The 72,089-nt window shown below is 46.2% G+C and overlaps 2 protein-coding genes across 4 annotated transcripts; one reads left to right on the top strand and one right to left on the bottom strand.

Annotated features, from left to right (window-relative positions):
- Positions 1 to 19,908: 19,908 nt before the first annotated feature.
- LOC140723305 (uncharacterized) lies at positions 19,909 to 28,964 on the top strand. The gene is made up of 2 exons (XM_073037906.1): positions 19,909 to 20,080; positions 27,652 to 28,964. The coding sequence occupies exons 1-2, from the start codon at positions 19,909 to 19,911 to the stop codon at positions 28,386 to 28,388; spliced, it is 909 nt and encodes a 302-aa protein (XP_072894007.1). The 3' UTR covers positions 28,389 to 28,964.
- A 9,546-nt stretch (positions 28,965 to 38,510) lies between these two features.
- Positions 38,511 to 55,436, bottom strand: LOC140723311 (uncharacterized). Of its 3 annotated transcripts, none has more exons than XM_073037917.1 (3): positions 55,322 to 55,436; positions 49,731 to 49,907; positions 38,511 to 41,194 (listed from the first exon to the last, which is right to left on the bottom strand). In XM_073037917.1, exon 3 carries the CDS (start codon positions 40,792 to 40,794, stop codon positions 39,436 to 39,438), a length of 1,359 nt encoding a protein of 452 aa, XP_072894018.1. In that variant the 5' UTR covers positions 40,795 to 41,194; positions 49,731 to 49,907; positions 55,322 to 55,436; the 3' UTR covers positions 38,511 to 39,435. The 3 variants fall into 3 exon arrangements, with proteins under 3 accessions (XP_072894018.1, XP_072894019.1, XP_072894020.1); XM_073037918.1 differs by having other exon boundaries at positions 49,731 to 49,903; positions 55,322 to 55,387; XM_073037919.1 differs by lacking the exons at positions 49,731 to 49,907; positions 55,322 to 55,436 and adding an exon at positions 41,576 to 41,685.
- Between the last annotated feature and the right edge of the window lie 16,653 nt (positions 55,437 to 72,089).

Genomic DNA, 72,089 nt, shown 5'->3' with positions numbered 1-72,089 from the left:
CCGCATCGTCCAAATCAATGATATGTCCTCTTCCTCATTCCTTTCCAATTCCACTGAGGTGTCTCGGCCTGAAACGTCCATTTATTATTCAGTTCCATAGATGCTGCCGGACCTGCTGAGTTCCTTCAGCATCTTGTGTGTTTCCATGGGTACGAAAGATCGGCGAGAGGGAGCATGTGGGGCAGTGAGCAAGTCTGTGTGAAACAACTTCAAACATAACTACACTGTTGGAATATTCCTGGAATTAGGTGTGAATAATTCAACTTCTGTTATTTATTTTGAGCCATCATTTAATCAGCTTGTTGTCTGTATTATGGATCGGAGATCAAGGAGTCAAAGAGTCATAGAAAAGTCCAGCACAGGAACAGCACTTTGGCCGAGGAATTTAAACTGCCTAATCTCATCGGCCTGCGCTGGGGCCGCAGCCCACCATACCCCTGCCATCCAAATGATTAATCCCATCGGCCTGCGCTGGGGCCGCAGCCCACCATACCCCTGCCATCCAAATGATTAATCCCATCGGCCTGCGCTGGGGCCACAGCCCACCATACCCCTACCATCCAAATGATTAATCCCACCGACCCGCGCTGGGGCCACAGTCCACCATACCCCTACCATCCAAATGATTAATCCCATCGGCCTGCGCTGGGGCCACAGTCCACCATACCCCTGCCATCCAAATGATTAATCCCATCGGCCTGCGCTGGGGCCACAGCCCACCATACCCCTGCCATCCAAACGATCGCTTAAAAAGTGAGACGGTGTTCGCATGCACTACTCTTGCTGGCCGCTCATTCCACGACCCTCTGAGCGAAGAATTTTCCGCTCATGTTCCTCTTAAACTCTTCATCTTTCACCAATCACCCATGACCTCTGGTTGCAATCCCGCTCATCCTCGGTGGAAAAATCTTGCTTGCACTTACCCTACCTATAATGCCTCATAATTTTGGATACCTCGATCAAATCTCCTCTCAATCTTCCATCCTGTTCAATCTGTCCTTGTGACTCAGTTCATTCAGACCCGGCAACGTCCTTGTACAATTTTTCAGCACTCCGATAACCGTATTCACATCTTTACTGCAGGTCGGTGACCAATTCTTCACACTGTACTCCAAAGTCTTATACAAATTCAACATAGCATCCCATCTCCAGAACTCAATACATAGATTTATAAAGGCGAATGTTTGAAAATGTTTTCTTTACGACCCTATATATCTGTCACGCTACATTCAATGAATTATGGAACAGTAACCCCAGATCCCTTCGTTCTTCCACACTCCTCAGTACCCTATCGTCCACTGCTTCAGTCCTACCCCGGCTGTTCCTACCGGAGTGTAACACCTCGCACTTGTCCGCGTTAAATTGCCTTTGACGGTTTTCGCCCATTGTTGCAGCCGGCCCAATTCCCGCTGCAAGTCATGATAACCTTCCTCGTTATCCACTACACCCCTAATCTTGGCGTTATCTGCAAATTTGCTTATCCAGTTAACTACACTATCATGTACATTGTTGCTTTCGATGACAAAGAACAACCGAGCCGGCGCTGATCTCTGCAGCTTTTCATTAGTCACAGGCCTCCAGTCAGAGAGGTAACCATCTACAGCTACTTTCCAGTTTCTCCCACCAAGACAATGGCTTATCCAGCCTATTGAATGCCGAGTGACTGGACCGTCTTGACTATCCTCCCATGCGAGACCTTGGCAATTCCCTTCTAAAGACCATGAAGACTATATCCACTGCATTGTCTTCATCAAATTTCGTGGTAACACCCTCATGTAGATTGTTACTTTCTCCCACTTATTAGAACGCCTTTTCCAGACAACAGCCTGTCCTATTCCACAGTGGCCAGGTCAATTCCTCTACCATCAAAATTGTCCTTTCTAAATTTTAATCTCAGCCCATGCAGATACCCCTTTCCATAATTCCTTTGAATCTGGTGGCATTGTGATCACGAGATGCAATAAGTACCCCTCCACACCCCTCTCTCCTTTGCCGCCCACCTCACTCATTCCTCTCCCCTATGCTTCCCGGTCACTCACCCTTTTGCTCACTGCACTTCTCTCTCACAGCACCCACTCGTCTCGTCCTGCACACTCCTTCCTGTCTCTCACCCAACCCTCCTCGCACCCTTCTCCATCATCGTCTTTCCCATTTTGCTGAACGCTCTCCCTCCACTCCCTCCCTTCTCCCCCTTTTCCCACCTTTCTTTCTCCTCTCCTATCCCCCCTCCTTACCCGTAACTCACCCTCTCTCCAACTCTTTCTCATCTCTCCCAGCCACGCTGGCTCCCCCTCTCACTTACCCAATCCCTATGCCTCACACCCTTTCTCTCAAACTTTCCCTTGCCTCCGCCCTCCATTTGTCCCCTCCTTTCTCCCCCTTTCCCTCCAGATGTTTCACTGACCCCTCTTTCTCTGTCTTCCCCTCTCTCTCGCCCTCTCCATGCCCCCCATCTCTTTAACACTCTCCCACTCTTCCTGCTCCCGACCTAACTTTATCTTCCCCCCTGCAACTTCCACATACTCATCCTGCCCCTCCTCCGCCTGCTCACCCCTTCAACCCGCCCTCTCCTCCTTTCTATCAGCCTCTCCCTCCCCCCTCACCCTCGCGGTTACAGGAAACATTTAAAAATTACTGGCAGCGGTAACTGGGAACATTGCCAAGTTAATGTTGCGGTTAGGAATGCCACGGACTGATTCTTTGAAGGAATCCTGAAAAGACTTGTAGAATAATTGCAGATGATTCGAGTCCGAGGGGAACATAAAATTCTGGTAACTCGCAGCAAACACTCGCAGCATTGTAACGGGTAATGCTGCGGGTTCGAGACCCCAGGCAAATTTCTTAAAAACACATTAATGTTTCTATCGGTCTTCCCCGCAGCAGAAATGGTCAAATACATTATAAAAGTGAGTTATTTCACACCTGAATGACAGTGAATTGTCGAACCGGTCGGATTAGATTTCAGCAGAAAGGCCGTTCCCTGTTCCGAGGAATGTGCGGGTCCAGCAGATGCTTTCACAGAGACCCTGAGCTCCGAGTTTTCCAGAACAACCTCCCGCATCCATGATCTGCCCTCTTTTACCCTCATTTCCAGTTCCACTGAAGGGTCTTGGCCCGAAAGCTCGACTTATTTCTCCGTTCCACAGATGCTACCGGTTCTGCTGGGTTCCTCCAGCATTTTGTGTGTTACCATGGTTACGAAAGATCAGCGGGTGGGGCAGAGAAGGGACAGCTTGAAAGGTCCTCAGAGCATATCCTCCTTATTAGAATATTCTTGGGGAATTAAGCTGTGAGAAATTAAACTTATGAAGATGATTTCTGATTTTTGTTTAACCAACCCGTTGTCTCTGTTATGTACCAGAGATCAAGGTGACATAGAAAAGTACAACACCGAAACAGGCCTTTCGGCTGAGCCATTTAAACTGCCTATCCCTTCGAGCTGTACCGGGGCCAAAGATCTCCACACCCCTCCACACTCCTCCCATCCAGACTGTCTCTTAATGGTTGAAATCGAACTTGCTTGTAACATGTGTAGCCAGCAGCACGTTTCCACTCTCAGGACATTCTGAGTGAAGATGTTTCCTCTCATGATCCTCTGAAACTTTACATCTTTAAACCTTCACCCATGACCTCTGCTTTTAGCTCCACCCAACCTCAGTTGAAAACGAGTGATTGCGTTTATCCCCTCAATCTGTCTCATAATTTTCTATACCTCTGTTATATCTCCTCTCGATCCTCTTCGTTCAAAGGAATAAAGTTCGAACCTACTCGATCTTTCCTTACAATTCTTTTTTTCTAAAATTTGTTTTTTTTTATATTTAAAAATATTTTTAAATAATGCAGATGACGCGAGTCTGGAGTAAAAATAAAATGCTGGAAACTCGCTGCGAACGGGGTAGAGTGACTGGTGAAGTTGCGAGTTGAAGACCCCAGGTAGTTTTCTTTGAATCACGTTAATGATCCTATCAATCTTCCCTGCAGCAGAAATGGTTAAATACAATATTAAAGTGGCGTTGTTCACACCTGAATGAGAGTGAATCGTTGAACCGGTAGGATCTGATTTCAGCAGAAAGGCCGCTCCCTGTCCTGAGGAATGTGGGCGAACAGGCCGCTGCTGTCACACAGACCTGAGCCCCGAGTCTCTCAGAACAACAACCCGAACCTTCCGAATCAATCAGTAACCCGGCCTCTTCCCAGACTGGCGAGAGGGAGCGTTTGGTGTAGTGGACGGGGCAGTTTCAACGACCTCAAAACGGATCCAAGAACATACTTGGGGAATTTAGGAGTGAACAATACAACTTCGGATATTTACTTCGGATCTTTGTGTAATCAACCCGTGGACTGTTGTGAATCAGCGACCAAGGATTTATTCCATGCTGGGGATTTAATCCCCCCGCCCCACCAAGTTCAGGGGCAAACCGACTATTCTGTACAATTCCCAGCTTCCCTGCCGCGCGCCGATGCTTTACGTACTCAGCCGGCGAACCTGATTGGGCGACGTCTTCGGATTCAGCGGACACTGCGGATTCAGATTGGACGCTGCTCAAAAGCGGTACAAATCCCCAGTGTTCATCAGTAACACAATTACTGATCACATTCATGTTCAGTGTCAGACACCCAGTGACTGTAAACACAATCTCCCACAGTCTGGTACTTACCGCAGTTTCTTTATTTTACACTCCGGGTTCCTCAGAGCCGCAGACTCGGGTTCCACTCTGAATCAATCTCGTCATTCCAGCCAAGTCTAAACAAACATAAACAAAGCGATTCAAACCCTGGGTCCGGAGGAGTTTCTCTGCCATGGGTAATTTAGGATCTGCACTGTAGTGTAGCAGTGAGCATTCCGCTGTCAAAGCACCAACGACCGGGTTCCATTCCCGAGACTGTCTGTTTGTCCATTCTGCCCGTGACTGTGTGTGTTTTCTCCGGGTGCTCCAGTTTCTTCCCACTTCCCATAGGTGTACCGTTCCGTGGGTTAATTGGTCATATTGGTGTAATAGGATGGCAAGAAATTGCTGGGTCCGTAGGTCCTGTTCCTCTTCCTTATCTTTACAATAAAATAAAGTAAAATTCACGAAGCATCAAACCTTCCGGAAGTGTCAGTCTGTCAGTGCCCCTCACAGCCCAGCTCCAGTGTGCTCGGTAAACTGACTCGCCGACGGACGGAAATATTTCTGACATGAGAGGCTCAGAGGGGACTAGGGGGATGGATGCGAGGAAGTCCTGTAGAAGGTGGAGTATGGGTGGGAAATAATCCAAAGGAGTTAGTGGGATAATTCACACAGGCGAATGATGGACAACAGAGATTGCGCAGGAGGGGTTGATGGGGAAGAGAGATCCCCACAGGAGGGAGAGGATTGAGAAAAAGAGATCTCACCAGTGGAGGGGGTTGGGGAAGTGAATCGCAGAGGGAGGGGTGGTTTGAACTGAGGTCGACAATGGAGAGAGACAAGAAATCCGGATGGCTGGCGTTGCGGGAATGACAGGAGTCTTGCAGGAGAGAGTGATGATAGTAACTCACGGTGGCAGGAAGGGGAATGGGGTGAGCAGAATGCCACAGATGTACCCCTCTTCCTCTTCTGGCCCTCAACAGAAAGAGGCTGTGAAGCTCTGACACAGCGACTGTTCCAGTTAGGAACAAGGTCCAAGTCAAAGGCACCGAAAAACATGGCCATTCCTGTGATTGACGGCCATTAAACCAATGGTCATTGTTTACTGATCTGATGATTACTCCAACATAGATAGATAGATAGATAGATAGATAGATAGATAGATAGATAGATAGATAGATAGATAGATAGATAGATAGATAGATAGATAGATAGATAGATAGATAGATAGATACTTTATTCATCCCAATGGGGAAATTCAACATTTTTTCCAATGTCCCATACACTTGTTTTAGCAAAACTAATTACATAAATTACTCCGTAAAAATATGATATGCATCTAAATCACTCTCTCAAAAAGCATTAATAATAGCTTTTAAAAAGTTCTTAAGTAGTTTACTTAGATACATTAAATACAATCAACCCCAGCACTTTATCATATCTTACTCCTGGCGGTTGAATTGTAAAGCCTAATGGCATTGGGGAGTATTGACCTCTTCATCCTGTCTGAGGAGCATTGCATCGATAGCAACCTGTCGCTGAAACTGCTTCTCTGTCTCTGGATGGTGCTATGTAGAGGATGTTCAGGGTTTTCCATAATTGACCGTAGCCTACTCAGCGCCCTTCGCTCAGCTACCGATGTTATACTCTCCAGTACTTTGCCCACGACAGAGCCCGCCTTCCTTACCAGCTTATTAAGACGTGAGGCGTCCTTCTTCTTAATGCTGCCTCCCCAACACGCCACCACAAAGAAGAGGGTGCTCTTCACAACTGACCTATAGAACATCTTCAGCATCTCACTACAGACATTGAATGACGCCAACCTTCTAAGGAAGTACAGTCGACTCTGTGCCTTCCTGCACAAGGCATCTGTGTTGGCAGTCCAGTCTAGCTTCTCATCTAACTGTACTCCCAGATACTTGTAGGTCTTAACCTGCTCCACACATTCTCCATTAATGATCACTGGCTCCATATGAGGCCTAGGTCTCCTAAAGTCCACCACCATCTCCTTGGTCTTGGTGATATTGAGACGCAGGTAGTTTGAGTTGCACCATATCACAAAGTCCTGTATCAGTTTCCTATACTCCTCCTCCTGTCCATTCCTTACACACCCCACTATGGCCGTGTCATCAGCGAACTTCTGCACATGGCACATAACACAAGCTCCTTCAACATGACTCTAGGTCTCGGAACGCCGACTGTTTACTCTTTTCCGTAGATGCCGTCTGGCCTGTCTGGGTTCCTCCAGCATTTTAAAGAGCGATTTAAAGAGCAATTTCCAACATCTGCAGATTTTAAAGAGCAAACACGAGGAAATCTGCAGATGTTGGAAATTCAAACAACACACACAAAATGCTGGTGGAACACAGCAGACACAGTCCTGACGAAAGGTCTCGGCCCGAAACGTCGACAGTGCTTCCCCCTATAGATGCTGACTGGCCTGCAGTGTTCCACCAGCATTTTGTGTGTGTTATCTGCAGATATTCTCTTGTTTGCGATTCCACCTTGTATTCCTTGTTAGCCTCCAACATGAATGCATGAAATCAATTCCTCTTCCGGATAAACAAATTTCTTTCTATTCCCGTCACTGACTTTTTGCCTCTTCTCACCTACCTGTATCCTCCCTCAGGGCCCCGCCTCCTTACACTTTGGTCCAGCTCGACGAAAGCCCCACCTGCTGGTGACATTCTGAATTACACACAACAAGCAGTCATCGAGTGAGACTGTCTCTTATTGGTGAGTCAGAGATAGCACGACTACTTTGCAAACCTGACAGTGTTTTCATCCTCTGTATCGGAGCAGCAGTCGCCGTAGGGAGCAAACACTCCCCATTACCATCAACATTCACACCATATTTTCATGCCTGTCCACTGATATCTGTTGAATCCCAATGAGAGAGTCACAGACCATGCATACAGTCCCTTCTGCCCAGTGGGACTATGCCGACCACAGTGACCACCATGATGCTCCCAATTTCCCGTGGTAGTCCCAAATCGCTCCGGGCCCCGAGCCTCTATGCACCAATCTAAACTGCTTCTTGAAAGATGCTGCTATTCCTCTGGCAGCTCACTACACATATTGTACAAGTTTGAAAAACTGGTGCATCATATACCTTTTAAATATTCCCCTCTCACCATAAATCTCATTCCCTAGTTTGCGCTCCACCTCCAAAAAGGAAGCCCACATAGATGTCTGGCGGCTAATCAAGTTCACTGCCTGGTGCCAGACACACTACGGCATCTCATCCGGCTAGCCCATCCACATAGTCTGTCAAGAATTCTTCCGGGACTCGCATAACATTCTGCCCAGTTTTCTGAAGCATTTTTTAATAAATAGGTGGGAATCAACACTAGGGAAATTGAAATCATCAACTATAACAATCAAGTTATATTTTCACCTTTCCAGAAGCTACCAGCTTATCATCTCCTCATTGTACCAATGCCACTAGCGGGAGGGGAGGCTATAGAATACTTCCAGAGCGATTACATCTTTCCTGCTATTACACTAATCCTGTTGAAGGGATTCGGTCTGAAACGTCAACTGATGAACACTGGGGTGGGCAGGTGCGATAGAACACTCCCAGTGTGATTATTTCCTTAGTGTTTCCGACTTTTACTCATAAAATACGGGGTAAACATGTATCATCTATCTACTGAACATTGTACTAAGTTACTGCTATTCTTCATACTTACTGTACTGACGTGAACACATTTCAAAGCATTCAACTGACTACATGATGCCCTGTCCACAGCTTATCCTGACACAGTCTCTCTGAATGTCGAGTCTACACTTCTATCCACTGCTCCATCATTTGACCTAACATGCAGCTTCCATCCTTCATATCAGCCGAGTTTAAACAGACACCAGCAACTCCAGCAGAACTGCCTGCAAGGTATATCCCGTTCCCTTTGTACACGTTGAAATGGGAACAGAGCTTCCTTCCAATTCCCACTTCTCCTTAATCACAGGGTCAAAGAATCTGACAATTCAATTCATAGAAAATACCTAAGGATACCTGACGTATATAAATGTAAATTACTGGTTGGTATTTGCACAGGACTAAAAGAAATGCTAAGTTGGGACATGTCGCTCCAAGAGGGCTTGCTCTCAGCAGAGGCTGCCCAACAATACACTCGAGTGTCAGTATATCATTGCAGCTTGCAATGACCAGAAAGTCAATGAAATACTGCTGCTGTACATGGTAATTTCACATTTGTACGGGTGGGAACTGTACCAAACCCGAGGGGGCCCTATATTCTCGTGGGCATATTTACTAGAGCTGTTGGGAGACATTCGTGGCTGAAAGAAGCCCATAGTTGGGAGATAAATATCAAAGGATATGCATTTATTTTCGAAAGGACAGGCAGGAGGTCATTGGCTGTGGTGTGTCTCTATTGGTAAGAGCGAATTTATTGAATGGCTACGAGATGGCTCTTTAGAGCAGCTTGTGCTTGAGCCCACTCGGGGAAAGGCTCTCTTAGACTGGGTCTTGAGTAATAATCCAGATCTTATTAGGAAGCTTAACGTAAAGGAACCCTTAGGAGGCAGTGGGCATAATATGATCGAATTCATACTGCAGTTGGAGAAGGTGAAGCATAACTCACATGTATCAGCATCGCGATGGAACAAAGGGAATTACTGAGGCATGAGAGGGGAGCTTGCCCAGCTGGATTGGAGGAGGATACTGACAGGATGACGGCAGAGCAGAGATGGCTGAGGTTCCTGGGAGAAGCTCACAAGGCACAGGATTATTATGCCCCACAAAGGAGCAAATTCTCAAATGCTACGGGTAGGCAACCATGGCTGACAAAAGAAGTTAAGAACTGCATAAAAGCCATGGAAATGGCAAATAAGGCAGCAAGCTGAGTAGGAAGATGGATGATTGGAAAACTTTTAAAATCCAACAAAAGGCAACTAATAACAGCTATAAAAATAGAAAAGATGAAATATGAGAGCAGACTAGCCAATAATATAAAGCAGGATAACAAAAGTATGATTGCAAGGTTGCGGATGTTGTTCCCTCATTCAAAAAGGGAGTAGGGATAGCCCAGCAAATTATGGACAGGTGAGTCTTAATTCTGTGGTTGGTAAGTTAATTGTGAAGAACTTGAGAGGCAGTAGTTATGAACATTTGGAGAGGCATAATATGATTAGGAATAGTCAGCATAGCTTTGTGAAAGGCAGGTCGTGCCTTACGAGCCTGATTGATTTTTTTGAGGATGTGACTAAACACATTGATGAAGGTAGAGCGGTAGATGTAGTGTATATGGATTTCAGTGAGGCAGTTGATAAGGTACCACATGCGAGGCTAATTGAGAAAGTAAGGAGGCAATGGATCCAAGGGGACATTGCCTTGTGGATCCAGAACTGGCTTGCCCACAGAAGGAAAAGAGTGGTTACAGACACGGAGCCTGGACTTGGACTTGGATTTGGACGGGGGACGACAAAACCAAACAACGACAGTCCATTCGTATCTTGGTTCGGAGTACCGGCACAACGGCCTGCAACACTCAGCTGGACACAAGAGGACAAAAACAAACAACGACAGACAATTCGGATCTTGATTTGAAATAGCGGCAAACGACCTGCAATCCTCAGCTGGACACGATACGACAAAACTAAACAATGACAGTCCATTCGTATCGTGGCTCGGAGTGGCGGTAAACGGCCGGCAAATCAGCTGGCCAGGAAAACAACAGAATTCACAAAGCAACCCCGGGCACCGAAGCAACTTAGAGTCCACTATTCTCGGCGTCCCGGAAAGTGAATTGCCGCACTGGCTTGTAAGATGGTCCAAATTCTTGGCGGCCCGGAACGAGCATTGCCACACAACCCCGGAGACGCACCCGCAGCGGGTAGATGTGAGCCGGAGTTTCTGTACTGCCGGTTCGAAAAAGGATCAGGTGCCCTAATCAAGGAGTCCAGTGGAACACAGGGAAAAGGAATGGTTAGCGGACCGGATTGTGACAAGACAGAAAGACAGACAGACATACTTTTTTGATCCCGAGGGAAATTGTGTTTCGTTACAGTCGCAGCAACCAAGAATAGTGAAGAAACATAGCAATATAAAACCATAAATAATTAAATAATAAGTTAATCATGCCAATTGGAAATAAGTCCAGGACCAGCCTATTGGCTCAGGGTGTCTGACACTCCGAGGAAGGAGTTGTAAAGTTTGATGGCCACAGGTAAGAATTACTTCCTATGACGCTCAATGTTACATCTCGGTGGAATGAGTCTCTGGCTGAATGTACTCCTGTGCCTAACCAGTACCTTATGGAGTGGATGGGAGTCATTGTCCAGGATGGCATGCAACTTGGACAGCATCATCTTTTCAGACAGCACCGTCAGAGAGTCCAGTTCCCCTCCCACAACATCACTGGCCTTACAAATGTGTTGGTTGATTCTCTTGGTGTCTACTACCCTCAGCCTGCTGCCCCAGCACACAACAGCAAACATGAGAGCACTGGCTACCACAGACTCGTAGAACATCCTCACCATCGTCCGGCAGATGTAAAAGGACCTCAGTCTCCTCAGGAAATAGAGACGGCTCTGACCCTTCTTGTAGACAGCCTCAGTGTTCTTTGACCAGTCCAGTTTATTGTCCATTCGTATCCCCAGGTATTTGTAACCCTTCACCATATCCACACTGACCCCTTGGATAGAAACAGGTGACACCGGTGCCTTAGCCCTCCTCAGGTCCACCACCAGCTCCTTAGTCTTTTTCACATTAAGCTGCAGTTGATTCTGCTTGCACGAAGTGACAAAGTTTCCCACCATCGCCTCAGCTCATCTCATCTCAAATCCCTTGCTGAAGCATCCAACTATGGCAGAGTCATCAGAAAACTTCTGAAGATGGCAAGACTCTGTGTTGTAGTTGAAGTCCGAGGTGGAGATGGTGAAGAGAAAGGGAGACAGGACAGTCCCCTGTGGCCCCCAGTGCTGCTGACCACTCTGTCTGACACTCTGTCTGTCTGACAACTTCATGATCTGGGAGAAAGGACATTTGATATACCGAATTAAAAATATTCCAGAATAATACAATTTAGCAAGGTATTTGGCAGAGTCTCACGTGGGAGGTTAGTTAAGAGATTTCAGAGGTCTGGCATTCGAGATGATGTGTTAAACTGGCTTTGACATCGGCTTCTCGGGAGAAGTCAGTAAGGGGTAGAAGATGGACTGATCCTCGCCAGTGAGTAGTCGGGTGCCGCGGGGATCGACGCTGGGTCCATTGTTGCGTAACATCTATGTCAGCGCAGTGGATGATATAATTACTGCAATGTTTGTTTTCGGTTTTGCGAGAGGTAACTTACATGCGTCTAGGACTGTACTCATTAAATCGGTTCAGAATAACTGTAGTCAGGGATCTTCTTTTGAACACACCACGCAGAAATTGGCCATTCTGCCCATCCAGCGTTCTGCCCCACGCAGAGAAATCATGTCTTTTGTTCCGCAGTGCCGCCCGCCTCTTACTGTAACTGGTCAACTCCCACCTTCCCCCCGTCCCCCACCACAGTTTACCACGTATCGAGGCCCTGAACAGAATTAAAGTCTTTGCTTCTGCAGGACATTGAGGAAATCAGCTTGAAACGCCCACAATAAACACATTCGCAAAGAGAAAACAACACGCATTCATCTGAAATGACAAGATTTGGAAACGGAACTCCTGCTGCCGAAACAGCCCTTCGCCCGCGTGCTTTGAAATCGTAACCCCTGAGTAGAGAACTGCATTGTTTTAAATCTCGACGATCTCAATAGTTCAGACGAAAACTGCAGCGTCAATAACACCACCTCCGCCAGAGGAGGGTTACAATCCAAAACACAGATAAGTTGATGATTGGAAATAAAGATCGGAAATAAATATCAGAAGCTGAATTAGTCTCACCTCAATTATCCTAGAATGTTCTGTCTCCGTCTGGTTATATTTTCAGGTCGATTTCTTCCCCCTTCATACAGACAGTCAGGCGAGGATCATTTAGTGCATATGGGGAGGGGCCGGGTTGCTGGTCGGTGAGACTCACAGCGCGGGTTTCTGTGTCAAGCTGCTGCCTGTCCGCAGGGCGGATTCCGACACGCAGACATTCCTCAGAGCGGGAGCGGCTTCTCTGCTGAAACCAAATCCAAATGGTTCGACATTCCGCGCTCGCAGTCAACTGTGAACAAAATTGTCTCAATATTGTCTTTAAATACTTCTGTTACAGGGAATAAACTATAAAAAGAATGATATAGAAACGCAGGTTCTCCGGTGTCTGCAATCTGAATGTCCACTTGCTACAATTGGTATCAGACTTTATTAGATTCCAGTATTTTTACCTCAGACTCCCATCATCTGTTGTTTTAATGTGCGTTTTGCGCAATTTAATTAAATAAATCGATCTGTGAACTGTGTCATTCTGAACTGCGACATTCCGAACAGTCCCTCAGTTATTCTGAATAGTTTCTGTGTGTGTGTGTGTGTGTGTGTGTGTGTGTGTGTGTGTGTGTGTGTGTGTGTGTGTGTGTGTGTGTGTGTGTGTGTGTGTGTGTGTGTGTGTGTGTGTGTGTGTGTGTGCTTGTGCGCGCGCGCGTCTCTGTGTTAAAGATCAAGAGAGAGAGATCAGAGACGGGACTCTGTCCTCTGAGAGATTTCGGATGTCGCTGTCGGAGCGAAAGGTTCTTCTGCACCGACTCAGTACAAACCAACCAGAGAATGTTGTGATTGAAGGTAACAATATCGTTTCTTTCAATCCATTTGGTCAAAAATTAATTCGTTCACTTGAACATTTCCCTTCTACCCTAGTATTCCCTCCCTATCCCGACAGATGCCGAGCCGCGGGGTAAACGTTCACTGGTTCTGGAGTATCAGACACACCATTTACCTCTGATGTTGAAACGGGGCGGAGTTCAGTGAATTTCCGGGTGACCGGTGTGATCACCATGCACCGAGATTTCAGTCTGAGCCGCTGCTCCCGAGGCGATTCGGTTATATTGCGTCTGTCGCTCATTACAGATACACAGGTCCGAGTGAGACGGGGTAAATGTGGATTACAGCAGTTCTGCCTCCGCAAACCCTCGCCAGTCTGGGACGTGTCGGATATCGGGAGGAGAGGGGACTGGGACAAATGGAGGAGGCACAGACGGGAATATTAAAGACTGGGTTGACTGTCAGTCGCGGCCGCAGCTCGGTTCTGTCCGGATTTCCGTGTAGATCTCACATTTCCCTTGTTCTTCCATCACAACCAATGGGGCGGAGGTTCGCTGTTTAATTTAGCGAATCCCAGGCTGTGGAAGGGATTCTGAAAGGTTTTATTCTTCACCCTGCGTGAGGACGGGCTTCCCGACGCTGGACGAGTTTGAGCTCAAACATTCCTGACCCGTCTCGGTACCGGGAGTCGCAGCTCTGCTGAAATCAAACCAAGCACTTTGGACAAATTTCCCCCAGAGGAAATCTGAACAACTTTTGACGTATATTTCTGAGAGATTCTCGATTACAGAAAATCTATTAATATTGTTTTATTAACACTAACATTAAGATATTATTGCGTCTTCATCCGGACAAATGTTGTCACAAGAAAACCGTCGCCGGCCGTCAACAACGGGCTTCATCTCACAAGCAGCGCTTGTTGACCCACATCACGCCAAAACTCATCAGAAATGCTCCTTCCCTGATTTATTTATTTAGCTCCCCCTCCCCTTTTTATTCTCTCTCGGCCCATCACTTTGCCTGTTCTCCATCTCAATCTGGTGCTCCCCTCCCCCTTTCTTTCTCCCTAGGCCTCCCGTCTCATGATCCTTTCCCTTTTCCAGTTCTGTATCTCTTTTCCCAATCACCTTTCCGGCTCTCAGCTTCACCCCACCCCCTCCGGTCTTCTCCTATCATTTTGCATTTCCCCTCCCCCACCTACTTTCAAATATCTTACTATCTTTTCTTTCAGTTAGTCCTGACGAAGGGTCTCGGCCCGAATCGTCGACAGTGCTTCTCCCTATAGACGCTGCCTGACCTGCTGTGTTCCACCAGCATTTTGTGTGTGTTGCTTGAATTCCAGCATCTGCAGATTTCCTCGTGTGTGGATAGAGATGCATTGTTTAAAACGGAGCTGGTGAGGAACGGCTTTAGCCGGAGAGTGGTGAATCAGTGGATCTATTTCCCACAGGCAGCTAGGGAAGCGACGTCTTTATTTATATTTAAGGCAGTTTGACAGATTCTTGATCGATCAAGGCAAGAGGGATACGGAGATTAGTCAGTAGACTGGGGCTGTGGGGAAAAATGAATCAGCATAATGAAATGGCGGAGCAGACCCGATGGGCCAAATGGCCTAACTCTGCTCCTATATCTTCCCGTATTATGGCCCTATTGCACGTGACAGAGGCTTGTTTAGGGAAACCTTTTGCTTCTAGAGATCACAAAGCCAGTAAATCCAACTGATCTATGGAAAAACAATGCACCGTGTTGAGATTTTAAACTGGAGAAATCTATCAGAAAGGATTTGACGTGTGGATTGGGAGCAGCAATTTTCTGGCAAATCTGTACGTGGTAAACAGGAGACCTCCAAAACGGAAACTGTGAGAGTTCAAAGCCTGTACGTGGTAAACAGGAGACCTCCAAAAGGGAAACTATGAGAGTTCAAAGCCTGTACGTGCCTCTCAGAATAAGAGCTAAGTGTATCCGTTTGGGGAAACCGAGGTTTTCAAAAGATATTGAGGCCTTGGTAAAGAAAGAAAATGCAGGTGCATAACAGGTATAGATAGTTAGAAACAAATGCGGTATGTTTGGGGTCGAGGGAACGTAAGGAAATACTTGAGAAAGCTACCAGAATGTTTAAAGGAAGGCATGAATTTGCAGAACCTAGCAGACAAGGTGATGGAGAATCTTATGGGATTATACTGATATTTGCAGAACAAAATGATCGTCAGGGACAAAATTGACCCTCTGGATTATCAATTTATTGCAATTTATGCATGGAGACAAACAAAATGGGGGAGATTTTAAATGGTTTATTTGCATCTGTGTTATCTCTGGAAACGGACACTGAATCTACCGAAGTGAGGCAAAGCAGCAGTGACGTCATGGACCCTGGACAGAATGCGGAGGAGGAGGAGTTTGCGGATTTGAGGCAAATCAGGGTGAATAAATCCCCAACGCGAGACAAGTTGTTCCCTTGGATACTGAGAGAGGAAATTACAGAAATTGCAGGGGTGGTAGCAGACATATTGAAAATACGCTTAGGAACAGGAGAGGCACCGGATGATTTTATGCTCACCTCAAATTCGAATTACCTGCTGTTGTTTTCACGATGTCTTTAAATAAATCAACCCGCGGCAGTCCCGACCGCGACATGACACAATATAAAGAACTGTATCAAGGGGGAGGGGAAGGGCAGGGGGTGTGTGTGTGTGGAAGTTCGTGAGGGGGAAGCTGAAGATGTGTTTCCCTCTGTGAGTAGGTTGAGAGAATGAGAAGGAGCGACAGAGAAAGAGATGGAAAGAGAGGAGAGAGAGTGTGTGTGAGGAGGGGGAGGAAAGTAGGAGGAGTGTAAGCGACAAAGAGCGGGGTAACTAGAGGGGGCGAGAGCTTGAGTTAGAAGAGATGAGTGTAGAAGAACTGGATTATGAAGAATGGTGAGACGATAAGTAACAGAGGTAGAGAGCGGGGAATGTGATAGGACTGGCACCTCAATGTTCCGCAGCTCCGTTGTTTCAGACTCAACAAAGTTGGTGGGGGGGGGGTGTAATTAAAGGGGCTGGTGGCGTCACTATTCAGGCAAAATGTCATGATGACTCAGTCAGGCCAGACTGGAGAACTTGTCCACACACAACACAGAAAAGTGCAGCACAGCAGCAGGACATGCGACCAAAATGTTGTGCCGAACAAGCTAAAATGCAAATCACTACATCCCTTCGACATACGTCATGTCCGTATCTCCCAAACTTCCTTACCTCTATGTGCCAACCCAAACGTCTCCTAAAAGTCTCTAATGTATCTGCCTCCACCACCAAACCAGGTCATTTACAAACAGCACAAACAACTGAGGCTCTAGCGCCGATCGCTGCAGACTCTCCTCATTACAGACCTCCCGCTCGAATGTCCCTTCAACCACTACCACCTGTCTTCTATACACAATACAGTTCCGAATTCAGGCAGCCGATTCACCCTGGACTTTCCCTTGTTCCCTTCACAAACTGAACAGCAAGATTGGCTACTGGACAGTCCTTCGGGACATTGCCTGTGGCAAAAGATGACAAGGATACTGGTCAAGGGGCCGGCAATCTCAACTCCCGCCTCCTTCAATAACCCGGGGCTAATTAAACTTTGGGTCTGATCCACCTTAATACTCACCTTAATCGACAAGTGTCCATTGGAACAGGTTCTTTTCTGGAAAGAAAATATACTATGTCAGTGGGAGAACATCAAAGGTAAAATTTTGAGAGTTTAAGCTTTTCTGGGTCTGTCAGAATAAAAAGAAAAAGTAACACTTTTTGGGAATCTTGATTTTCAAGAGATATTGAGCCCTGGTAAAAAGAAAAATTGAGGTGTGTGTGATGCAGAGGCAGGTTGGAATGAATGTGGTACCTGTGGAGTATAGGAATAACAGTGAATGCTTAAGAAAAAAAATCAGCATCTCCATAAGAAGGCATGAGGTTACCCTAGCAGAGAAGGTGATGGAAATCCGATGGGATAATACAGATATTTTAAGAACAAAGGGATTTCAAAAACAAAACTGACCTGTGGATTTTTAGAATGGTACTTTAGGCGTGGAGACAAAAGAAAAACAATGCGGGCGATCGTAAATGGAGATTTTATATCTGTGTTTACCCAGGAAACGGACAGAATCTATAGAAGTGAGACACAGCAGAAGTAGGTCATGGACGTGATACAGATTACAGAGAGGACGTGATTGCTCATTGAAGCACATTAGAGTGGATAAATCCTCAGAGATTGACAAATTGATCCCTCAGACCCCGAGGGAGGCAAGTGCAGAAAGTGCAGAGGCCATAGCTGATTTGAGGAAGGTGTAGGGGCAGCGAGAAAGGGTGCCAGAGGAATGGGACAGAGGGTCATGAGACGCGTATGGGAAGAGTGGGATAGGCGAGAGGAGAAAGCATGAGGAAAATGGAGAGCGAGGGTGAGAGAAGGGTAGGAGACCAGGGAGGAGTAAGGGGTAGGGAGAGTGAGGAATATGAGTAGTAGTGAGGGAGAAACAGATGGTGTATGAGACAGGATTAGGAGATTGAAAGGGGGAGGGGAAATAACGGGGGCGAGGAGGGGCTGAGGGAGTGGGATGCAGAAGGAGAGGTGTGCGTCGAGGAGAAATCGGTGTGTGATAGGGGTAGCGAGCAAGGAGGGATGTAACTGAGGATGCGTGAGATGGTCTGCAGGGAGGGAGGGGTGGTGGACTCTGCGAAGAAACAGGGTGACGAAGTCGGACGGCGAAGAACAACGAGTGAGTGAGATGGCATCAATGACGACAGTGAGCGAGACGGGTTGGAGGCAGAAGGGGGGAACGTGTTTGCTGCGGAGGGGCAGGAGGGTGAGCATAACGGTGATGGAGAGAAAGAGAGTTGAAGTTGTCGGGTGGCGAGGTCAGAATTATTGGAACAAGTATTTATTTATCTACGTTTGTAAGGATGTTCATCATGGCTTTTCACGAGTCACTGAACAAATCCAGTGTGAGATTGGGGTTCCTGGTCTTGGGACACCACAGCGGGGATGTTCAGCACGCAAAGTTCCTGGTCTGCGATTTTACACGGGAATTCTCCACAAACGATTCATTCTCGGTCTCTGGATCTTATCGCGCACCATTCCAGGCTTTACCACGCATGATTCTCATTCCCTGTATCCCACAGCAGGAGATTCACTGTGCACAGTCCCCGGTCTCCAGGTCGAACGTGTTAACCTGTCGAGTCCCATTGATCTGCTCTCCATCCCCTCCCATCCATGTTCCACGAAAAAAATGCGATGCTTATGGAGTTGAGGAAAAGCGAGATAATAAGGGAGAAAGAAAATATGAAGGCTAAAAGTTGGCGTAAGGTTGCTTTGCAGAGAAGATGAGTAGGAATCCTAAGGGATTATACAGGTATTTGAAAAGCAAAAGGATTGCAGGGGACACAAATGATCCTCTGGATTATCAGAATGGTAATCTGTGCGTGGAGACAAAAAAGATGGAGGAGTTCCGAAGTGGATGTTTGCACCTGTGCTCACTCATAAAAAGGACACAGTATCTGTAGAAGTGAGGCCATGGACGTTGTACACATTACGGATCAGGAGGTGCTTAGACAAATTAGGGTTGATAAATCCTCAACGACTGACAGGTTGATCCCTTGGACCCTGATGGCAGCGTATACGGAAATTGTAGGGATGCAGCGGATATATTAAAATTATGTTTAGCGACAAGAGACCGACCAGAGGATTGGAGGATAAGTATTCTTGTTCCACTTTTTAGGAAAGGCACCAAATTTAAACTAGAAACTTATAGGCCAGTGCTCTTCATATCTGTAGTGGAAGGAATTGGATGGACCAGAATAGTTAACATTTGAACAAACAGGCCTGTTTAGGGACTTCGTGTTTTCTAGAAAATCCTGTAGGTTTTTTTTGAAGAGGAATGTTAACAGGAAAATTGATGAAGGGAAGGCATTGGGTATTTTCTACATGGACTTTAGTAAGGCTTTTGACAAGATCTCGCATCGGATGATGGTCAATCAAGTTCATTCTTCGGGCATTGGCGTTGTTAGGAGAAGGCGAACAGTGGGAGTGTCGTGGTTTCTCGTGCCCCACAAACGACCAGGAGACGCAGAAGATTTTTCAAGAAGTATTAAACTTTAATTTGCAAATCAAAGCTGAGACAGTCAGTGAGCTAGTCGCTGATTGCCCACCGATCCTTGTACATAGCATTTTTTATAGCAATCTCCTGGTTTAGTTGCATTAGCATATCCAATCGGTCTATAGGTACAAGTACATCCGCCACTATTGTTTCTACCTATTGACTTAATCATGTTCTAATCTACATCTCTTAGCTACCTCTCATTAACACACCATTGTCTTCTACATTCTTAAGATTTCATTCTCCTACTAAATTGGGTACATGCATAGCAAATAGCAAGTTCAAACTACATAATCTACATCAAAGCTGACTACATAGCTTTGGTTACACAGCAAACAATGCAACTTTTGTACTCCAATAGTAGTAGATGGTTGCCTCTCTGACTGGAGACCTGTGACTGGTGGAATGTCGCAGGGATCGGTGCTGATATCCGTTGTTGTTTGTCACCTATATCAGTGATATGGATGATAATCTGATTAACCGGATCGGCAAATTTGCGGATGACAGCGAAGTTTGAGATGCATTTGACAGCAAGGAGGACTATCAGAGCTTGCAGAGGAATCTGCATCAGGTGGGGAAAACGGGCTGAAAATGGCAGATGGAATTTAATGCAGGCCAGCGAGTTGTTGCTCTTCGGTATGATCAACGAGGATAGGTCCTACACGGTGCACGGTAGGGCACTAAGAACTGCGGTAGAACAAGGGCGCCTGGGAATACAAGTCCACATTTCATTGAAAGTTGCGGCACACATAGACAAGGTAGTAAAGAAATGTTTGGCACGTTGTCCTTCATAAGTTAAAGTATTCAGTACAGGAGACTGCGTGAGTTAAGAAGGTTATGAGGCCTAATTTGGAGTATTATGAGCAGTTTACATCACCTACCCACAGGAAAAATGTAAATAAGATTGACAGAGTACAACGACAATTTACAAGGATGTTATTGTGATTGCAGACCCGAGTTATAAGGGAAGATTAAAGAAGGTTACGACTTTGTTCATGAAACGCAGAAGATTTGGGAGAGATTTAATGAAGGTCTACACAGTCATGAGGGGTATAGATAGGTTACATGGGGTAGAGGGATGGGGGGAGAGTGAGTATTAGGTCAGGCGATAGAGGGAACTGAGAGTCCCATTTTTAATTAGCACACTACTACTCCCCACCCCACCCTGGTAGCTCATTTTCAATCAGCCCATCACCATGCCCCCTTGGTAAAACTTCTGGCCATTTGGAATAGCCGAATTTTAAGAGAAGCAAATTCCACAAGTATTTCCGGCAGGATGTGAATCAACAATCACTGCTTGTGAAACGAAACCCGCTGTTAACCGTGAGCGAGGGGATTTCTTGTGACAACAGTTGTCCGGATGGAAATACAATAATCTCTCAATGATGGAGTCTATAAATGTTAATAAACTCCACTGAATCGAGAGGCGCTGAGAAAATCATTGGCTATATTTTTTCCCAAATGAGTTGGAATATGTAGTCGAACGTGTTTGCATTAATTTCAGCAGAAAGGCGGCTCCCTGTACTTTGCCGGACAGGCCTGTTTACTCACTGGGCGGAGCTCAGGCCCGCCCAGAACCCGGACTGGATCAAATCCGTAGCCTGGGACTGGCTGAGTTCAACAGAGAAACTCCGCCCCACTGGTTACGATGAAAGAAAAAGGAGAGATCCACACGAAAATCCGGACAGAAAGGTTAACGCAGCCTGTTTGTTTCCCTCTTTAGGGTTGCTACATTGATCCCACTCCCGCCTCGTCCCGCTGTCAGTCCCGTCCTGAGCCGGTGAGAGTTAGTGTGACCCGGACTGCGGCAGTCCCGCTCTACCCCAGCTCACCCGGTCCTGTCCATCTGTAATGAGCGACGGACACATCACAGCCGAGTGGCCTCGGGAGCAGCAGCTCAGACTCAACTCTCCGTACAGGGTGAGCACACTGGTGCAGGACCAGTGTCGGTCACCCGGGAAGTAAGACTGAGATTTCCCAGGACCACACTGAACGCCGTCCGGTTAAACATCAGAGGTAAGTGATTCTGCACAACGATTCAGCGTTTACAGCGAGGCTCGGCTTTGATCGGAATCGGGAGTGAATTTAGTGGGAGGAGGGAGTCCTGACATGTTCATGTTAACGAGACAATCATTGTCCAAATGGATTAAGAGAAACGATGCCGTTGCCTTCAACCAGAAATACTCTCCAGGGTGGTTCTACTGAGTGCGAGCTGAAGGCATCTTTCACCCCGATAGTGACACGTGAAATCCCACGGGGTAGTGACTCATCACCGGTCACTCTCTCTCCCTCATTAAAACACAACTACTTAAAATAACAGGACGAGATCCCAGTCACATTACGAAATGTCGCTTTTGGTAATGCCTCGGTTCGATTTATTTGAAGAAAGCCTGAAAATTATTTTAGCACATCTCCAGATGAAGCGAGTCTGAGATTAAATGAAAATGCTGGAAACTCGCAGCAAAGTAACTGGTAACGTTGTGGGATCGAGACCACACGTAATGTTCTGTGCAGCACGTCATTGGGACTATCTCTTCCTGTAGCAGAAAGGGTTAAACTTCCTTCAGATTTGAAGGGCAGTGTTTTGTCCAACCGGTTGAATTTAGTTTCTGCATAACGGCCGCTCCCTGTTCTGAGGAATGTGTACGAGCAGGCAAATACTTGCACGCAGACACTGGGCTCCGAGACTCACAGAACAAGCCGCACCTTCCCAATCAGTCAATTTGGCCGCTTGCCCTTTCCATTCCAGTCCTAATGAAGGAACTCGGTCCGTAACGTCGACTATTTACACCCATCCATAGATGCTGCCTGACCTGCTGAGTTCCTCCAGCATTGTGTGTGTTGCCATGGTTACGAGAGATCCGTGTGGGGCAGTGGGCGGGGTTATTTGTCAGAAACGACACACGGTATCCACACTCTCAGAATATTCTTGGGGAATTACGGTGAGAATAATTCAGCTTCTGATATTTGTTTCGGACCTTTATTTCCAATTAGCCAGTCCTCTGTGCATTGGATCAGCGGTCAAGGAGATATTTTAAGCCATTTTTGTCTGTGGTGCTTTTTGTGTTCCGACTGTTACCTGCTTGCACAATTTACATTTTCCACAAGTTAAGTAAAGATTAAGAACAACTCTAGAACAATGGTCACCTGTTTCAAAGCAAGAGTGCGAGATCCGTACAGCAAAACACCTGCTTCGTTTTCAGAATGTCTTATTTCAGACGAATATATCGATTGTTCCTGTGCCGATTGGGAGAGTTTTGAACTCTACTCCTCAATGGCTAGTGAAAGCAAAGTCTTTGACTCAGTTTACGGCCGATATTGTTGAAAGACAGCGGGATTGAAGTGTTTCAGGGATGGACGGGGGGAAGGGGGGGCTGGGAGAATGCGTAATGACATTTTACATCAGATCTGCCGTGACCTCATTATCTGCAACAGCAGCTTCTAGCGGCCGTGTGGTCCAGTTATACGTATTGGTATGTTGACACGAAAAGCTCTGACAATTTAATCAGTGCAATTTAGTATAATGACGGCATGCGAAGAGGGATACGATTTTATTATAGGGTTGAACTGGAAACAAATATTAATATTATTTACCTGCTGATAAATAATCAACACACAAAGCTGGAATTTAAATAATTTAATTTATAATTAAGGTGAGGGGCTCACGGTGAGACGATTTGGGGAACCTTGTGTGCCCGTCATCTGCCAGACAACCGTTGTCAGGAGACGTGCGAGTTATTTAGCTCCATTGGTGCCAAAAAGTGTCAATCTCTGCCTCATCTCAGACTGAACTCCCCGTGCAGGTTAAGCACCCTGGTCCAGATCCACTGCCGTCCACCCGGGAAGTCAGAGTGAGGTTACCCGGGACCACACCGAACGCCATCCGGTTACAGCATCAGAGGTAAGTGGTGTCTCCTATATCAGGGTATAGGTTTTATCTGTTTCCCCGCAGGGCAAAGGGTTGAGTGAAATATGAAAGCGACGTCGATCATACCCAAACGAGAGTGAGTTGTTGGGTAAATTGGAGTTTGCCGGATACGGAGCAGCTGACACACAGAACGAAGTCCCACAGAACCACAACCCACTTCTCCCAAATCAATCAAACATCTGGCCCTTCCCCCTTCCTTTCCAGTACTGATGGAGTACTGATAAAGCTGTTCACCCTCTCAACCCCAGATCCACTGATGTCAAAGGGGGTCAGCCTGTCTCCATTCCTCCTGTAGTCTACAATCGGCTCCTTAGTTTTGTGACAATGAGGGAGAGGTTGTTTTTGTTGACAAAAGACGATGTTGTTCAGACGTCAGGGCATGGAATTATGATATTGTAGCCATTACTGGAATTTGATTTCACCCAACAGTCTGAGGGATTTAGAGGAACCTACTTATAGAGAGATCGCAGACTATGCCAAGAAACAATTTTTCATTTAGTAAGTGAATTAACTTTCCATATATTGACTGGGACTCCCATGCTGTAAAAGGACTAGATGGGGTAGAGGCGTCAAAAGTTCCCTTAATCAGTACGTAGAATTCTCGACGTAGAGGTTAGGAAATGATCCAGGGCTAGAGACATATATTAGTGTATGGGGACACTTTGTGTCTAGTGATCATAATGCCATGAGATTCCAAGTAAATACGGAAATACAGAGGCCTGGATCTCTCTTGAGATTCCAAATTGCAGAAAGCTCAATTTTAAGGATTTGACAAGTGTGGATTGGGACAGAATGATTTTTGGCAAAGGAGTACTTGGTAAGTGGGAGGCCTTCAGAAGTGAAATATTGAGGATGTCTAGTTTGTATATGCTTGCCTAAATAAAAGTTGAAAGGGAACTGGTGCAGGTTACCTAGGTTTTCAAGAAATATTGAGGCCCCGGATATTTTGTTCCTCTAAATGGCTCAGACTGTTGGGTGCAGCCAAGAGTCGTTAATGACTACATCATTGCATCATGACAACATGACTACATCATTCAACGCCGTGAGCTCAGTTGACATTTTTTACTGGTCTTCTGTTGGTTTCTAAAAGCTTCCCAACGGGTTTTGCTCGTTTGTTTGCCCTTTCTTTGGCTTTTATGCTGGCTTTGGTTTCTCATTTCAACCACAGTTGTGTCCTCCTGCCTTTCCAATGCTTCCAATTCTTTGGGATGTATCTACCACGCACCTCGTAAGTTGCTCCCAGAAACTCCAGCCATTGCTGCTCTGTCGTCACTCCTACCAGATTCCCCTTCCAGTTAAGTCTGACCAACTTCTCTGTCACAGAAACATGGAGAAGATCAGAACAGAAACATGCCTACTCTGGACAATCAGAATGGTAATCTATTCGGGAGACAAAATGGATGGGGGTGGTTTTAAATAGTAGTTTTGCATCCGTATTTACACAGGAGATGGACACAGAGTCTATAGAAGTGAGGCAAGGCAGCATCAACTTCAGGGACCCTGTACAGATTACAGAGGTGGAGGTGTTTTCTGTCTGAAGGAAAATTAGCGTGGATCAATCCCCAGGGCCTGGCAAGTTGTTCCCCAGGACCCTGCATAAGATAAGTGCAGAAATTGTTGAGGCCTAAGCACAGATATCTAAATCATCCTTAGTGACAGGTGAGGTACTGGAGGATTGGAGGACAGCCAATGTTGTTCCTCTGTTCAAGAAAGGTTCTAAAAATAAACGAGGAAATTGACATCAGTAGTGGGAAACTTATTGGAACATTTGTGCAGAAACAGAATATATAAGTACTTGGATCTACGTGGATAGATGGCATGGGTTTGTGCATGGTAGGTCATGTCTAACCAATCTTCTCTCTAGTTTCTCGAGGAAGTTATCAGGAAAGTGGGTGAAGGCAAGGCAGTGGATATTGTCTACATGAACTTTAGCAAGGCAATTGACGAAGTCTCATATGGGAGGTTGGTCAAGAAGATTCAGTCACTCAGCATTCAAGATGAAACAGTAAATTGGATGAGACAGTGTCTCTGGCAGAATTCAGAATGTGCTAGCAGATGATTGCCTCTCTGACTGGGGGCATGTAACTAGTGGTGAGCCACAGGGATCAGTGCTGGATCTGTTGTTGTTTGTCATCTATATCAGTAATCCAGGTAATAACATGGATCGCCGTATCAGCTAATTTGTGGATGAAAACAAGACTGGGGGTTTAGCAGACTGATAGAAGATTATCATGGCTTGCAGTGCGAACCGGACCAGGTGGAGAAATGGTGTGAGAAATGGAAAATGGAATTTAATGCAGCCAATTTCGAGGTATTACACTTTGGTAGTATCTACCAGGATAGGTCTTACACAGTGACTGATAGGGCACTGAGGAGTGTTGTTGAAGAAAGGGATGGGACAATATGTCTATAATTCACTGAAAGATGTGTCACAGTTCTATAGGGACAAAAAGAAAGAATTTGGCACATAGGCCTTCATAAACCGAAGTACTGAGTACAGGAGATGCATGTGATGTTGACGTTGTACAAGACAACGATGAGGCCTTATTTGGAGTATTGTGTGTAGCTTTGGTCACCATCCCCAGGAAAGATTTTTAAAAAGTTGAAAGAGTTCCGAGAAAACTCGCAAGGATGTTGCCAGGTCAGGAGGTCTTGGGTTATAAGGAGAGTTTGAACTGGACTTTATTCCTTGGAACGCAGAAGACTGAGGGGAGATTTGATGGAAGTGTACCAAAATTATGAGGGCATAGATAGTGTAAATTCAAGCTGACTTTTGCTACTAAGATTGGGTGGGACCACAACCAAACGTCATGGGTTAGGAGTGAAAGGTGAAACATTAAGGTCAACATGAGGCGAAACGTCATCATGTCATCGTGCGAGTGTGGAATGAGCAGCCAGCTCAAGTTGTGCATGTGAGATCGATTTCAGCATGTTGGAGGTTTGTACAGGTACCTGGATGGTAGCGATATGGGAGTGGGCAGATGGCCAACGGGCCTGTTTCCGTCTTGTACTTTCTATGACTGTTACAAGAACCTGAAATAATACTAATATTCATTCTAAATCCTTTGAACAGCTGTGTGGAACAACTATTCATCTCAGCAGGATATATTTACATGGCTTTAAAAATGTGGCACTTTAAATTGACAGTACATGAAAGAAAGTCAACATAGGTTACTTGTGTGAGATTGTTTCAGTTGCCCTGGGGCCAGGCACAAATGCAGCTCAGTGGAAACAGGGAATAATACCAATTCGAGAGCCAGACTGAGCCAAGTCACAGTTTGGAGACAGCAGAAACATGGAAAAAAATCCAACAGCACAATACAGGCCCTTCGGCCCACAAAGCTGTGCCGAACATGTTATTACCTGAGAAATTACCCAGGGGTAGCCATAGTCCTCAAATTTTCTGAGCTCCATATACCTGCCCAGGATCCTCTTAAAGACCCAATTGTATCCGCCTCCACCACCGTCGCCGGCAACCCATTCCACACACGGACCACTCTCTGTGTAAAAATCTTACGCCTGATAACTCACCGGCACAGATTCTTATAGAGGCAGGAGGAGCATCAGAGAATTTCATGGGCATTCCATTTCCCAGCACTGTGCCCAGTTAGAAGGTCATTTCTCTCTCCAACTTGGGTTGACCTTCACTGTAACACTGTGATGTCAGATCACACCTCGGCGCCCAAAGTGATCTCATCTTAAATGTTGTCCTTCACCCAGTGATTGATTTTGCTTTTTTTCAGGTTAAACACGGCAAGAAATTTGTCTACGGGAATCTCGAACACAACACGCCAGTCTCGCTGTGTCTGCCCAGATATTTAAAAAGTGGAATGGGGTATTCGTGCAATCATCCTTCCTGCTCATTTCCCGATCCTACCTGTTTCGACTGGGAAGGGACTCGCTCGGTCATTTGACCTACAGGCATACCCGTCATTTTACACCGGGAAGCGGCCGTTCATCTGCTCAGACTGTGGGAAGGGATTCACTCGGTCATCCAACCTGCTGGCACACAAGTACCCAATTACCGACACACCAGTCGGTTTACACTAAGGAGAGGCCGGTCACCTGCTGAATTTGTGGGGAAGGTCATCTGACGTAATGGCAGATCAGCGAGTTCACACTGGAGAGGGGCCATTCACCTGCTCAGACTGTGGGAAGGGATTCACTCAGTCATCTCACCTACTCAAACACCAGTCAGTCCACACTGGGGAGAAGCCGGTCACCTGCTCAGACTGTAGGAAGGGATTCACTACATCATCTCACCTACTGAAACACCAGTCAGTCCACACTGGGGAGAAGCCGTTCACCTGCTCAGACTGTGGGAAGGGATACACTCGGTCCTTTCAGCTGAAGGCACATCGGAGACTTCACACTGGGGAGAGACCATACATCTGTTTTTTGTGTGGTAAGGGGTTCACTCAGTTATCTAACCTAAAAGCACACGAGTCAGTTCACGCTGGGGAGCGGCCCTTCATCTGCTCAGACTGTGGGAAGCGATTCACTCGATCATCTCATCTGAAGGTACATCAGAGTGTTCACACTGGGGAGAGGCCGTTCACCTGCTCAGACTGTGGGAAGGGATTCACTCATTCATCCTACCTGAGGAGACACCGGGTAGTTCACTCTGGGGAGAGGCGATTCTCCTGCTCCGACTGTGGGAAGGGATTCAATCGATCATACGACCTACAGAAGCACCAACAATTTCACACTGGGGAGAGGCCGTTCACCTGCTCAGTCTGTGAGAAGGGATTCACGCGGCCATTCGACCTACAAAGACACCAGCGAGTTCACACTGGAGAGAGGCCGTTCACCTGCTCAGTCTGCGGGAAAGGATTCACTTTCGCATCTCACCTACAGACACACCAGTCAGTTCACTCCGGGGAAAGGCCATTCAGCTGCTCAGTCTGCGGGAAGACATTCACTCAGTCATCTAACCTACAGAGACACCAGCGAGTTCACAGTGGGGAGCGGCCGTTCACCTGCTCAGACTGTGGGAAGGGATTCGCACGGTCATCTAATCTACTGAGACACCAGCGAGTTCACACTGGGTAGAGGCCGATCATCTGCTCAGACTTTTGGGAGAGATTCTCTCAGCCATCTGCACCAAATGTGCATCATTGAGTTTCCACTGGGGAGAGGCCGTTCATCCGTTGTGAATGTGGGAAGGAATTCACTCAGTAATCTAACCTTGTGACAAGTGGAGTTTAATATTCTGGATCTGAGACAAATAAATTAGTTCTATTTTAAACTCTGTCTCTGGTACTTAGTGAATTTATAACATGCCTAGTGCAGAGTAGAGAGTCAACTCAGGCTAGCTGGACCCAGCCAGTGATTCTGTTCCAGGACAGTCCTTTAAATCCTCCCCGGTTGTTCCACTCTCTCTCTCCCTGTCGGATGGGTTCCAGTCACCACTCTGAGGGTGAAGAGGCTTCCCTTGAATTCCCTGCTGACTGAAGAAGACGAGCTGACTGCAGTTCTGTCTGAGATGTTCTTCACCCCTCTCATCTCTGGACTGAGGAAGAATGACTTTGGTAGTTAACCTCCTTAATCACGAATCATTTCCACATTATGTGTCATTTTCCCTGCTTCTAAAAGTTGTTGAAAACACCCCTGTCCTTTAAAGACTGAAAGCAGAATGGAAAACCATCTGTTGGATGTTCAACAAAGCAGGGTCAGAAACCCGAGGGGTGTCTGCACAGGGCAGAGTTTGGGGCTCTGGATTATGAACGTATGATGATGAGAAGGGAATCAGCAGCGGGGCGTGGCAACGAATGACAGAGTAGCAACATTTGGAAGCTGATTGACAGAGAAAATCTTTTGTTTGTCTGACTGATGAGAGAAACAATAACTGTGGTGAGGTGCTCCACTGGTTGTGGAACATGTGTGTGTTGGGAATGGTTTTATCTATTAAGGTTGTTGTTCCTGCTTGTTTATCTTGTAGTATTATATCCGGATGGTTATTATGGATTGTCCTATCTGAAACAATGTATTGATTATCATATAATTTGTAAGATTTTGTCTCTAAAATTGGATAAGGCTTGAATTTATGGTGCCTTTATGAAGTGAGAGAGGGCATTCATGAGTTTGTATTTTAAAGATTTTGGTGAATGATATATGCCACTTGATTGTACTTTTGTAAGTAATCAGATTGAATTAAACTGCTGCAGGAGCCTGGAATGTCTTCGATTGTCTCTGGTTTCTCTTGGCATTTTCTGCACTTACTGCTTTGTTTGTTTGTTGGCAGAATCTGCGGGTAGAATGAAGGGATAGCAAATGTAAAAACAAACTCCTTGATGGGAATTGTATAGAGACCTCCAAACAGTAGTAAGTATGTGGTCCACAGATTACAATGGGAGATAGAAAATGCATACCAAAAGGGCAATATTACAAGATCACAAGACAAAGGAGCAGAAGTAGGTGAGTCTGCTCCGCCACTCCACTATATATTAATAAGAGGGTTAAAAATGAAACCAAGGTAAATTCATGTTTGATAGAGCTATTTAGAAGAAAGAAAAGTATAATTCAGATAATGGTAGTAGAATAATTCCAAGCGTGTACATTAAAACAAAATGGGACAAGGAATGAGGAATAATTATATCTGAGGAAGAATGGACAATATTATGCAGTTATCAATGGAGGTATACCAGTTCACAGAAATGGACGGAGTTTGGATGGAAAACCTTGATAAGATATTTTATTACACCCTCTCAGAAATCCCATTATGATAGTTAACTTCCTGTTTGCTGGAGAAATTGTGGAAATGAAAATGCAAACCATTATCATATTTTCTGGGATTGCCCTGTTGTCAAAGACTACAGGAGTGGGATACACAATGCCCTGAAAGATGTTTTAAATGTGAAATACCCTTAGAAAGTAAGACCATATATTTTGGGTATATACGTCAAGAATGCTAACAAAGAGATAAATATTTAATGAATTTTCTGCTGGTTACTGTTAAAAAGATTTTTTTTTACCAAGAAGTTGTTATCACAGGACAGCCCAACCTTAAACGCATGAATGAAAATTACAATGGACATTTACAAAATGGAGAAGATAACAGCATCTGTTAATCATAAGTTGGAACAATTTGATTCATATTGGGGGGAAATGGTTTAACTACATAACACCTCATAGACCTGATTTTATTCTCACAAATGAATGAAAATATTGTAAAAAAAAAGATCACTGCCTACTTGTACATAGTTTTCTCCTTTCGCTTGTTCTTTCTTTCCTCTTTTTTCTATAAGTGTATACCTCAGATGAATATTATGTGGAGATTTGTGGCAAATATATATGTACAGTACCTGAAATACATCTTATGGAAATGTTTGTTGATGATGAAATTCATTAAAAAAATAAATTACAATATAAAGAGTCCCGATGAAGGATCTTGGCCCGAAATGTTAATTCCCATCCACAGATGCTGTCTGACATGCTGAGCTCCTTCAGCACTTTGTGTGTAGTTCTCTAGATTTCTAGCATCTGCAGGTCCTCTTGTTTCCCAGATACTAATATATATTTCTTGAGAGAACAAGCTGGTAGTGGGGTTTGTGGCTCTGTTGGTAAAATATTAAATAAAATAATTAGAAAGAGGTGGCATAGGGTTTGAACGTGTAGAATCTGTGGGTGGAATGAAGGAATAGCAAATGTAAAAAAAAACTCCCTGATGGGAATTGTATAGTGATTGCCAAACAGTAGTAAGTATGTGGTCCACAAATTACAATGAGAGATAGAAAATGCGTGCCAAAAAAGCAATGTTACAATAGTCATGGGGGATTGTCATGCAGGTGATTAGGAAAATCAGGATGGGGTTGGTCTCAAGAGGAGAAATTCCTAGAATGCCTACAAGATGCATTTTTAGAGCAGCTCGTGATTGAGCTCACTTTGGGATTAGCTATTCTGGATTGGGTGATGTAACGAACCGGAACTAATTAGGTCAATTAATTTCAAAGAACCCTTAGGGACAAGAGATCTTAATACGATTAAATTCACCCTGACATTAGAGAAGGAGAAGCTAAAGTCTGATGCGGGATAATGAGAGAGGCATAAGAGAAAAACTGGTCAGAATTGATTTAAAAAGAACACGGGCAGGGATGAAGACAGAGCAGCAATGGCTGGAATTTCTGGAAGCAATTCGGAAGGCAAAGGATATATACATCACAACGAGGAAGTAGTATTCCAAAAGGAAGGTGACAAAACCGTGGCTGATAAGAGAAACCAAAGAAAACGTAAGAACCAAGGAGAGAGCATAGAGCAAAAATTACTAGGAAGTTAGAGAATTGGGAAGCTTTTAACAACAAACAGAATGCAACTAAAATAATTAAGAAAGAAAAGTTGGAATACATCAGTGTGCTAGCTAGTAATATTAAAGAGGATACCAAATTTTTCTTCAGCTACAAATAGTGCAAAAGAGAGGCGGAAGTGGTCGGGACAACACGGGGCTGCAGAAGATGGAAATTAACTCCATTGAAGATTAGCAAAGAGATTAGAGAGTATTTGTTATAGAGAGTGCAATGAAGATTCACCTGACTGATCCCTGGAGTGGTGCGGTCATCATATGAAGAAAGATCAAATATGATAACCCTTTCATTTATAGAATCGAGGAGTGAGAGGAGAACACATTGAAATGCACAACATCCTTACTGGTTGAACCAGGGATCCCAGTCTCTGAAAAAGGGGGTGGACTGAAAAAATGATGCTGAACAGGTAATAATGGGGTTGGGGTGCAAAGTGATGGCAGATGAACTGAATAAGTATTGTACGTCAATCTTATCTCTCGAAGGCACCAGCAGGAATATGGAAGTCCCAGATGTTAGTGCTCAGAATGTGTGAAGTTACGTTACACGGGAGAAGGTTCTTGGGAAACAGAGATGGTCTGAAGGTAAATAGGTCACCTGGACCAGATGGTGTACACCCCAGAGATCTGAAAGAGGTGACTGAAGAGATGTGGAGGCATTAACAATGATTTTTTCTAGAATCGTTAAGGAAATAAAATCCTAATAAGTTTTTTTCCTTCACTACTCCCCCTCTCGCAGTTTCACCTATCACCGACCACTTCTTCCACCCCTTCACCCTCACACTTCTTCCACCCCTCTCATCCTCACACTTCACTACTCCCGCTCTCGCGATTTCAACTGTCACCGACCACTTCTTCCACCCCTTCACTCCCGCACTTCTTCCTCTGACGTCTCATCTTTTTTTCCCCCCAGTCCTGATGAAGGGTCTCTGCCCGAAACGTCGACTGTTTACTATTTCCCATATGTGCTGCCTGGCCTGCTCGGTTCCTTCAGCATTTTGTGTTTGCGTTGCTTGGATTCCCAGCATCCACAGATTTTCTCCTGTTTTGGATAAAACCGAAAGCGGGGTCATATAATACAGCAAGAAAACAGTGGGAAGTTAGAGGATTGGAAAGCTTTTAGATAACCAACAGGAGACAACAAAAAACACACAGGAGAGACAAGATGATAAATTAAGGTAAGTGAGCCAATCATATCAAGTATCAAAAGTTGCTCAGATATATAAAGAGTAAAAGAGAGGCAAGAGTTGATATTGTACCGCTGGAAGATGATAGAGCAGTTAGTAATAGAGCAAAAAAATAGCGGCCGAATGTAACAAGTATTTTGTGTCAATCTTCACTGTGCAAGACACTAGCAGGATAAGACAGTAAGACATAGGAGCAGAATTAGGCCATTCAGCCCATCAAGTCTGCTCCGCAATTCTATCATGGCTGATCCCAGTTCTCACTCAACCCCATGCACCTGCCTCCTCGGCATATCCTGTAATGCCCTAACTGATCAACAAACTATTAGCTTCTGCCTAAAGTGCACCCACAGACTTGTCCCCCACCGCCGTCTGTGTCAGAGAATTCCACAGATTCACTGCTGTCTGACTAAATAAAATCCTCTTTAACTACTCTAAAAGGTCGCTCCTCAGTTTTGAGGCTGTGCCCTCCGTTATGGCTACCCCCACCATACGAAAAGTCCTTTCCTCATCCACGCTATCCAGCTCTTTCCACATTCCGTGGGATTCAGTGAGATTTAACACCCCCGACCCACATTTATTAAACATAAGTCAGTGCAGGAGTACAGGCCCAAGGCTGGAAACGCTCCTCGTATCTTAACCCCTTCATTCCCGGAATCATGTTCTTGAACATCCCCTGGACTCTTTCCAACGACAACACACCTTTTCTGAGATATGGGTCCCAAATATTCTAAGTGCGGCTTAAGTAGTGTCTTATAAACACCAGTATTATCTCCTTGCTTAGATATTCTACATCACTTTAAGTAAATGCCAGCATTGCATTTGCTTTCTTTACCACAGGCTCAACCTGTAAATTAACCTTCTGGGAGTCTTGCCCGAAGACTCATATTTCCTTCTGTATTTCCGCTTTTGAAGTTTTTCCCAATCAGATGCACCATTGTTCCTTTTCCCAAAATGCATTATCGTACATTTCGAAATATTGCATTACATCAGTCACTTTTTGCCCGTTTTTCAAATTTGTCTGTGTCCTGCTGCAATCGCATTGCTTCCTCAACATTACCAACGCCTCCACCAATCTTTGTATCATCCGCAAACCTTGCCACAAAGCCATCGGTTCCATTATCCAAATAATTGACAAACTGTGTGAAAAGTAGCGGACCGAATACTGACCCCGGAAGACCACAAGTCACTGCTGGCCAACCAGAAAAGGCCCTTTTTATTCCCACTCGCTGCCTCTTGGCTGTCAGCCATTCCTCTATCCATGCCAGTATTTATTCTGATTTTTATCCTGTCGAGCAGTCTCATGTGTGACACCTTATCAGATGCTTTCTGAAAATCCAAGTAAATGATATCCGCTGCCTCTCGTTTGTCCATCCTCCTTATGACTTCCTCGAAGATCTGTAACAGACTTGTCAGGCAAGATTTCCCTATGCAGAAACTATGAGGTTAGGCTAACTGGACTATAATTTGCTTTCTTTTGCCTTCCTCCCTCCTCAAAGAGCAAAATGACTTTTGCATTCTTCTGGTCCTCCGGGACCATGCCAGGATCCAGTGATTCTTGAGAAGTCATGACCACTGCGCCTGTTATCTCTTCAGCAACCTCTCTCAAGACTCCGGGATGTAGTCCATCTGGTCCAGGTGACTTATCCACTTTAAGAAACTGAGTTTGCCTGACACATTTCCATTTGTAATAGCAATGACACTCTTTCTGGCACACTACTAGTGTGTCTTCCATGGATCTTCAAAGATTATGGGGAGAAGGCAGGAGAATGGGTTTGAGAGAGATAATCAACTGGACAGGAAGGAATGGCTGAGCAGCCTCTGTCTGATATCTCATGCCTCGGTCTGGAGAAGAGGCCAGTGAGGTTGCATTAGGGTTAGGATATTGTTAGGGTATCCACGCCTGGATTATTGTATTCAGTTACAGGAAAGAGGACGCTAAGCTAGAATGAGTGCAGAAAAGATTTACGAGAATGCTGCCGATACTCGAGGGACTGAGTTCTGGAGAGAGGTCGGGCAGGTTGGGATTTCACACCTTGAAGTGCTGGAGATTGAGGCCGACATTATGCAGGTGTTCCAAACTATGTGTACAGAAATGGGGAATGTGCACAGTTGAGCGAACTCAGCCTTGTCTCCTTGTAGCGACTGAGGATGAGAGGTGACCTGATAGAGGTGTATAAGATAATGAGAGGCATTGATCGTGTGGATAGTCAGCGGTTTTTTCCAAGGGCTAAAATGGCTGCCACAGTGGGCACAGTTTTAAGGTGTTTGGAAATAGGTACAGAGGAGATGTCGGGGTACGTTTTTACACAGCGAGTGATAAGTGCATGGAATGGGCTCCGGCAGTGTTCGTGCAGGGGGAAACGACAGGGTCTTTTAAGAGACTCCTGGATAGGTGCATGGAGCTTAGAAAAATAGAGGGCTATGGGTAACCCCAGTAATTTATAAGGTAGGGACATGCTCAGCACAACTTTGTGGGCTAAGAGGCCTGTATTGTGCTGTAGGTTTTATATGTTTTTCTGTTTATTTTTCTTCACCCCCATTTTTGTAGAATCAACAACCAGAGAGCACCGGTTTTAAGGTGAGGGAGGATTGATTTAATAGGGATCCCAGGGGAAAATTATTAATCCACTCCCCCTTCCGGTTCATTGTTTAACTAACACGATGAGTGCACTCTCAGGTTGGCGGAGCAACAACTCAAATTACATCCGGATGGCATGAGCATCGATATCTTTAACTTTTATCTCCACCTTTTCATTTCATCAACCCACACGCCAGTCTCCGCCATTCTGTCTCCTCACTTCTCTCTCCTCCACTGCGGATCGTCTCCCTCTGGTTCCCCTTTACTTCCCCATTGTCCGCTCTCCTCTCCTATCAGTTTCCTCCTTTTCAGCCCTTTGCATTTTCCACCTACCACCTCACAGCGTCTCACTTCATCTCCCACCTCCCCCACCCACTCACCTTCACTCTTACCTGGCTTCACCTATCACCTACCAGCTTGGACTCTTTCCACTCCCCGCACCAACTTATTCCGGCTTCTACCACTTCCAGTCCTGATGAAGGGTCTCGGCAGGAAATCTCTGTTTTGCTTTACCCCCTCTATAGAAGCTACCTGACCTCCTGACTTCCTCCAACATTTTGTGTCTGTTACTCTGCATCTCCAACATCTGCAGAATCTCATCGGGACAGAGTGCAGAACGCAGAGACTACATCGGGTCTCACTAATGTCGAGGAGCCCACACTACCAAAACTGGAAACGATGGATAACCCCAACAGTCACGATGTCGAAAAGTTGCCTCATATGGAAGGACTGTTTGGGACTCTGACTCGTGGTGAGGAGAGTGGTTAGAGGCAGGTCTGGAACTTCATCGACTTGCAGCCCCTGCACTCCTCCTTACCGCTGTACACCTTTTGTGGACAACACTGCCACTTGGTGGTGATGTGCCACAATAACAGGACCCCCTGATTTGTGGACTCCATTGTCACCAGGTGGCTCTCTGCCGCAATAACGCTGAGCGACAGAAATGTGACGCTGCAGCCTGCTGAAATGTTTATTCAAGATTCAGGGTTGTTTAATTCCATTTCCAGCAGACACATGTAAATGATGTCGAAATAATTATTACTCCGGCTCCAATATAGCACGAAAACACAATAGTAACAACATATATCCACAGCTTATATACTGTGCACGGACTGATTGTATGTCCATAAAGTGACGCTCGGCATAGGATGCCTGCATATAAGATGACAGACAAGAAATGATAAAGTAGAGGTGTTTGGTGTTGTGGAAGGGTGGGTTAGAGGGTAGAGATAATTATCAGTTTTACTGCTTGGGAAAAGTAGCTGTCTCAGAGGCTGGTAGTCCTGCTGAGGATCCTGCGCATCTACCCGCCAATGAGAGTGAGATGAATAGTCCATGAGTGGGATGGGTGGAGGTAGATTGTGAAAATTAGATTGGTGCTTGATCTCAAGAGAGGGCATTTGGAAAATACTAATGAGATGCTTTTAGAGTAGCTTGTAATTGTGCCCTCTTGAGAAATGTTGATTCTGGATTGGGTGTTGTCCAAAGAACCAAATTTGATAAGGGAACTTATGGTAAAGGAACCATGTTGACGCTATGATCATAACATGTTGCAATTCACCCTGCACTTTGACAGGAGAAAGGTAAAACAAGATGCATCATTATTAGTAGGGTGAGGGGAACTACGGAGGCACAGGAGAGGAGATTACTAAAGTTGATTGAAGGGGACACTAGCAGGGATGATGGCAGAATAGCAATGGCTGGAGTTGCTCCACTTGACACACTCAGGGTTGAAGAGAAACACATCATATTCCAACTGCACAGCTCCAACCTGAAGGCATGAATATCGATTTCTCCTTCCAGTAAAAAAATTACTGCCCACCTTTCCTTCTACTTTCTCCCGTGTAACATAACTTTACACATTCTGACCACTGACATCTGGGACTTCCATATTCCTGCCAGTGTCTTCTACAGATAAGAGTGATGTACGATGCTTATTCAGTTCATCAGCCATCATCTTTCACCCTCACCCCATTAATACCTCTACAGCATCATTTTCCATTGGTTTGATATTCGCTTCTGTCTCTCTTTTACACTATATGTACCTGAAGAAAAAATAGTACCCTCTTTAATATTGCTGGCTAGCTCACCTAAGTATTCCATCTTTTCCTTCTTAATGATTTTAGTTGCATTCTGTTTGCTTTTAAAAGCTTCCCAATCCTCCAACTTCCAGTAATTTTTGTGCTGTGCCCTCTCTTTGTTTTATATGTTGTCTTTGGTTTCTCTTATCAGCCACGGTTTTGTCACCTTACCTTTAGAATACCACTTCCTCTCTGTGACTTCTGAATTGCTTCTAGAAATTCCAGCCATTGCTGCTCTGTTTTCAACCCTGCCCGTGTTCTTTTCAAATCAATTGTGAGAATTTTTTCTCTCATGCCTCTCAAATTCTCTTTATTCCACATCTGTCTTTAGTTTCTCCTTCTCTAATGTCGGGGTGAATTTGATCACATTAAGAACACTTGCCCCTAAGGGTTCTTTGGACTCAAGTGACCTAATTAATTCCAGTTCATTACTACACCCAATCCAGAATAGCTGATCCCCAAGTGGGCTCAACCACGAGCTGCTCTTAAAAAAAAGCATCTTGTAGGCATTCTAGGAATTCCTCCTCTTCAGACCAACACCATCCTAATTTTCCTAATCACCTGCATGGCAATCCCTCATGACTTTTGTAACATTGCCCTTTTGGCAGGCATTTTCTATCTCCCATTGTAATTTGTGGACCACATACTTACTACTGTTTTGGGGTCACTATACAATTCCCATCAGGGATTTTTTTGCACATATGCTGTTCCTTAATACTACCCACAGATTCTACACCGCCCAACCCTATGCCACCTGTTATCTAATGATATTATTTAATATTTCACCAACAGAGCCACACAACCCCACAGCCGGCTTGTTATTAAACTAAACATATAAATATCTGGGAAACAAGGGGACCTGCAGATGCAAGAAATCGAGAGAAATTCACAGAACGTGCTGGAGAATCTCAGCAGGTCAGGCAGCATCTATGGATGGGAATCAACATTTCCGGCCATGACCCTTCTTTGGGCCTGTTGATAACCACGTATCTGAAAAATCAACAAGCAAAAACAACAGAAAGTAGTGCAATATTGGGAAAACCATTGACAACATTTATTTCAAGGCTTTAAAAAACTGTGGAACAGAGCTCAATAGTCATCAAATACAACAAAGGCAATAAACACTTCCATCAATACCGACATTGACTTTTTTTAATGAAAATATCTTAGTCCCATTTCAATCAGTAAAATTTACAAAGATAAGTAAGAACTGAAATGACAAGTTTAGAAAAGACTATTTACACTCAAACCCACTGAGATTAACACTACCTTGGACAGAAGGAGGAAGAGGAATAACAGACATGAGAAAAAAAATCACATAAGACCACAACACAAAGGAGCAGAATAGGCCATTTGGCCCATCGAGTCTGCTCCACCATTTCATCATGAGCTGATCCAATCTGCCCTTTAGTCCCATTCCCCCACCTTCTCACTGTAACCTTTGATGCCCTGACTACTCAGATACCTATCAATCTCTGCCTTAAACACACCCAATGACTTGGCCTCCACTGCTGCACGTGGCAACAAATTCCACAGATTCACCACCCTCTGACAAAAAAAAAATTCTCCGCATCTCTGTTCTGAATGGGCGCCCTGCAAACCTGACGTCATGCCCTCTTGTACTAGACTCCCCCGGTCACTCTCGCGATTGCATTCAGCAACGGGGGTGGACAAATATCCAGCCTACAGCTTATTGAAACTTTCTCCCCAATGTGAACCCGGTCGTGTGTTACAAGGTTAGATTACTGAGTGAATCCCTTCCCATATTCACAGCAGGTGAACGGCCTCTCCCCAGTGGAACACAATGTTGCAGCCTTGGTGGAGACGGTTGACAGAATCTCTTCCCAAAGCCTGAGCAGACGATCTGTGGTGTGAACTCGCTGGTGATTTAATAGATGAGATGATCGTGTGAATGCCTTCCCACATTCGCAGGTCGACGGCCTCTCCCCAGTGGAACTCACTGGTGTGCCAGCAGATCAGATGACTGAGTGAATCCCTTCAAACAATCTGAGCGGGTGAAATCCCTCTCTGCAGTGTGAACTGACTGGTGAGTCACTAGGTGAGATGATGTGGTGAATCCTTTCCCACAGTCTGAGCAGGTGAACGGCCGCTCCCCAGTGTGAACTAACTGGTGTGCTTGTAGGCTACCTAACTGTGTGAATCCCTTTCCACAGTCTGAGCAGGTGAACGGCCTCTCCCCAGTGTGAACTCGCTGGTGTGTCTGTAGGTTGGATGACTGAGTGAATGTCTTTCCACAGACTGAGCAGGTGAATGGCTTCTCCCCAGTGTGAACTGACTGGTGTCTCCGTAGGTGAGATGCCTGAATGAATCCCTTCCCACAGTCTGAGCAGGTGAACAGCCTCTCCCCAGTGTGAACTCGCTGGTGACTCTGTAGGTTGAATAATCGAGTGAATCCTTTCCCACAGTCTGAGCAGGTGAACAGCTTCTCCCCAGTGTGAACTTGCTGGTGTCTCTGTAGGTTAGATGACTGAGTGAATCTCTTCCCACAGACTGAACAGATGAAATCCCTCACTGCAGTGTGAACTGACTGGTGAGTCACTAGGTGAGATGATGTGGTGAATCTCTTCCCACAGTCTGAGCAGGTGAACGGCCGCTCCCCAGTGTGAACTAACTGGTGTGTTTGTAGGCTACCTAACTGTGTGAATCCCTTTCCACAGTCTGAGCAAGTGAACGGCTTCTCCCCAGTGTGAACTCGCTGGTGTGTCTGTAGGTTGGATGACTGAGTGAATGTCTTCCCACAGACTGAGCAGGTGAATGGCTTCTCCCCAGTGTGAACTGACTGGTGTCTCCGTAGGTGAGATGCCTGAGTGAATCCCTTCCCACAGTCTGAGCAAGTGAACAGCCACTCCCCAGTGTGAACTCGCTGGTGACTCTGTAGGTTGAATGATCGAGTGAATCCTTTCCCACAGACTGAGCAGGTGAACAGCTTCTCCCCAGTGTGAACTTGCTGGTGTCTCTGTAGGTTAGATGACTGAGTGAATGTCTTCCCACAGACTGAGCAGGTGAAATCTCTCACTGCAGTGTGAACTGACAGGTGAATCAGTAGGTGAGATGATGTGGTGAATCCCTTCTCACAGACTGAGCAGGTGAATGGCCTCTCCCCAGTGTGAACTCTCTGATGTACCTTCAGTTCAGATGACTGAATGAATCCCTTCCCACAGTCTGAGCAGGTAAACAGTTTCTCCCCAGTGTGAATTCTTTGATGGATCTTCAGTTTAGATGAGCAAGTGAATCCCTTCCCACAGTCTGAACAGGTAAACGGCCACTCCCCGGTGAGAACTCGCTTGTGAGCCATTAGGACAGATGACCGAGTGAATCCTTACCCCATAAATTCAGCAGATGACCAGCCTCTGCCCAGTGTGAACTGACTGGTGTGTCCACAGGTGGGAAGACTGACTGCATCCCTTCTCACACACAGCACAGGTGAATGGCCTTGCCCAGTGTAAACTTGCTGATATACATTCAGTTGAAATGACCGACTGAATCCATTCCCACTGTCTGAGCAGATGAATGGTTTCCCCCCTGATTAAAATGATGGACATGCCAGTAAGTCAGATGACCGAGTGAATCCCTCCCCACAGTCTGAGCAGGAAGGATGATCGAGTGAATCCCTTGCTCCATTTCTTAAATATCTGGACAGAGACAGCAAAACTATATTCGAGATTTCCGTAGACAAATTTCTTGTCATTTGTAACCTGTAAAAAGATTTTAAGAATCCATCAATGGGTGCAGGACAACATTTCAGATCACGTGAGTTGTCAAGGTGTGAACTGACATCACACTGTTACAGTGAAGTTCAACACAATTTGGATGGAGAAATCATCTTCTAACTGGGCACAGTGCTGGTATCTGGAATGAGCATTGAACGCTCTGATGCTCTTCCTGTCTCTCTAAGAATGGGGCATTTCTGCCATCTCCAATCTGTGACTTGGCTCAGTTTGACTCTCTCCATTGGTATAATTCCCTGTTCCCACTGAGCTGCATGGGTGCCTGGCCCCACAGTAACTGAAACACTCTCACACAAATAGCCGGCAGTGTATTCCACGCACCCACCACACTCTGTGTAAAATACTTACCCCTGACATCCCCTCGGTATCTACTTCCAAGCACCTTAAAACTATGTCCTCTCGTGTTAGCCATTTCAGACCTGGGGAAAAAAAACTGGCTATCCACACGATCAATGCCCCTCATCATCTTATACACCTAAAAACGGCTCAAAACATAAACAAGGAAAATGTACACTGCTTTGACGATTTCTTAGAAGTATACAACATTATGAGGGTATAGATAGGATATATTCAAGCAGCTTTTTCCACTGAAGTTGTGTGGGATGACAAACAGAGGTCATAGGTAAGTGGGGAAGGTGAAAATTTAATGGGAACATGTGGAAAAGCTCTTCACCGGTCGTGACAGTGTAGAATGAGATGAATATAAGTAGTGAAAATGAGCTCAGTTTCACCATTTAAAGGAAGTTTGGATGGGAGCCTGGATGGTAGGGATATGGAGGGTGATGGTCCTGGTGCAGGTATTTGCATTAGACAGCTTAAATGTTTTTTGGCATTGACTAGATGGGCCAAATATCCTGTTTCTGGACTGAACTTCTCCATGTTTCTGGGACAAAGAAGCTGGCCAAACTTGTTTGGATGGGAAAAGGTAGGAGTGACAACGGAGCAGCAATGGCTGGAGTTTCTGGGAGCTACTCGGGAGCTGAGTGATCGATACATCCCAAAGAAGTGGAAGCATTGGAAAGGCAGGAGGACATATCCGTGACTGAAATGAGAAGCCAAAGCCAACATAAAAGCCAAAGAGAGGGCAAACAAAAGAGCAAAGACTATTGGGAATCTTTTAGAAACCAACAGCAGACAACTTAAAAAAAAAAGCCAGATGAGCTCAGGGCGTGGAATCCTGATATTGTAGTCATTAATGGATCTTGGTAGCACCCAACAGTCAGAGGCATTTGGAGGAACAAAATATCCGGGGCCTCAATATCTCTTGAAAAGCAAGGTTCCCTGCACCTGTAACTTTTCAACTTTTATTTTGACAGGCACATACAATCTCCACATCCTCAAAATTTCACTTCTGAAGGCCTCCCACTTACAAGAACTCTGTTGCCAGGAATGAGCCTGTTCCAAACCACACTTGTCAGATGTTTCGGATACCATCAAAATTGACCTTTCTCCAATTTAGAATCTCAACCCATGATCCAGACCTCTCTTTTTCCATCTTTACTTTGAATCTCATGGCATTATGATCACAAATTCTGTCACCAGCCCTGGATCATTTCCTAACAGCTTATTGTTCACTTCTATATCAGAGATTCTACATACTGATTAAGGGCACATTTGACAAACTTTACCCCATCTAGTCCTTTTACAGTATGGGAGTCCCATTCAATATATGGAAAGTTAAAATCACTTACTGAATCAACCTTTGTTTATTGGCATGGTCCGCAATCTCTCTACAAAGATGTTCCTCTAAATTCCTCAGACTGTTGGGTGCAACCAAATTCCAATAATAGCTACAATATCATAATTCCCTGTCCTGAGCTCATCGGGCTTTCCTACGATGCTTCTTGCATTGTGATATACACAGCTCAGCACATTCATCACACTATGCTCAATCATTTGATTGCTGACCCTATCTGAGGTCTGAACAACATCTGACTGGTGTCAAGAAAACAAACTCTCCCTCATTGTCACAAAAACAAAGCTGATTGTGGATTACAGGAGGAATGGAGACAGGCTAACCCCTGTTGACATCAATGGATCTGGGTTTAAGAAGGTGAACAGCTTTAAATTCCTCAGCATAAACATCACCAAGGATCTCACATTGTGTGTACATACCGGCTGTGTTGTGAAAAGAGCACAGCAGGCCCTCTTTCACCTCAGATGGTTGAACAAGTTGGGGACGGGGACCCAAAATCCTGAGGACATTCTACAGGGACACAATTGAGAGCATCCTGACTGGCTGCATCACTGCCTGGTATGGGAACTGTGCTTCCCTTAATCGCAGGAAATGGCAGAGAGTGGTGCAGACAGCCCAGCGCATCTGTAGATGTGAACTTTCCACTATTCAGGACACTTACAGGGACAAGTGTGTCAAAAGGCCCAAAGGATATCGGGTACCAAATTCAACACAACTACAAACTGTTCCTGCTGCTACCATTCAGGAAACGGTACCACAGCAAAAGGACCAACAGGCTCTGGGACATCATCTTCTACCAGCCCATCAGACTGATTAATTCATGCTGATGCAATTGCATATCTATGTTATACTGACTGTTCTATGCACAAACTATTTATTATAAATTACTATAAATTACACATTGCACATTTAGATGGAGATGTAACGTAAAGACTTCTACTCCTCATGTATATGTATGTAAGAAAGTCAATTCAATTCAAATCACCCTCTCCACTATCTGTCCTGTCATTCTGGCTCCCATTCCCCCTACAAATCATTTTAACCACATCAGCACCCCCCTCCACCACACTTGCTCTCGCAGCCTTACCACTAGGTTATTAGTCCCCTTCCTGTTCTGTTCCCCTAACTAATGAATCCCCTATCACTCCTTTGACTTTCCTCTGCCAGGTAATCCACCCCAACAGTTTCTAAAGTGGTCCACCTGTTGCTGTGTTGGATAGCAACAAGAGTACTCGGCGATGGCTATTTAACCTCATTCCCCTTCCTGATTCTCACCCAGTTGCCTGTGTCCTGCACCTTGTGTGTAACTCACCTCTCTTCATGTCATATCTATCACCCCCTCCAACTCCTGGATGATCCGGAATTCATCCATTTCAAGTTCCAACTCCTTAAAGTGCAGGGTTACAAGCTGCAGCTGGATGCACATCTTGTAGGTGAGGGTATCAGGGACACTGGAGGTCTCCCCACCTTCCCACCAATGTCCCCTCTAATTTGTAATGACCAGTGTGCACATAAATCATGTACTGTGCATTTTTTTTACCCAGTGACATGTGCATAGTGAATTTTATACAGAGAGGTAATTAGTTTCACAGCCAGCAAATCACTGTTGATAAGTACTTTGATCTCCCGAGTTCGATCAAGTTCATCTGCACTCTCTCATAGCAAACTCTGTTAAGATTTGCAATTAAGATTTGTAATTAAGATTTGCACCAACACACTTGGTGGGTGTACCAATTCAAATAACATCTTGCAATAGTAATGCATGGGGTGTACGATGAATAAATATACGGTTGTAACCCAAGTCAGTCAACTTGTCAGGTGGTGGCAGTGCTTACGTGCCTTCCCTTTGACAACAGGAGCTCAAACTCCTGCAGGAGAATGTGCAATAAACTGTGGTGTCAATAAGAAGCTGTTCTCTCAAGTTTTATTCAGATTCAGCTTTAACATTTGGCATCATGAACAGGATCTCAATATGCAGAGCACCGAGCAGATGGGCTGAGTAAGCATCTGGACCACTCTGGGGACCGTGGAGGCTGACCGGGTACCCAATAGGTAATTTTCATTTGTCACTCACCGTCAGTTCCTTTGGACGTACGGTGCCTCGCCCAAGGCTGATCACATACCTTAACAGGATCGGGAAAAAAATCTGTCTGGAGACTCGTATAAGGTAGGCAAAATTTTTACTAAGTGGGCAGGAGGCAGTATTGGATAAAATTTATTAAGTGGCCAGGAGGCGGTACTGGGTAAACTTTACTAAGTGGGCAGGAAGCAGCCAAGTCAGGTAAATTCATCAATTGAGCAGGAAGTGCCTGCCGGGTAAATTTATCTGATTGTTAATTGAGCAGGAGGCTTTGTGCCCGATAAATTAATGAAAGATAATCGGTTAATTGCAGTCGATTGATACGAGTGTGCCAGGAGCAGCCCTACACAATTTTATGTGAGAGTTTTCCAGACAAGGAAAAAGATTTTCAAATGTTGAGTGCAGCACTCAAAATGTGGCCACGGACGGAGGGGGGTGGGGGAGCCTGCATTATTACCTCATGAGAACAAGCAGTAAATCTGATATGGAAAAAGAACTGAGGAAAGAAGTGGAAATTGTTGAAAAGGGAATGGAAGGAAAAGGCAGATGTAAAATGGAACTTTGCCAGCTATGCCACTGATGGCCTAGTGGCTTCAGCGTTGGACTTCGAGGCGAGAGGTCCCGAGTTCGAATCCAGCCGACTCCCTTGCACACTTTCATCTGTGCTGGGTTAGAGCTGGTGAACAAAATAACTCACCCAGCAGAAGTTACTGCTGTAACTTGCCTTGTACATGATTTCCCAACACCGCACAGCAGCGTGGAAGGAAATCCTCGGCTAACTGGAAAAAATTCTGAATGTGACATACCTTTAAAGTGGAACAGTATATTATCAGCAAGTTGGAGGAATAACGCATGTGAGAAAGGGATAGAGGTATGTACTGCAGAAGGAACGCCAAAGGTTGGGAGACGCTAAAAGCGGAGCGTGAATGGGTGGATGGGCGCCGAAAACGAGAGCAGGAAAAACAACGTAAGCAAACCAAGGCCGGCCCAGATAGGAGGGAAGGGTAGGAACGTCAGTCTAAAGTTTGAACTGATAGGGAAACATGGGATTCCGAACCCATGTCTGGCATATTGACCCTGGATGGCACTTTCACAGGAGACCAAGCCTTTAAACTGGGGGGACAAATACCCATTAATAATGATTTACTGCTCCAATGCTTACAAAGTTAGCCAACATTATTAATACAAATAATATGGATTGGCCTGACAATGACCAAAATCGAATGTGACGAGCTTTGACATATTATTAGGACCCGACTTTTAAATCCTGATCAACCCCAGAACTAATATTCTCCTGTTTGATTCTTACTAAGAGAGAGAGGGGGCAGAACTATTTGACTAGGCAGCATGTTTACACTTGCTCGCAGCTTGTGTTTATATAGTGTTATGATACCAGCCCTCTCCTTCCTGAGAATCGCAAGATCGCTATTAATTCAGGTCTTGGACCCAGGAAAAGAAAGAGAGACAACGCAACGGATTTGACCATTCTTTCTTGGAGACACCTTTGTGGATTGCGATTCTATGCTACGTGCCAGCTATCATGGCTACATGGACACCCTCGGGCAATGTGGGGTGGGGATTGTATCATCCCACCTTGACTGACATCTACAACTCCGCAAGTCAAGATAAAAAGGGGACTGCAGGAGGCAGTACCCTAGCGATGCACCAGAAGGAGACACCATCGCTTATCGCTCCCGTGATGACGGGAAGCTATTCGGAAGCCACGTGTGGTTCGTTTCCCCTAGCCTGGGGAGCAAGTGGCTGATAACACCGAAAAGGACTTCGAACTGACAATGGGGAACCCACGTTCCCGATTCAACGATTTGAGTCCAAAAGGCTGGCAAGTTTATTTTCTCACCAAAAATTCTCTCTCTCTCCAACATGTGAAATCCAGCGGTCCCCAAAAGGCTAAAAGCCTGCATGAACTCCAGAGACTTTGATATTTCTATCGGACAATATTTTTACCTCTAGACAAACGATAGAGCTACTTCTTATTGTTGATTATTACTATACCCGCGCTTTAGATTGAGTAGTGACGACGTATATTATCTGAATGTTTGTATTAACCTTACTTTTGTGCCCCTTTATAAATAAAAACGTTTAAAAATAGTACCATCAGACTTCAGCGGACCTCTCTATCTTTGCTGGTAACTGACCCAGTTATGGGGTACGTAACAATAGCTCACAGTTTGTTTTATTTAAGCAAGGACAGTCACAAACACAGTCAGCCAGAGAGAAAGAAAGAAGATGGAAGGTTCGAAACAAACGACCTAGTGGCCAAAGGTCACTGTTTGGGCTCTCCTATGCCCACAAGGGTGGGTTGATTATTGATTCAGTGTATACCGAATGTGTGATTGTCGCTTTGTTTGATCCATTGGAGTGGATCTGTTGGTTTGGGAGTATCCTGTGAGGACCACTTGTGCTAACCCTTGCCTGGGGGTGGTAATTCACTTGAAGAGGTAGCCCTGGGACCAATCACTGTTGGTGATAATTCGTATAATCCATATGGGGATTTTGTTGGAGTATCTCGTGGCTACCACTTTTGTTAACCCTTAGCTGGATTCGGGTGTGTTATGTGGTAACCACTTGTGAGAAGGGATATTCTGTGGAAATCACTGTCGGTAATACTTTGTGGTTGGATCTGGATTGGGAGTACCTTGCGGAAGCTACCTGTGTGTTAACCCTTGCCTGGGTGGTAGTTCCTTCTGAAGACAGTACTCCTGTGATAAGCTGCTTCTGGTGATAATTCGTATGAGGATTTAGAACAACAACGGATAAGACCTGCAGCGACTGTTATCTTGTTTTACCACTGTGGAATTTGTGGAATTCAACGTAATTGCCTTCTCCTGACATTCACCTTGGATTACAAATATCTCTCTCTCGTCATTGATTCCGTGGATGAACTGAACTTTAATACTTTACCATCTCAAGACTTTAACCTTGGTATTCCCTGAGCTGAGTGGTTTGGGAGTTATACTTACACATATGTGTACTCATAACACTTTTAAACTTTTGATTATTTTGCTTAATTTGTTATATTATAAGTAGATACGAATAAAGACAGTGGTTTTAACATCAAAACCAGAGTCCAGGTGTGGACTATAGCTGCTGGTTCAATTAAACCTTAACAGTGGTGTTTGTATCTATGTCTTTAAGAGGGCTTACCCCAGCACACAGGGGCCCCTATGTTAACACCTTTCTGTCTCTCTGTCACAACTGGGCCAAGCAGGTAGAACCAGGGGCCTGCTGGGTTTGTGCCGAAATTCCTCAGTATGGGAAAAGTATGATTCAAATGTCAGTAATCCCGCTCAGCTACAGTGAGGAACTCTCAGCCTGGGCTTTTTCAAATAACACCTGGGGAAGAGAGTGAGGAACTGTGGTCCAGTCTGTGATGACTGTGGCTGTCAATGTTTTGAGGGATGGCATCTCAGGCCCCCACCAAACGGAACTTACGACACTGGGAAACATTCATCCTGGCCATACCTGCAGGAGCCCTGCAGCGGAGAGGAATAACTGAGACTGAGCGATTTTGGATGATCGCTTTTCTCTCCTATGGTGTAGCCAGGAATTCACGAGAGATAATCAATTTGGATACAGCACTTGAGGAGCTGGCCACAATACTGTAGGGGCCCTGACAGAACACAGGCCCAAGTAACAGAAATATCCACTGAAATGATTGCAATCCGGCAAACAGTCGTACAGAATCGTACGGCTTTAGATTGTATCCCAGCTGAGAAAGGGGGAACCTGTGCTATTATTGACACAGAATGCTGCGCCTATATCCCTGATGAGTCTACTAACGTTACATCCCTCTCCGAGCACACTGCCAAGGAGATTGACAGCATCAAGGGAATAGGGCAGGATTTACACGGGTTCACCGAAGGGTCGAAATGGTGCTCTTCGAAGGCCTGTTCGGTAATATGTGGGGCATGATATTGCATTATGTCCTAAAAGTTGTACATATCATTGTTCTAACTACTGATGTATGCCGTTTTTACCCACTGAGAAGTCAAAGCTCTACTTGGTTGCTTTCTCTGTAAAACGTTACTGCGTTGTTGATCATGTAATGATCTAAAGGAGGGAATGATAAAGTATGTAAAAGTGTTAACACTTCGTTAAACAATTGCAGCCTGTTTTTCTGAAAGAAACTGCTGATGATCAACAGATGTACTAAGCCATGCTGAGCCATATTTCTTCTTGAGGGTAGCTAGCTAGGGTTTCAGGATGCTTATCTCCTTGTGCACTCATGTGCAGAGTTAAGACAGCTTCAGTCTGTTCTGTGTGTGCAAGCCATTATGACTATTTTGTAACTTGTCTTTAGGGGCTGTCATAGTAAATAACTTTTGGCTCCAGCCTGTCCTGTGTAGGGAGTATCTGGACAGATATATCTGTGGTGTGAGGGGAATTCGTGGATTGGGTGGGAACAGTCACAGTCTGTTCCTGTCTGAGTGACTAACTGAGTGAGCCCTGGGTGCTTGGAATAAAGAGTTTGTACTATACGCTCTCTGAGTGACTTAATCCGGATTCGACTTCGACAGAATGGGAGTGGTCTTAAAGGGCTGGGCTGCTGGAAGCACATTACCAGACCTGGACTGATTGCAACTGTGTCTGACAGAAGCATAACTGGTTATTCTGGGCACATTCAGTCTCCCTCTAACTATTTCCAACCTTATATTTTACAGGTATATAATGTCCAAAGGACCTGTGTTTGAGTAAATGAGACTCACTAAACTTTCTTATGACTGAATCACTGGGAACTCTGAGTCTCTTGATGCAGAGCTGTTCTCTCCAGTTGCTGTTCTCAGTCCTCAGGCCAGTTCACTTGTTGTTGTTCCCTCGTCTTCAGCAGTGGTTTGCTTCCAGTTGGGGTATTACTTCCAATAAACCTCTCACCGCAGGTCTAACTTTAACCAGAGAGATAATGAAGCACGTTAACATTAAAAAGGAGAACCAAACATTTCTGCTTAATGTTACTAAGAATAAAACTCACTGAAATTTAAACATTGAAGGCAGATATAATGATCTCAGTGAATAATCTTTTATTGTCCCTCACACATCACAAAATGATATGGGATAAGGAGGAGCCATCATTCAGTCAGGAACAGAATGAGGTGATTCGATCCATCTAGTCTGCCCCACCATTTAACCATGGCTGATTTTTATTCCAACACCATATTCCTGCCTTCCTCCTGTAATCCTGAGCTACTCACCAATCATGAATATATTAATCTCTGTCATAAATATACCCAATGGCAGCCTCAACCAACCTCTGCGGCAACAAATTCCACAGATCAGACATCTTTTAGCCAAAAAATTCTTCTCATCTCAGTTTTAAAGGGAAGCATCTTTATTCTGAGACTGTGCTGTCAGATCACAGACTCTACTTCTAATGGAAACATCCTCTCCATGTCCACTGTATCCAGGCTTTTCAGCATTCGGTAGGTTTACTTAACCATACATCCCTCCACCACCCACACCGTCCCTCTGAACTCCATTGAGCACAGGTCCAAAACAATCAAATGCTCCTCATACATAACATTGATTATTCCTGAGATTATTCTAGTAAACCATGTTAGCAACAATTGTACTGAAAACATTTCCAGGAATAAGAGATAAATTGGTACCAGGATAATATACAGTGTCAGCTGTGGTTTCTGTACTGTTCTACTAGCACAGAATGAGCCATTTCCATTTCCAGGTTAATTTTTGGAAATATAAACCATTCCAAGGTAAATGTAATAAAAAGAAACTAGAGTTATCAGAAATGCTCAGCAGGTAAGGAACAGCTTTGGGAGAGGAACAAACTTTACAATTCAGGTTAATAATGTTTCGTCAGAATGACTTCCAACATTTTCAGTTTTTATTGCAGATCTCCTGCAACTTGAGATTCTGCCTGATTTGCACCAACTGACAGACAGGTGACAGTGAGGGGAGATTTCCAAACACAGTTTGAACACCAAACTGTCTATTTCTACTGTTGTAAAAATGGAACTGCCCATTTACTCATAACCTGTCCCTGTGAGGATGGAATGGGAACTCATCCTCTCCTCAGACTGGCAGTCATTGCTTCCAAAGGAACTCCAAAAACAAATATCTGCTCCCAGACCAGAAATACTTGCTCAACACCTCATAAGCACAAGCAGCTCGATCCTCGCGTCCATTTTACCTGGATCAAAAACTATGATATCCCAGGACCCAACCTCACAGAGTCACACAGCTTAATCTGCCACTCACCGACCCTGAGAGTCTCACACATTGTCCTCCCATCTCACACTGGGTAGTGCAATCGGGGATTTCCCCACAACCAATGTCCAGCTGCTCAAAATTTCTGCTTCATTGCAGAAGGATGACCATTCAGCCCCATCTGTAGAAGCACTAACCAAAGTCAAAGCCAACACAGGACTAGAGTCCAAGCAGCAACTCTCCCAGTACTCTTTGCTGATTGTAATATGATGCAGTGTGTCAGCCAGTCACAGTTCAAAAACTAGTACTCCCACACCAATCCACAACAGAACTGGTACCTGATGACCCTCTAACTTTCCAGCTGACAAAAACTGATTCAGGAGATAACTCAGTGAGGATGAAAGTGTGAAAGAATACTTCACAATGAAGACAAGAAAGATTGCCAATATATATCATTGCAGAGGTATGATACAGGGTGGACCAAGGTTGACCCAGATAGTTGATGCATGTCACTGAAGTTGGTGGGAGAGAGACTGGACAGAGGTTGAACAAGATGGGCAGGGAATGAGCAGATGGAACCAGGTGGAGCAGAAAGCAAGGACGATCAATTATGGTTCTCCAGCAATACACAGATACTGAATTAATAGTACACACTACTGCATAGAGGATCTTAAAATGACAAAGTTAGAACAAACAACAAAAACATTGGCATTTAAACTTTGACCGTCACCAAATTTTTTATCAACACACCATAGAAAGTTTCCCATTCGGACACTTCACGCTTTGCATGGTAACTGCTTCGCCCATGACTGCAAGGAATGGCAGAGACCTTTGGATCCAGATCAGCAGATCACAGAAACCATTCTCCCCCTAGACTTCCCAGTCCCTCAGGAAAGCAGGTAGTGAAATCAAAGACTCCCACAACCTGGGTCGTTCTTGCTCATCCACCCCAATCCAGGAGAAGACAACAGCCATAAAACTCAAGGACAAATGTGAGGAGGCTCAGGAAGTGAGACAGTTGAGGGAAGTTAAAGGGACTCAGTGGCCAACATCAGACTCCCCAAGACAACATGGAGGAAGCATCACCTCACATCCGGGGACTCTGACCACACACCACATGATCTTGAGTCACTAACCAGAAGGCGGGGTAGATCTGCAGTAAACAGCATCACGTGACCTGTTGGTGGGTCTCCCATTTCAACTCTGTGGAAATAAACAGCCTGGGCTCCTGGTTTGGATCGTTCAATGCAGATTAAGTGAAATCCACATTTTTTTGAAGAGCCCAGATAATTGGAAAATAAATGAGTAATTGGCCCTCAGTTCAGCACTCACAGCTAACATTGGATCTCCCTACTCGGGATCGGTCTCAATACTCACTGATGGGAAAACGATATCTTCGGCCCACAGACAGTGATCTGACCCCTGGCTTCCTGACCCAGGAGGGGAGGACCATTTCCCAATCCCGCAGACGATCCGCTTCAGTACTGAGCAGAAAGGAAAACACCACCCAACCGGAGACAGTGAGCATGCGCGAAGAGATTGTTACATCTGTGGATAAATGAGAGGGGCAAACAGGATCACGTGACTGGTGGGGTCTCCCACCCCAGGCAGAGAGTCCAGCTACCAACCACTCTGTGGAAAGAGACAAACTTGCCGCTTACATCTCGTCTCACCTTAAATGTATTAGACATTTCAACCCCCAGGAAAAATACATTGTCTGTCCACACAGATTCATAATCAGGTTTATTATCACCAGCGTGTGGTGTAAACTTTGTTAACTTTGCAGCAGCATTTCAATGCAATACATAATATAGAAGAAAACAAAACAAAATAAAATTTAAAAAATTACAGTGTATGTATATCTGGGACCATTGCTCATAGTGATTGTTATAAATGACTTGGATGAGGAAGTGAAGGGATGTGTTAGTAAGTTTGCTGATGACACAAAGGTTGGAGGTGTTGTGGATAGTGTGGAGGGCTGTCAGAGGTTACAGCGGGACACCGAAAGGATGCAAAACTGGGCTGAGAAGTCACAAATGGAGTTCAACCCGGTTAAGTTTGAAGTTGTTCAATTTATTAGGTCAAACATGATGGCAGAATATAGCATTAATGGGAAGACCCTTCATAGTGTGGAGGATCAGAAGGATCTTGGGTTCTGAGTCCATAGGATACTCAAATCTGCTATGCAGGTTGACATCGTGGTTAAGAAGACATACGGTGCATTGACCTTTATTAATCGTGGGATTGAGTTTAGGAGCCGAGAGGTTTTGTTGCAGCTATATAGGACCCTGGTCACACTCCACTGTGCTCAATTCTGGTCACCTCACTACAGGAAGAATGTGGAAACCTTAGAAAGGGTGCAGAGGAGAGTTAAAAGGATGTTGCCTGGATTGGGGAGCATACATTATGAGAATAGGTTGAGTGAACTCGGCCTTTTCTCCTTGGATTGACGATGAGAGGTGACCTGATAGAGGTATATAAGTTTATGAGAGGCATTGATCATGTGGATAGTCAGAGGCTTTTTCCCAGGGCTGAATTGGTTACCACAAGAGGGCACAGATTTAAGGTGCTGGGGAGTACGTACAGAGGAGATATCAGGGGTGAGTTTTTTTAGTCAGAGAGTGGTGGAGAGTGGTGTAATGGGCTGCCAGCAATGTTTATGGAGGTGGGCATGATAGGGTCTTTTCTGAGATTTTTGTGTAGGTACTTGGCGGCACTGGAGAAAAACTAACTTAGAAAAATAGAGGGCTATGGGTAACCATAGTAATTCCTAAGGTAGGGACATGTCAGCACGACTTTGTGGGCCAAAGGGCCTGTACTGTGCTGTAGGTTTTCTATTATTCTATGAATAAATTACAAATTGTGCAAAAAGCAGAAATACTATATGTTTTAAAAGTGAGGTCGTGTTCAAGGGTTTAATGTCCACTTGGCTATCAGATGGCAGAGGGGAAGAAACTGTTCCTGTATCACTGAGTGTGTGACTTCAGGCTTCTATACCTTCCTCTCTGATGGTACCATTGAGAAAAGGTCATGCCCTGGGTGCTGGAGTTCCTTAATAATGGACGCTGCCTTTCTGAGACACTGCTTCTAATCCTTTGGTAATCTTATAAACGTCTATTCAGTCTCACCCCAGCCGGCACGGCTCCGGAGAAAACAACATAAGATTGTCCAACCTCCCGTTAAAGCTCAGGCCCTCTAATCCAGGCAATATCCTGGTAAACCTCTTCTGCGCCCTCTCCAAAGTCCCGACATCCTTCCGAGAATGGGAGCGACCAGAACTGTAAGAAACACTCCAGATGTGGCCTAATTAATCTTATAAAGCTGCAACACAACTTCCCGACTTTTGAACTCAATGATAAAGACAACCACACTATTTGCCTTCTTAACCACCCGATCAATCTGTGCGGACTCTTTCAGGGAGCGATGATCTCGGACTCCAAGATCCCTCTGATCATCAACACTCTTCAGGGTTTTGCATTTAACAGTGTACTGTCTCATACATTCGACCTACCGAGCTGCCAAGGTGATCATCACTAATCAAATCTCACTGAGATTTCTCAGGTCCTGTTGAATTTATTGCCAAGTGTGCAAGTACGGGAAGGTACAGGGACAGAGAAACACTGACTTGTGGCAGCATCACAGGCAAGTACATTCAGATAACACACGGAACACAAATTGTACAATTCTCTGTCAGTAACAATATGGAAATATGTTTTACTTCATCTTGCTAATAGGACCAGAACAACAGGGGCTGAGCGGCGGCTCATCTCAGACGGCTCGGTGTGAAGGTCTCACAACCCGGACCGACCCCGGCAGATTCTGTGAAGGAAGCGAGGCGAGGCCGCCAGTTCGGGAAAGTTCATCCCCTCCCCCTTCAGGTTTCCCCGATCACCTTGTGTTTCTCTCTCCCTCCCCACCCCCACCTTTTATTCTCCAGTGCTGCCGAAGGGTTTCGGCCGCTAATGTCGACTGTACTCTTTTCCTAGATGCTGCCCGGCCTGCTGAGTTCCTCCAGCATTTTGTGCGCGTTGCTCGCATTTCCAGCAACTGCAGAATTTTTCTTGTTTGAGTTCGGGAAAGTTAACTCACTACCCAACGTCAGAACTCCCCGATCGGTACCGGCTTCAATACTCACCGAAGGAAAATTGTTGGTGTTGCCCCGCAGAGAATAATCCGTCTCCGGCTCCCCGTCCAAGGGGGCGGGATCCCCCTCCCCATCCCGATCTCACCGCCGACCCGCTTTCACAAAGAACGAAAAAACAGCACTACCTAGCCCGGGAATGTGAGCATGCGCAATGTGCTAATTGCGTCATCAGGCGGTGGGCGGGGCCTCGGAAACAAACCCATAGATGTTTCCGATCTGCGGTAAAACGGGATCACGTGACGAGTGAGGGTCTCCCACGTTACCCGGTGACTGTTCCTCGCCCTTCACACACTGCCCTGCCCACCGCCGCATTTCCCAAATTATTTTATTATTTCCAAATTTAAACTAGATGCGTATTTAGTTTATCCAACCATATCTTCCCCGGTCCCGTTCCCTCCAGCCCCAGGTCACAGAGCTCTCAGAGTTAGAGTTTCGATTCCCACCCCATCCCGACACACAATTCAGTCCCACACAGGAAATGTGCAGGTTTCATTTAAATCAGTCTATGTCAGTAAACATTATTTTCTATTCACATTCCTCCGGTGAGAAACAGCAGCAGGAGGCCAATCAGCCCTTCTAACCATCAACAAGATGGCGGCTGTTCTCCCTTCTCAGCCACATACTTCTGCCGATCCTCATTTCCTCGAATCCCCTCGGTCTCCACACATCTGCTGTTCTCTGTTTTATGTGAGGACGATCACTGTGTATTCACCGCTCTCTGTGGGGGATTTACAGACATTCACCACCCTCTGGGTGGAGACATTTCTCTTCATCTCAGTCCTAGACAGTCCACCCCCTGTTTCAGAGACTGGGATCCCTGGTTCAACCGGTAATGATGTTGTGCATTTCAATGTGATCACCTCTCTGTCCTCGATTCTCTAAATGAAAGGGTTATCACATTTGATCTTTCTTCATATGATGACCCCACCACTCCAGGGATCAGTCTGCTGAATCTTCATTGCACGCTTTATAACAAATACTCTCTAACCTCTTTGTTCATCCTCTATGGAATTAATTTCCATTTTCTGTAGCCGCTTGTTGCTCCAACTACTCAACCCCCACCCTTGTCACTATTTCCACCTTCCCACCTCCCCCCTCACCTGGATCCACCTCTCACTCTCCAGCTCTTGCCCCATCCCCACCCCTCACCTCTTTTCTCTGACTATTTCCCGTCCACTCTCAGTCCAGAGGGAGGGTCTCGGCCCGAAATGTTAACCGTCCATTTCCCTCCACAGATGCTGCATTCCACAGCATCTCCACAGATCTCCACTGAGATCCTCAGGCAGCGCCTTTGTCTCCTGGTAAACTAACACCCTGACAATGTGGACCATAGATACCCCTTCCTCTAAAAGTCATCGAATCACTCAGACAGCTAATCGCTGACAGGAATTATATTTGTTGGTCATTACATTCCAGCTAGATGGAGTTGTTGGGGAGTTCAGCGTGTCCCAGTGAAAGAGCCGAACGGCCGAGCAGTGTCTGGACCATAGGGAGATGCGCAGGCGCGCTGCCGACACTATGCGTCGCAACACTGGGACAGTCCGAGCGGCGGTGCGCAGGGGCTGATGTCGGGTTTGTGTAAATCGGCGGCCGGTAGCAGTGAGAAAGGGCCTGGCCCGAGCTTTGCCGGGTGGCTGTGGGCTCCAGGCTCTCCTCAGCCCCGGTTTTAACTTTGCCACCGAGCCAGGGCTGTGGGATCAATTCCTTGTGGTTTTCCAAGGGGTTTGGGGAGAATGGGCTCTGTCTGTGTGTGTGGGTAGAGGTTATGAGTGGAGTGCAGGTGTGGGGTTGTAGGCGGGATGGGTTCTGTTGGGAGAAAGTGGGATGATTGGACATTCCGTGATACGGGGAGGATGGTCCCGAAACAAATTAACTTGTAAACAAGGGACGATCTGGTGAACTGGATCAGACAGCTTAGCTCGCGTGTCCTTTCAGGAAACAACAATTCTCTCTTCATATTAATGACTGTCTAAGATTGCTGTTCACAAGATTATGATTTACAAGATTGTGTGTTACAGAGTCCCAGAGTCTAGGACAGCTGTCACCGTCATGGGCTGCGAGTGCAAATTGGGAAGGGGGAGGGTGTGTCAGTGACCAGTGCATCAGAGTACACGGGTTTCCACATCCTCCTGTGAGGTATAAATGTCCTTACAGTGAATTCGGATATGCTGGCATATCGGGAGTCTGAAAGGGAAAGGGAATAGGGAAGGGGCTGAGGAGAGAGTTTTAACAGGAGAACATGTTCAGGGGTAAAGGGGTACAGGAGCACAGGAGCAGTCTAGTAGATCGTCTGAATTTTTTTTTGTTTTTGTAACCTCACAGATGGAGACTGAGGAAAGAGCTTGTTAACGGAGGATACCCAGAGGCGAGCAGGTCAGGCACGGAATCAGGAATTGAATTGAATTGACTTTATTTCATACATTCATGAGGAGTAAAAAATCTTTACGTCATGTCTCCAACTAAATGTGCAACGTGCAATCATAGTAATTTATAATAGTTTATAATAATTAAAACAGACAATGTAATATAGAGTACATTCAAGTCAGCGTCAGTTCATCAGTCTGATGGCCTGGTGGCAGAAGCTGTCCCAGAAAATGTTGGTCCTGGCTTTTATGCTGCGGTACCGCTTCCCAGATGGTAGCAGCTGGAATAGAGTGACGGAGATGTGATTTCCTGTGTCATGGGTACAGACAGTCGTCTCAAGTGAGGAGTTTGTGTGGAGATGCAGCTTCCCTGGAGGTGGAGGAAAGAGGACACACCAACAGGTGGAACCAGCTGTGGGAGGACACGGTTTGTCAGGTCTGACGATGAGCTGAATGTACCATAACCTTCAGACTGAATCAGAAAACCATTCTGAGGGTATTTGAAATGTCAGAAGCAGGGGAGATGTGATCACATGTGCAGAGGGCAGGGGTTGTGTCTACAGACCCTCAGTGAGATGGTTCAAGTTACAATGTGCAGGGATGAAAACACGGTGTTTGGTGCCGGATTTAATCACTGAATCTGATACAGTGGGAGGGTTAGTTTTGCTGTAAGGCAGCAACATTAATGGAAGAAGACACAGAAACTTCATCAATTGCCAGTTGTTTAGCAGAAGTGACCAATCTCTATGCTACCTTGACAGAACCTGATACTCACAGTGATGACAAAGGGGTTCAGTCTGGTTTATTTCAGGTTGGAGAGGGGTGTGGAGTTTTGAAATCAATGCCTTGCGGTGCCACCATCGTTAATTTATCATGTCCGGAGTGGTGGATCACACAGCACGGAAACAGGCCTTTGGCCGGCCATACCTGTTCTGACCATCCACTCACTATCTACACTGGTCCCATTTATCAGCACTCGGTTCATAGCCGACTGTATCTCGACAGTTTCAATGCTCATCCACTTCGTAAATGTTGTGAAGGAACCTGCCTCCACCACCACCTCGGGCAGTGAGTTCCAGATTTCAGCTACCCTCTGAGTGAAAAGTCTCTTCCTCAGTTCCCTCTAAATCTCTGCATCCTCTGCTTAAATCCATGCCCTCTGATCTGTGACACCTCTGTCCCAGGATCGGGGCCGATATGGGCATCAGTGAGGCCTTTGATAAGGTTCAGCATGGTAAGTTGCTGTGGAAAGTCAGACCACACGGGATCCAGGCAGAGCTGGCTCACTGAATGCACAGTTGTCTTGATGGTAGGAAGCAGAGAGTGATGGTGGGAGGCTGTTTATTGGACTCGAGGCCCCGACCTAGTGAGGTTCCCCAGGGTTACACCCCATTGCTCTCATTATTCATTGATATTTAATGATATTTGCATTTGCACAGTTTGTTGAATTCTATGCTCTAGTTGATCTTTCATTGATCCTGTTACTATTCTAAAGATTTGCTAAGTGTTCCTGTAGGAAAAACAATCTCAGGGTTGCATGTGGTGACATATATGTACTCTGATAATAACATTTACTTTGAACATCAAGCATTGCTACTTGTCATCTAGATCAGTAATTTGGTTAAGAATGTACAGGGTACGGATAGCAGGTTTGCAGCAAGTTCAAACAATTGGTTTTTCTTAAAGATATTAAGTATAAACTCTCCGCTCTGTTTCCCTCTCCGCACTCGACCACCCACTCCCGTCTTCCTTCTCTGCCCCGTCCTCCCTCTCACCCTAACATTGGACATACATTCAGTGTGAAAGTGAATTATTTTCGGGGAATCTGAAGGGGAATTCTTCACTCAGAGGTTGGTGGGAGTGAGGAATGAGCTGCCAGTGGAAGTGGAGGATGTGGGTTTGATTTAGACACTAAAGAGGAATTTGGGTGAGGACGTGGATGGGAGGTGTATGGAGGCTCTGGTGCAGGTAGTTGGAAATGGGCAGTAACAACAAAAACAGGTCAGCATTGACTGGAAGGGCTGGAAGTTTCAGTGCTGCTTGGCTCTGTGATTCTAATAATATTGTGATTTGTAATTTCCACATTTAGTACATTGCTACTAATGTCTGAACCCAGAAATTTACTCAAACAAGAACTGAAAGACTCTTGACTGGCTACAGAAAGCGTTTACAAGCTGTGATACTTGCCAAATGGGGTGTTACTAAGCACTGACCATGCAGGGTGCCCAAACTTCTGCTTCTGGCCCTTATCTTTTTTTGCTATTTTGAAACTGTAAAAGATGGAAATAAAATGTAATCTTGCTTAAAATATTAAAGAAATGTGTCATCTTTAACTTTATGCCTCTTGTAATCAGGTCATCTGTAACTCGCTTAGCTATTCACAGTAACAGAAATTTTGAACAGGGGTGCCTAAACTTTTGCATGCCACTGTGTATATCCTGTGCCTTCCAAAAATTCCAGACATTGCTGCTCTGTTTTCATCCCTGCTCGTGTTCTTTTTAAATCAATTTTGACAAATTTTTCTCTCATGCCTCTCTAATTCTTTTTATTCCACATTTGACTTTAACTTCTCCTTCTCTAATGTCGGGGTGAATTTGATCACATTAAGATCACTTGCCCCTAAGGGTTCTTTGAACTTCAGTTACCTAATTAGTTCCGGTTCATTACAACTCCCAATCCTGAATAGCTGATCCCCAACTGGGCTCAACCACGATCTGCTCTAAAAAGCATCTTGTAGGCATTCTAGGAATTCCTCCTGTTCAGACCAACACCATCCTGATTTTCCTAATCACCTGGATGACAATCCCCTATGACTATTGTAACATTGCCCTTTGACACGCATTTTCTATCTCCCATTGTAATTTCAGGATCTCATACTTATTACTGTTTGAAGGTCTCTGTACAATTCCCATTAGGGATTTTTTTTTTACATTTGCTGTTTCTTAATTCTACAACTTCCAACCCTTTGTCACCTCTTTCTAATGATTTTATCTAATATTTTACCAACACAGCCACACAACCCCACTACCAGCTTGTTTTTGTCTTCTTCCTTCAATAAATATATAAGTATCTGAGAAACAAGAGGACCTGCAGATGCTAGAAATCTAGAGAACTACACACAAAGTGCTGGAGGAGCTCAGCATGTCAGGCAGCATCTATGGATGGGAATCAACATTTCGGGCCAAGATCCTTCACCGGGACTCTTGATACCCACATATTTGGAATATCAACAACCAAAGAAATAGAAAGTAGTGCGAAATAGGGAAAACCTTTGAAAAAATTTAGGTCACGGCTTAAAATGGCCTGTCAAACAGAGCTCACTAGTTAACAAATACAACAAAGGCAATAAACACTTTCTTCAATACCGGCATTGACTTATTAATAAGAAAAATATATTGGTCCCATTTCAATCAGCAAAATTTACAAAGGTAAATAAGAATTTTAGAAAGCTTTAGAAATGAGTATTTACACTGAAACCCACTTAGATTAACACTACCTTGGGCAGGAGGAAGAGAAATAACACATGAGGAAAGATCACACAACAGTCAGATAAAACTTCTATATTTTCAAGAAAAATGAACTGGATTCAGCACTCCATGTGTGTATATACAGTTGTGATACGGAATACAGATCAGAAAAATTAAATGAGAGGCCAACTCAGAAAAATAAATCATCACTCTGGAAGAAAACATTGATAAGTGGAATGAGTATGGCATCGCAACAATCTGAGCAGATCAGATGTTGACAAGGAAGCATCGAGCACCTGACTGAGAGTTGGACACCTCTTCTCAGAAACAGAGGGATTCCTTGCAGGAATACAGGACAAGATGGTTAACAAAAGGGGAAAAAATCAAAAATACATACAATATTGTTTGTATTTAAGGCAGTAAGTGCAGAAAAGGCCAAGATAAACCAGACACAATCCAACACATTCCAGGATCCAGCAGGAATTTAGCTCAATCTGATTACTTATAAAGATACAATATCATTCACCAAATTCTTGCTTTAAATACTGACTCATGATTGCCCTCCATCACTTCATACAGGCACTGTAAGTTCAAGCCTGATCCAGGTTTAGAGTCAAAATCTTATAAATTATATGACAATCAATACATTATTTCAGATAGGACAATCCATAATAACTATCCAGATATAATATTACAGGATAAACAAGCGGGAATAACACCCTCAATAGATGAAACCATTCCCAACACACAGATGTCACACGGGTATAGTTTGTATCATCAGTCAAACCACCAAAAGATTTTCTCTATCAATCTGCTTCCAAATGTTGCTACTCTGTCATTTGTTGCCACGCCCTGCTGCTGATTCCCTTCTCATAATAAGTTCTTACCCCGACCATCGTCCAGATCTCCAAACTCTGCCCTGTCCAGACCCGCCTCTGGTTTCTGACCCTGCTCCATTGAACATCCATCTAATGGTTTCCCATTCTGCTTTCAGTCTTTAGAGGACAGTGGTGTTTTCGACAACCCTTTAGAAGCAGAGAAAATGACCCACAATGTGGAAATGAGTAAGGAGGGTAACTAAAAAATTAATTCTTCCTCAGCCCAGAGATTTCAGGGGTAAAGAACATCTCTGACAGAACTGCAGTCAGCTTAACTTCTTCAGTCTGCAGAGAACTCAAGGGAAACCTCTTCACCCACAGAGTGGTGACTGTTTGGAACCCATCACTACAGAGAGAGGAAGAGGTGAAGAACAGGGGAAGATTTAAAAGGACTGTCCTGGAACAGAATCACTAGCAGGGTCCAGCCGGCCTGAGTTGACTCTCTACTGTACAATAGGTGTGATGTAAATTCACCAAGGACAGGGTTTAAAATGGAACTGATTTCTCAGATGCAGAATATTAAACTCCTGTCCCATTAAAGGTGAATATGCAGCAGAAGAAACTCCTCCCATGCCCAGTGACCAGGGTGCAGAACTGGGTGTGGTGAGCAGCAGCAATAATTGCAGAGTTCAGCACCAACAGTCACTCTCGAAATTGCATTCAGCAACGATGATGGACAAATATCCAGCATGAAGTTTATCGAAACTTTCTCCCCAGTGTGAACCCGGTAGTCTGTCACAAGCGTAACACGCTGTAAGGTTTCACTGCCAATGTAATGGTTTCTCTGTAGCAGCAATGTTTAGGTTACGACTAGAGATAACAGGGTTTTGGAATGAGAGGCTTTCCAATGGCAGAAATTGTTTTTTTTTTCTTGTGAGTTTGGAAGAGAGATTATTGTGTTTTTTTGCTGGGGAGAGATGAAGAGACAAGAATGGAGAAAGCGGGCCCTTTTTATTTTATTTTGTTTTCTTTACTAACTCTATGGTCAGAAAATGAATTATAAAGATCAATCATTAAATCACATATTGTGTTATTTCAGGGGACACACCACACAGCATCCACCCAAATGAGATTTCTTATGTTTGGCCGGGCTGGGTGGCTATCACCCCCTTATATTAAGCTGCTAGCCGAAGCGAGGGTTACATCAGGTTAGATGACTGAGTGAGTCCCTTTCCACGTTCACAGCAGCTGATTCACCTCTCCCCATTGTGAACCAGGTAGTGTGTCATAAGGATAGATAAGTGACTGAATCCCTTCCCACATTCACAGCAGGTGAACGTCCTCTTCCCAGTGTGAACTCAATGATGCACAATTTGGTTGATTTGGTTGAGAGATACTTTTCCCAAAGTCTGACCAGTTGATCGGCCTCTACTCAGTGTGAATTCGCTGGTGTCTCTGTAGTTAAAATGACTGAGTGATTGCCTTCCCACAGTCTGAGCAGGTAAACGGCTTCTCCCCAGTGTGAATTCGCTGATGTACCTTCAGTTGGGATGAACAAGTGAATCCCTTCCCACAGTCTGAGCAGGTAAACGGCTTCTCCCCAGTGTGAATTCGCTGATGTACCTTCAGTTGGGATGAACAAATGAATCCCTTCCCACACTCTGAGCAGGTATACGGCTTCTCCCCAGTGTGAATTCGCTGATGTACCTTCAGTTGGGATGAACAAGTGAATCGCTTCCCACAGTCTGAGCAGGTAAACGGCTTCTCCCCAGTGTGAATTCGCTGATGTACCTTCAGTTGGGATGCACAAGTGAATCCCTTCCCACAGACTAAGCAGGTGAACGGCCTCTCTCCAGTGTGAATTCGCTGATGTACCTTCATTAGGGATGAGCAGGTGAATCCCTTTCCACAGTCTGAGCAGGTGAATGGCCTCTCTCCAGTGTGAACTCGCTGATGTACCTTCATTTGGGATGAGCAAGTGAATCCCTTCCCACAGACTGAGCAGTTGAATGGCCACTCCCCAGTGTGAACTGACTGGTGTACCAGTAGTGCGTGTGACAGAGTGAATCCTTTCCCACAGTCTGAGCAGGTGAATGGCCACTCCCCAGTGTGAACTGACTTGTGTACCAGTAATTCGTGTGACTGAATGAATCCCTTCCCACAGTCTGAGCAGGTGAACGGCCTCTCCCGAGTGTGAATTCGCTGATGTTCCTTCAGATGGGATGACCGAGTGAATCCCTTCCCACAGTCTGAGCAGGTGAATGGCCTCTCTCCAGTGTGAACTCGCTGATGTACCTTCATTTGGGATAAGCAAGTGAATCCCTTCCCACAGTCTGAGCAGGTGAACGGGTTCTCTCCAGTGTGAACTCGCTGATGTTCCTTCAGTTGGGATGAGCAATTGAAACCCCTCCCACAGTCTGAGCAGGTGAATGGCCTCTCCCCAGTGTGAACTCGCTGGTGTCTCAGTAGGTGAGATGCCTGACTGAATCCCTTTGCACATTCCGAGCAGATGAACGGCCTCTTGCCAGTGTGAACTCGCCGGTGTGTCTGTAGTTGACATGATCGACTGAATCCCTTCCCACATTCTGTGCAGGTGAACGGCCTCTCCTGAGTGTGAACCAACTTGTGTCCCAGGAGATCGATTGACCGAGTGAATCTCTTCCCACAGTCTGAGCAGGTGAATGGCCTCTCTCCAGTGTGAATTCTCTGATGTAGCTTCAGCTGATATGACCGAGTGAATCTCTTCCCACAGTCGGAGCAGCTGAACGGCCGCTCCCCAGTGTGAACGCGCTGATGTACCTTCAGTTCCGATGAGCAAGTGAATCTCTTCCCACAGTCTAAGCAGGTGTATGGCTTCTCACCAGTGTGAACTCGCTGATGTACCTTCAGGTTAGATGATGAAATGAATCCTTTCCCACAGAATGAGCAGAGGAACGGCCTCTCCCCAGTGTGAACTAACTTATGTCCCAGTAGGTCGGATGACCGAGTGAATCCCTTCCCACAGTCTGAGCAGGTGAATGGCCGCTCCCCAGTGTGAACTCTCTGGTGAGCCATTAGGTCAGATGACCGAGTGAATCCTTCCCCACAAATTCAGCAGATGACGAGCCTCTGCCCAGTGTGAACTGACTGGTATGTCCACAGGTGGGAAGACCGACTGAATCCCTTCTCATTCACAAGTGAATGGCCTTGTCCCAGTGTCAACTTGGTGATGTCCCTTCAGTTGAAATGACTGACAGAATGCATTCCCACTGTCTAAGCAGATGAATGGGTTTTCCCCCTTGTTTAAAATGACAGGCGTGCCAGTCGGTCAGATGATAGAGTGAAACCCTCCCCACAGTCTGAGCAGGAAGGATGATCAAGGAAATCCTTTGTTCCACTTCTTAAATATCTGGATAGAGACAGCAAAACTGGTGTGTGGTGTTCGAGATTCCCATAGATTAATTCTTTGTCATTTTTAACCTGTAAAAAGATTTACAAAATCCATCAAAGGGTGTAGGACAACATTTCAGATGAGATTACTTGAGTTGTCAAGGTATGATCTGGCAACACACTCTTACAGTGAAGTTCAACCAAAGTTGGAGAGAGAAATCATCTTCTAACTGGGCACAGTGCTGGTATCTGGAATGACCGCTTTACAATTCAACCGCCAGGAGTAAGATAGGTTAAAGTGCCGGGGTTAGGATTCAATGTATTTAAGTAAACTACTTAAGAACATTTTAAAAGCTATTATTAATGTTTTTTGAGAGGGTGATTTTCGATGCATATCATATTTTTACTGAGTTAAGTATTGTATGTAATTAGTTTTGCTACAATAAGTGTATGGGACATTGGAAAACATGTTGAATTTCCCCATGGGGATGAATAAAGTATCTATCTATCTATCTATCTATCTATCTAAACTCTCGGATGTCCTTCCTGTGTCTATAAGAATGGGGCATTTCTGCCATCTCCAATCTGTGACCTGGCTCAGTTTGACTCTCTCCATTGATATTATTCCCTGTTCCCACTGAGATGCATGTGTGCCTGGCCCCACAGCAACTGAAACACTCTCACAGAAAAAGCCAGCAGTGCATTCCATGCACCCACCACTCTCCGTGTAAAAAAAAAACTTACCCTGACATCCCCTCAGCATCTATTTCCAAGCATCTTAAAACTCTACTCCCTCGTGTTAGCCATTTCAGCTCTGGGAAAATATCCTCTGGCTATGCACACGATCAATGCCCCTCATCATCTTATACACCTAAAAAAGGGTCTTAACATAAACAAGGACGTCACACATTATACGTGATCGAGTTCATCTGCACGCTCACACTACCTATGTAGCAGGCGTGTAACGGGTAATGAAGGATTTTCTCACCAAAGCTTTTGTACATTGTCCATATGTGGTTTGCTTGCTAAACTACGCTTTAAAAAGTCAGATTTGCAAATATCACTCCACTTCTTCCCACTTGCAAATTCTCCAGCAACCTTTGCATCGCCACAATACACACAGGTAACAGCAGTTTCTATATTGGACATAAATATTTCCCCTGAACCCACCTGAGGAATTGAGAGACATATAAAAAAATCATTTTGAACCTATGTAACCTCTGGCTAAAAGAATAATTGGGACTGAATAGGAATTTTGAACTGAAGTGAACTCCGTTATCAGCATTTAGCTAAGACAGGCTCATAACCAGTTCTCTGTGGCTTGCAGAGAGACACACTGAGAGCTGATAACATTATACATTGTACTGTAGCGGTGTGCTACACGCAGCGCTAAAATAACGACACGGAGTCGGTAAACTGCAGCCAAATAATAAGTTTATTTCAACTTCACAGTATTGCTTTAAAGCCTGTCTCCCCCACCGGATACCTCGAGAGGCACGTACTGAAACCCCCTCAGGCTTTCTTCCTTTGTGCCTGCACTCTGGCTAATTGTCAGCCGGTTCGAGTGTGCTAGTAATTGGGTCGCCACATAAACCCCCCCCCCCCCCAGAACCGGCGATACACCCCCCAGTGTCCACAGTCTGGGCCGGGCCCTGTTTGGGAGGTCGGCCTCTGCGCCGCGGTGCCGGAAACTCGACCGGTTGCGCCAAGTCCACATGGGCCGGTTTGAGTCGGTCCACCGTGAAAACCTCCTCTCTCACCCAACGTCCAGCACGAAGGTGGACTTGTCGTTTCTGATCACCGTAAACAGCCCCTCGTAGGGCCGTTGCAGCGGTGGCCGATGCCCGCCCCGGCGTACAAACACAAACTTACAGTTCTGCAGGTCTTTGGGTACGCAGGTCGGGTTCTGCCCATGCTGCGAAGTGGGTATGGGGGCCAGGGCCCCGAGCCTCTCGCGTAGTCTGCCCAGGACTGCTACGGGTTCTTCCTCTCGCCCCCTTGGGGCTGGTATGAACCCCCAGGGAACGACCAGGGGTGCGCCGTACACCACCTCGGCCGACGAAGCGTGCAGATCGTCTTTGGGTGCCGTGCGGATGCCGAGTAGGACCCAGGGAAGCTCGCCCGCCCAGTTAGCTCCTGGCAGGCGGGCCATGAGAGCCGACTTCAGGTGACGGTGGAAACGCTCCACCAGTCCGTTCGACTGTGGGTGGTAGGCAGTGGTGTGGTGCAGCTGAGTCCCCAACAGGCTGGCCATCGCTGACCACAGGCTGGAGGTGAACTGGGCGCCTCTGTCGGAGGTAATGTGGGCCGGGACACCAAAGCGGGACACCCTGGTGGCGATCAGTGCCCGGGCGCAAGATTCAGAGGTGGTGTCGGGGAGCGGGACCGCCTCTGGCCATCTTGTGAACCGGTCCACGATAGTCAGGAGGTGCCGCGCTCCGCGCGACACTGGCAGGGGGCCCACGATATCCACATGAATGTGGTCGAAACGCCGGTGGGTGGGGTGGAACTGCTGCGGCAAGGCCTTGGTGTGTCGCTGCACCTTGGCCGTCTGGCAGTGCATGCACTTTCTGGCCCTTTCACGGACCTGCTTGCGGAGTCCGTGCCAAACAAACCTGCTGGAGACCATCCGAACCGTAGTGCGGATGGAGGGGTGCGCCAAGTTATGAACAGAGTCGAAAACACGTCGTCGCCAAGGTGGCGGGACGACGGGACGGGGCTGGCCGGTGGCGACGTCACAGAGTAGGGTCCTCTCACCTGGGCCTACGGGGAGGTCCTGGAGCTGCAAACCGGAGACTGCGGTCCTGTAACTCGGGATCTTCTCGTCTGCCTGCTGTGCCTCTGCCAGCGCCTCAAAGTCTACCCCTTGGGAAAGGGCGTGAATGTTAGGGCGAGAGAGCGCATCCGCCACGACATTGTCCTTACCCGAGACGTGCTGGACGTCCGTCGTGTATTCAGAGATGTAGGACAGAGGGCGCTACTGGCGGGACGATCAGGGATCGGACACCTTTGTGAATGTAAAGGTAAGCGGTTGTGGTCCGTGAACGCGGTGAAGGGCCTACCTTCTAAGAAGTACCTGAAATGCCGGATTGCCAGGTATAGCGCCAACAGCTCCCGGTCGAAAGCACTATATTTGAGCTCGGGTGGCCGCAGGTGTTTGCTGAAAAACGCCAGGGGTTGCCAGCGGCCCGCGATGAGCTGCTCCAGTACCCCACCGACTGCCGTATTAGATGCGTCCACTGTGAGGGCGGTAGGGACGTCCATTCTGGGGTGCACTAGCATCGCGGCATTCGCCAAGGCATCCTTCGTTTGAATGAAAGCGGCGGCGGACTCCTCGTCCCAGGTAATGTCCTTGCCCGGACCGGAGAGCAAGGCGAACAGGGGGCGCATGATCCGGGCAGCTGAAGGGAGGAAGCGGTGGTAGAAATCGACCATACCTACGAATTCCTGAAGGCCTTTGATCGTGGTGGGTCGGGGGAAATGGCGGACCGCATCTACCTTAGCGGACAGAGGGGTTGCCCCGTCTGTGGTAATCCTGTGGCCCAGGAAGTCAATGGTGTCGAGCCCGAACTGGCATTTGGCCAGGTTGATTGTTAGACCGTAGTCACTCAGTCAGGCGTAGAGTTGACGGAGGTGGGTCAGATGCTCCTGACGACTGCTGCTGGCTATGAGGATGTCGTCCAAATAGATGAATGCGAAGTCCAGGTCGCGTCCCACCGCGTCCATCAGCCGCTGGAACGTCTGTGCGGCATTCTTCAGGCCGAACGGCATGCGGAGGAACTCAAAAAGGCCGAACGGGGTAATGAGAGCCGTTTTGGGGACGTCTTCCGGATGCATCGGGATTTGATGGTATCCTCGGACGAGGTCTACCTTGGAGAAGATCCGTGCGCCATGCAGGTTTGCTGCAAAGTCCTGAATGTGCGGCACAGGGTAGCGGTCCGGTGTTGTAGCCTCGTTCAGCCTGCGGTAGTCGCCGCACGGTCTCCAGCCCCCTGTCGCTTTGGGCACCATGTGCAGGGGGGAGGCCCATGGGCTGTCGGACCGCCGGATGATCCCCAATTCCTCCATCTCTTGAACTCCTCCTTCGCCAGTCGGAGCTTATCCGGGGGAAGCCGCCGAGGACGGGCATGGAGGGGTGGTCCCTGGGTCGGGATGTGGTGCTGTACGCCGTGTCGGGGCATGGCTGCCGCGAACTGCGGTGCCAGAACCGATGGGAAATCCGCCAGGACCCTGGTGAAGTGTGATGGAGCCGCGGTGACGGGCTGTCAGCTGGGCTGCACCCAGGGAGAACGTCTGAAAGGTCTCGGCGTGAACCAGTCTCTTCCTTGGCAGGTCGACCAGTAGGCTGTGAGCCGGCAAGAAATCCACACCCAGAAGCGGTTGGGCTACGGCGGCCAGTGTGAAGTCCCACGTGAACTGGCTGGAGCCGAACTGTAGCTGCACCTGACGGGTGCCATAGGTCCTTATTGTGCTGTCGTTCGCGGTCCTCGGGGGTGGGGGGGCGAGGACCCGGCGCCCTATTGTGGGTGTCGTAACTCGTCGGAGGTAAGACGCTGATCTCGGCACCGGTGTCGACCAAAAACAGGCGTAACGACCTGCTGTCCCACACATACAGGAGGCTATCCCGATGGCCAGCCGCCGTAGCCTTCAGCGACGGCTGGCCCTGGCGTTTCCCGGGAACTGGCAGGGCGGGCGACAACAGCGGGCTTCCGCGCCCCACCGCTGGTGGTAGGAACACCATTGCTCGTTGGGCTCCACACCCTGCCCTCTGGGTTTAGCGGGCTCTGCGGCCGGGCCTGGACTGGTTTGCTGCTGGGAGCGTGGCCGGGTGATCTGTGTGACGGACGCCCCACTCACCTTCTTGGCGTTCCACAGCAAGTCCGCCCGGGCTGCCACCTTCCGGGGGTCGCTGAAATCCGCGTCGGACAGCAGCAGGCGTATGTCCTCGGGCGGCTGCTCCAGGAAAGCCTGCTCAAACATGAGGCAGGGTATGTGTCCGCCGGCCAGAGACAACATCTCATTCATTAAAGCTGATGGAGGCCTGTCTCCCAAGCCATCCAGGTGCAGTAAACGGGCAGCTCGCACGCAGCGGGAGAGCCCGATAGTCCTTATGAGCAGGGCTTTGAATGCCGTGTACTTGCCGTCCGCCGGGGGAGACTGTACGAACTCCGCGACCTGGGCCGCTGTGTCCTGGTCGAGGGAGCTCACCACGTAGTAGTACCGTGTGTCCTCTGAGGTTATCTGCCGAACGTGGAATTGGGCTTCTGCTTGCTGAAACCATAGGTGAGGTTGTAGCGTCCAGAAGCTTGGCAGTTTCAAGGAAACCGCATGAACAGATGCTGCGTCGTTCATCTCCGGTCCAAAAACGTTTGGACCGTCGGGGTCACCAATTGTAGCGGTGTGCTACACGCAGCGCTAAAATAACGACACGGAGTCGGTAAACTGCAGTCAAAGTTAAAGTTTATTCGAACTTCACAGCCTTGCTTTAAAGCCTCCCTCCATCCGCCCTCCCCCGCGCGGATGCCTCGAGAGGCACGTACTGACACCCCCTCAGGCTTTCTCCCTTTGTTGCGGATCTAGCCTTTGTGCCTGCACGCTGGCTGATTGTGAGCCGGTTCGAGTGTGCTAGTAATTGGGTCGCCACAATATAATCATATATATCGCAAATCTCCACAAAGTATTTATCTGAGGTGCACACTTATAGAAAAGAGTGGAGAGAAAAAACAACAAAAAGGGAAGAACTATGTACAAGTAGGGAGTGATCTTTTTTTTACAACAGATTCATTGATTTGTGAGTATAAAATCAGGCCTATGAGGCATTATGTAGTTAAACCAAGTGTTTGGGCCGATGGGGTGGAGAGTTGAGCGTCTCAGCTGAGGGAGAGGGCGCGACACATTCAACGACGGAGGGAAGGGATCGGGTGAGGGGGAGCGAAATTTCCCATCAGAAAGTGATCACCAGCCAGGATGTGGTGGATGGCGGGAGAAAGGACAAGGGGTCAGAGAGGGGAGGGTTCAGGAGTGACGGGGTGAGTAGGGGAGTGACTCAACGGGTAACACAGAGAGAGAGGGAGATGAGGAGAGGGGAAAATTGTCATCGCGCAATGGCAGCCAACCAGCATAGGATGCCGAGCATCGAGATGGCGGGGAGAGGAAAGCGAGGGGGAGGAGGGAAGGGGTTTGCGAGTGATGGGATGGGAAAGGAGGGTGACAAGATGGTGAGTGTGAGGGAGTGACACACTTCGTGGTGGAAGAAGTGGGAGGGAGGGTCACGCACTGTCACACATTGGCTGCAGGCAGAAGGTTAAATGGAGAGTCGGGCGAAGGAGCACCGAGGGAAAGGAGAGAAGGGATGAGTTGAGATTGAATAAACAGGAAGGGAAGTGAGTGGAAGGTGAGGAAAAGGGTGTACATCATTCTACGATACTGGGAGAGCGGTTGTCAATAGTAATCATCACAAAATGGCCGCCAGCCAGGGTGAGATGGGCAGTGATAGAGTGGAGAGGGAGAACAGAGAGCGAGGTGTTTAAGGAGTGACGGGATGACAAGGATGGGACAGGGCGACTCTTAACAAGGAAGCTGGAACACTGAGGGGTTACCATGGGGAGGAATGGGTTAGGGCTAGGTTTAAGGTTAGGCACCGTTACAACGCCCCTCCCATCTCCAAAGTACCGCCTTGATTTTCCCTCCCGTTCTCAGGTCGCTCGGCACGAATCCTTCAGGCTCGCCGGTGGGGGAAGTG

Source organism: Hemitrygon akajei, unplaced genomic scaffold (assembly GCF_048418815.1).
Source record: "Hemitrygon akajei unplaced genomic scaffold, sHemAka1.3 Scf000108, whole genome shotgun sequence".
Classification (NCBI taxonomy): Eukaryota; Metazoa; Chordata; class Chondrichthyes; order Myliobatiformes; family Dasyatidae; genus Hemitrygon; species Hemitrygon akajei.
This window is presented reverse-complemented; position numbering and strand designations above follow the sequence as displayed.

What these genes read in the sequence shown, in the direction of transcription:
- LOC140723305 (XM_073037906.1), top strand. Translation starts at nt 19,909, where the DNA reads ATGACAGCGAAGTTTGAGATGCATTTGACAGCAAGGAGGACTATCAGA. An exon ending in TAGGTCCTACACGGTGCACG is followed by an intron (nt 20,081 to 27,651) that starts GTAGGGCACTAA and finishes TCACCTGCTCAG; the next exon opens with ACTGTGGGAAGGGATACACT.
- LOC140723311 (XM_073037917.1), bottom strand. Translation starts at nt 40,794, where the DNA reads ATGGCTCACAAGCGAGTTCTCACCGGGGAGTGGCCGTTTACCTGTTCA.